The sequence below is a fragment of the Mesoplodon bidens genome (assembly GCF_964165515.1).
Source record: "Mesoplodon bidens genome assembly, chromosome: 6".
Classification (NCBI taxonomy): Eukaryota; Metazoa; Chordata; class Mammalia; order Artiodactyla; family Ziphiidae; genus Mesoplodon; species Mesoplodon bidens.
In genome coordinates, this window is record NC_138162.1 from 63,974,945 (window position 1) to 64,047,033 (window position 72,089).

Sequence of the window (72,089 nt, forward strand, 5' to 3'; positions counted from 1 at the left end):
ATTAAAACACACTTTGACTTTTACTGAACCTAATTCTGCCTCCTTCATCCAGGACCAGGTCCTGCCATTCTATTTTTCTCGAGACAAGCTTTACTCTCTTATTCCTTTGACATATTTTATAATAATAACATTACATTTATATGGGGCTTTGTAGTTAAGAAAATATTTCCACATGGACTATTTCATTTGGCCTCACAGGGGAACTGGAACAGGCAAGACGGATGGCCCCATTTTTGAAAGAGAAAACAGATGTTCAGAAAAACCAGGGTTAGAATCCAGATCTTCAGATGCGAGTCTTCCCTTCCCATATCACTGTGGCATGGGGAAGCCACAGAAATAGATTTCCTTTTCTTTCTCTCTTGTCTCTTCCTGGTAGATGAACATTAGAATCTTGGTCTTTGACCTTATCTGCTCATTAAGGACTTACTATGCTATGATTAGAGAATGAGCTATTTCCCCATATGCTGTAGATAAGAAGTTAAAATATTTACCTGATTTGTGACTAAACAAAATTAACAGAAAAGCTTGAAGAATAAGGTGGTTATTAACAGTGTAAAGTTATACTGGTTTATTATGCCCATTGGAAGGTCTTGCATTTTCATGATTTTAATGATCTCTGCACATGGATACTGAAATATTTGTTAGAAGGTGTAGAAAAAAATGCCATCTTTCCTGTTTAACAGTAGGTTAAACAGGAAAGAAGTTTACATTCTCTGCCATGTAAAATTCTGGCAGAGTGGGCTGGTGTGGTGACTTCACTTTGCAAATGTCCCAAACACCCAGGCTCCTTCTGGCTCACAGCTCTGCTAGCCTGAGGTGTGGCTCTCTTTTTTATGTGCAGGGCAGCCTCCTCAATCTGGGTAACAAGAGGGAGAGAAGCATAAGGATAAATCCATGCAAAAAAAAGGAAGAACGAGGTCGCTAGGGAGTGAGTGTAGACAAAAAACAGGTCCCAGGACTGGACTCTAGGCTCCCCAACATGAAAAATTCAGGGATTCTAGGAAGAAGCAGCAAAGGAGAAGAAGGGAGATGAGAAGAAGGCCTGAGAGTATAGAGTCCTTGCAGCCTTTATGGGTTAATTTAATTCATTTAAATCTCAGAAAGCCAAGTTTTTTCTCTTATCTCTCAGTTTTGGGTGACGCCTACCCACCCTGTTGCTTCTCTTCTTTGTGAAAGCACTGCTTTTTTGAATGATCTTAGATGCCAGAGGTGAATGGAAACAAGTTGTGAAAGTTCAACAAGCAGGTTTGCATTCTTGCCCAAACAAGCCAACCTAATTCAGCCTGAGCGTGGGCAACATGGTCAGTGGGAGGATGGGACTGTTTTATTTGGGGACCGACACCATAAAAAACAGGCTGCTCTGTGAAGTGTGCACCCGCCCGCCTCCAGGTGTTAGGTGACATGTCACGCACTGTCTCAAAAGTGAAAGGTTTCAAACAGGGCCAAGAGAATGAGCCTTCCCTTAATATATTAGAGGTGGGCAATAGTGGCATTTTTGCCTACACCTTCTGACAAACATTTCAGTATCCATGTGCAGAAATCATTAAAATCATGAAAATGGAAGACCTTCCAATGGGCATAATAAACCACCATTATGGTCTATCATGGATAACTAATTGTGGATATGATTGGTTCACCTAATCATATCTTGGAATTAAAGATATATTTCAATACCTTGCACTTTGGATAAAATCATTTCTGTTCTTATATGACACAGAGAAATAATCATGAAATTCTAAGTGGTTAAAATAGAAAAAAAGACTCCACTTGTGTGAATTCTATACTTTCTATGTAATTAGCATTGCAGATGATGTATAAATGCATGTACATCGCCGTGTCATTAGCTGTGTATGTTGAAGCTATGTTACTGGATTCCTAGTCCTTGTTACACCTAAACAAAACGCCGAATGTTCACTTAGAAAAAATATCTTTTCTCCAGTTTCCACTCAAGCGTTTCTTAGGTGTCTTCATTGCCCAGCAAAGTCAAAATTGTGCCCATACGACAAATTATTAAGCCTTTTTTTTTGAGTGGGTAGCACTGATTTAGAATTAATCATGTTTTCAAACAGTGGGTAAGTAATTCTATCAGCTCTCTTGCACAAATGAGGTTACAGTCCTCATTTATCAAGTGAGAAGACAAAAGCAAAGAGTTCAGCAACTTTCTCTGAACGCAGAGGAGCAAACACTGCCCGTGGCCGTGAGTCGGGCTGCCTCCTGTCGGACCACACAAGTGACGTCCCGGTTGGGACCCGTTGAGTCCGGAAGCAGGAGTTACCGCCAGGGAATGAAATGGCTGCATTGCCTTTCAGATGCCCCTGGAGGTCAAGTTAGTTTATTTGTTTTTAATTTAGCTGAAATTACAGGCTGGTTGAAAGATTCCTTTGTCGGTGGGGGTCTTTTGAATAAGCCACATAAACCTTTTGGTTTCTCTCTCTTTCCTCCAACTCCTCGTCCCATTTGCAGGATTAAAAAAGCACTTGGGAGGCACATTAATCTTGCCGGGCGTTGTCAGGAGTGATCAGCGAGTTTTATTAAAAGCTCTGGGACTGCCTGAAAGACCTCCTTGTCTGAGTTTGAAATGAAAGGGACGTGTTAAGATCTTGGGGCACATTGTCGGGACCCCTTGCCCTGCCCCTTGGACTATGAGCTGACACCCCCGGAGAAAGCACAGAAGCCCTCCTTTGTTGAAGGGATTTCACTGGTGGATGGAAACGAGTTGGCCCCTGTCGGCATGAGCTCTCTACGCTGGGGTGGGCTCGGTGCCCTGCTGCTGCTGCTGAGGCTGCTCCCAGGCTGGGCCAGCCCCACCCTCATCCGTGTTAACCGAGGGGTCAGGGTGATGAAGGGCAGCTCCGCCTTCCTGTCTCAGGATGACCTGAAGTTCGCCATCCCCAAAGAGAAAGATGCCTGCAAAGTGGAAGTTGTGATGAATGAACCAATAACCCAGAGGGTTGGGAAACTCACTCCACAGGTAGGTCACATCCGAGATTTGCTATTTAGTAGTGTGTGTGAATGAGAGTGTGTGAGAATGTTAGGAAGGGGGCGGGGGGAGAGAGAGGGAGGGAGGGAGAGAGGGAGGAAGGGAGAGAGGGAGGGAGGGAGAGAGGGAGGGAGGGAGGGGGAGAGAGAGAGAGGGGGAGAGAGAGAGAGAGAGAGAGGTGGAGGGAGAGAGAGAGAGAGAGAGAGAGAGGTGGAGGGAGAGAGAGAGAGAGAGAGAGCGTTCTTCCTTCAAGCTACCAGAGGTGAGTGTTGTAAGATGTTCAAATTTGAAACGGTGGAGTTGCAGTTAGCGGGCATAATACTGCACTGTTTTTTCTATGCAAGGTGAAACCTGTTAAAAAATTTTTTTTGAAGTATAATGACATATAACATTGGTTTCGGGTGTAGGAGGTAATGATTTGAGATTGGTCAAACCTGTTTTTTGAATGTTCTTGGCTGACTGTGGATTACAGCCTTGAAACCAACAGGAGTTACTCCTATTTATGTCAACCCCTCTGGAGGAAGAAGGCTGGTTCGAACAGATATGGATGGATACATTTTTTAAATTAGTAATGCACCAAATTGACAAGTCTTTCCAATTTATCCTCTCTTATTGACGAAAACTTGTGTAAATATTACCAGCTCTTTGACCTTATAAAACAGCTAATCACCCAGGAAAACGCATAATGGTAAGGAAATCACATACTTCTTATTTTAGGTACATGGCCACTCTATGAGAATCTTAGGGGAGAGAGAGAAAAAAACAGAGCGAGGGGGAGAGAGAGAGAGAGAGAAGTAAATGAGAGGGAGAGAGAATGAAAACGGGTTAGAGTGGGCAGTCTCCTGTGTGGTGTGATATGGTCAGTCTTTATGGGACTATTCCTGCCCCCAAATTATCTCACCCATGGCCAGAGTGCCTTTGGATAAGATATCAGGGTTTCAGGACATCTTTAGGACACATTTGTGACTGCAGAATAGCAAAAGTTAAACACAAAGACATTTTTATCTATTACCATCCCTTGAACATTCCCTTGAGTAAGGGAAGAGATCTGGAAAAGATATATGAAGACACTTCATTTTAAATATTCATTGTTCTTCAAAAATGTCTTCATAAAATTTTTTTTCCCCTTTAATCACCATGGAGACCTTGTCATTTAAGGGTGTTCTGTGCTCAATCCTTTTGTAGGGTGGAGTTACCCTCTAATTCATTGGGTTTAGGAAAATCTGTATTATCGTACATTTGCTTAAAGAGCTTATCTCTGTACACAATAGAAAATTGCTTCTGGTCTTATTACTTGTTCCTACTGTGGTTTAACTTTCTTCTCAAGGCAAACAGTTTTCAGAATATTCAACGCTGGGTGTGGCTGCTGCTCCTAGCAAAATACAGCATTTCTGTTTGCTGAACTGTGAGCATTAATGTTCTTCCTCTCTATTTGGCTAAAAAAATAATTCCATCGGCTTATTCAAAAGTGGTATTAGATGTCATAAAGATGAACTAAAGAGACTGAGATAGATGCTAGCACAAATTGACATCTCTAGACATTTCCTTTACTTCTGTTACAGTTATAGTCTGATTCTGAAACACATCAGAATGCTGTGGCAGGCTCTCACATTGGGAGTATGGTTCATGTGACTGTGACTAAATGTCTCCCTCCAGTTTCATGTGAGTTTTTCTTTTGTCAGTCAATGAGCTTCAGATGGGCATCTAAAAAATGTTAGTATATGCTCATGGCCCCAGGTCACCCTGGTACTCCCATTTGTGTGGTAATTGCAACATCTCCCCACTTTCTCCCAACATAACTTATGCTGCAAAGTGTGTTTGATTGGCACCTATAAGTTAGGGAAAAAGGAGACGCCTGGGATAGCTCACGTCTGGAGCCCCAATGCAGTAAATGTGATGAGTAGGTGACATGAATAGGCTCAGCAGCAGGCCGTGGAGCCCTAACTACAGGCACTGGGGTCAAAAGCAAATGCCTGGGGTTTTGGGGAGCAGCTAAATAGGACCCAGATCCTAGATGTCTGGGATCCCTGATAGAGCAGAGACCCAGGGCTATATGGAAAAAGGTGGATGCCTTATAAAGACTGATGAACTGATAATTTGGTAACCCTTCCAATCAATATATTAAAAAATGTGTTCAACATTTATTTAGAAGTAAGGCTGAATATAGTTTGTGAGGTAAGAAGAGAGGAAAAATTCCTCCTTGTAGCGCACTGGGGTAATCTATGGTCCAGCTGTATTAAGCTCTGGCCCCAAGCATGCAAAACCAAAGGCCTATTATTCACCAGATTCTCCCTCCTTAGAAAGCATTTTGGGGAGGATCTCCTGTTACTTAAACCAGCCTCTGGGGATATCCTTTCCCCATCCCAAATAGCCTATGACTTCTAAACTTTATGACTTCTAAAGTGCTTCATATAGCACTTTCTATGAGAGTAATGAAAAATATCATCATTTTCAGTGATATTTTAATGGTCTTCACCATGTGGCTAGCTCTGAGGCACTGGAGAGCAAAAAGGGATCCATGTGACTAGAACTCGGTAAAACATTTATTTGGTCACAAGGGTCAAGTGTTGTGATAGATCTCTAAGTTGTCTCATTTTCAAACTTTCTCTGATTTTCTGGCAAAAATCCATTACTAGAAAGACAATGTGGAACAGAAACAACATATCTGTCTGATTTAGGGAAGTCTGCATTGCAAGGCAAAGGGACAGGGCTCCAAACATCCCCAAAGTGTCCCCTAGTGTGCTGATTAAAAGATAATGTTTAGTGTATGTCTATCCAGAGGTACATCTGACATCTCAAACAGATTTATATCATCTAAAATAAATATGTGATTTATAGCTGCTAAAAGTTATTCTGTGGAAAGGAGTCCATTAAAATGTGGAGTTTCGTTGCCTTTTGGTCAAATATGAGAACTGTGTACTATCATGAAATCTGTATGTCCGGAAAACTTTGTTTCTCAAACCACCTGGTGATCTTCCTATTTTTTCATTATGATAATTTCAACAAAAACAAAATCCCTAAGTGAAAACTGCTCTTTTGCAATATGTAGCTGTACTAAATCCAGGTTGATGCAGTTCTCCCCAGGGATTTATTTCTTATGGAGTTTTTGAAATTAAGCACAGACAAGCATAGCCAAGCCAATTATGCACACACAGACACACACACACACAGCCTAAACATTACTCTTTAATAGAGCTTACTAGTAAGTTGAAAGCAGGCTTATTTGGGCCCATTCCTAGCTAGATGACTGTATTAACAACACCCTGCTGTGTAATGAACCATTTCACGTGAGTTGTACAGAAAATGTTTTGTTTAACATCTGTTCAACCAGTGTTTTCATTCCATTACTGAAGTTTGTCTTAGGACCAACAGGTTCATTTTCCTATTGGATATTTGGAAAGGGATTTTGCTTGGTGCACACGAGTACCTTCTGTCTCGATAACCTTCTCGAGATAGTCAATTAGAGAAGGTCGATGGCAATATGTTTTCCTCATGTTTTAGGACAAGACTTACCTACTCACAGTACTTCTCACACCTGACCCAAAGCAAGAAATTTCCTGGGTGGAAAAGCACCCCCGTTTAGCACTGAGCTTGCTCTTTTGAATAGGAAATGCAGAAGTAAGAAAATATCTCTAGTTTGAACCAGTTTGCTGTCATTAAAGTGAGTAATGAGTTAGGAATGTGTGAATTTAATTATAAATTGTAATTGAAAAGCAGTTGAAGTGGAAAAAAACAAAGCTAGACAGTAATTAGGAAAGGATTTAGCTCTCCTTTGTTTTAGTTAGTAAATTTATGGAATTATGGTTGTCGCCTTTTATAAAAGGAGCACATATTATGAAACATAAAACAGATGTTTCTTTTAACAAAGCAGATTGTCTTTTTATTACAGTGACTATTTGTCAATGATATGGGAAAGGTCTTTCCTTTATCTCCTTCCCTCTTGTCAATTAAAAAGAGGAACCAAAGATGTCTGTAGGAAAAGATCATTTGTATTAGTGAGAAAGTCTTCTCAGGGAGGATTATGTTGTTTGTAAATGTTTGAGGCTGTAACAAGGTACAGGCTAAATAGCATGAACTCAACAATGATGATATGTGAATACCTTGAGGGTATTTCTTAGAACTCTACCAAGTCAGATCCGGCAGAATGAGGGTCATGGTGTGAATGGAAGAGAAAACTCTTCTTTTAAAAACTATGACTCCCAGAATCTAACAATTAGCAATCCTTAGTAGTTCTGAGTGAGGTGATACAGTTAATTATAATTTTGTTTGAATAGAGAAAATTGCCTTGACATTGTTATTTGTCTCATCAGTCATTTCTGCTATTACATAACTAATAAAAGCAGTCTTTTGCAAGTAAATGAGAAACATCTGTGGGTCGTGTTTGGCTCTGATCGACAACAATAATGTCTGTAGTAAGTGGCTTCATTTTTAAATATAAAAACACTATTTGGAAAAGAAAGCAATAAAAGGAGAAGAAAAAAATACAGAGCTAATACAGCGTGTTTGTATGTGGGGTAATGCATGCCTGTTTCTACATACACAGAGGTAGACCTCTCTGACTCAGTTGCTATGGTGTTGGTAAATAATATTTTGAAAAATGGAACCATATTTTAAATGTACTATACACTGGGAAAAGATAATTATTTAGAGATAATCACTGCTTAATTTATCTGCCTGATCTGCTTGGATTTTCATAATTCAGATATTCTCAAAGCAAAACACAGCTATATAAGCAGGATGGTCATAGGCATGGGGGTGGGTAGAGGTGGTGATGGTTAAAACACACACACACACACACACACACACACAATGCTAAGAGACCATAATTTCTTCAGGCAGTACTTTACAGCTGGAAAAATTAAAAAGTGTACCAGTTTTCTCACAGATATGTATCAATTTCTTCATGTGAACTAGGTCTTTGACTGCCATTTCCTTCCCAATGAAGTAAAGTATACTCACAACGGTTGCCCAATTCTTGATGAAGACACAGTGAAGCTTAGACTTTACAGGTAAGCAGCATAGAAGCATTGTTCATTCCTTAGCAGATAACCGCTCTGTGTACTTCTTTTTCTTTGGATAAGTATTATCATGATGGGAGTTACTAGATTTCAAACAAGTAATTCACAGTAGGAACTGGAGACCCTAGTGGGTGAGGCAAGAATTGTAGCAACCTTTCAGTTACTTTTATTTATATCTTCCTTGGGGCATTTCTGTGGCAAATTATTAGCCCTCTCCTGTTTCCCTTTAGAGTTCTTGTATGGGTATCTCTGGTCATTCAATTCCCCACTTATGATAAAAAAAAATGGAGATTATAAACTACAAATTTTTAATGAGAATTAGGAGGAAAATATATTCCCAAAGTGAATGAAATTCTTCTTTTTGATTATCAACTGCTTATTTATTAGAAGTGCAATATCTTCTATTTTTCAACATACTATATTTTAAAAAGGTTCAAAAAACCAATTATAGAGTTGGACAAAGTGACCATATGACCCAGCAGTTCTACTCCTAAATATACATATATACATAAGAGAAATAAAAGATATGTTTACACAAAAATTTATACACAAAGGTTCACTGCAGCATGTTTCATAAATGCCAAAAAGTTGAAACAATCTAACTGATGCATGTGTAAACATGATGTGGTATATCCATACAATGGAATATTATTCAGCCATAAAAAGGAATGAAGTACTGATACATGCTACAACATGGATGAACCTTGAAAACATTATGCTAAGTGAAAGAAGTCTGACACAAAAGGTCACATATTGTGTAATTTCATTTATGTGATATGCCTAGAAAAGGCAAATCCATGAAGACAAAGTGGATTAGCGGTTGCCAGCTGTTGAGGGAGGGGTGAATGGGGAGTGAATGCTCATGGGTGTGGACTTTTATGGGGGGCATCATAAAAATGTTCTGGAATTAGGGAGCATGATGGTTGCATAACCTTATGAATATACTAGAAACCACTGAGTTATAAACTTTAAAAAGGTAAATTTTAGGGTATGTGAATTATATCTAAATAAAAAGTTAATTTAAAATTACATAGCACAGGGAGATCAGCTTGGTGCTCTGTGACCACCTAGAGGGGTGGGGTAGGGAGGATGGGAGAGAGACTCAAGAGGGAGGGGATATGGGGATATATGTATACGTATAGCTGATTCACTTTGTTATACAGCAGAAACTAACACACCATTGTAAAGCAGTTATACTCCAATAAAGATGTTGAAATATATATAAGCTCATGGTTATGGTATTGCTCACTTCATAGAAGCAACTGAGAATTCAGTGTAGGTGGAGTAGGCCTTATATAGTTTTTTACTTGGTTTTTGTTGCTTTTAAGAGTATTTGGCTAAAATATGGCAGCATGAATTTCCCTTAAGTACTAGGCTAATATGAGTCGAGAGTTTTGTAGCACAGTGAATCATCCTATAAACACTTATGATCATCTGCTATAGGTTAGGCCCATGCTAGACATAGGAAACAAAAACAAAACAAAAACAAAAACATGAGGAGACATAGACTGGTTCTCATGGTCTCATGCAAAAGATGGGTCGCTAACTGTGATTCAGAATGACAAGTGCCGAAAGAGAGGGGTGAACCAAATGCTGTGCTCAGGAAATGCGATGGCACCAAAGGATTCCTTAGGAATCTATGCAATCAGCATACAAGGCTGTTTGATTTTCCTAAGACTTTAAAGTTAAAAAACAAATTAGCTTCAAAGAGCTTGCTGGGAAGGGCTGGAAAAGCTAATGAATTCTAGCTGTTCCTACTTCTTTTTTCCTTGAGTTTCTAAGGGATGGGGAGGGTAGAGGAGCGCGCATGAAGGGCAGAGTTAGAGGACCTGTCAATTTCCCTGGTCTTGAGGATTTAAAATAGAATATTCAGAGGAGCTGGAGGCAGAAAATCAGAGAGCATGTTTATTACCCTCTTACCTCGTCTCTAGCCCTTTTGACAAGCTACTTGACCACCCTGTGCCTGTTTCCTTATCTGTAAAATGGGATTAACAACATTTATGATAGATTCCTGTGAAGACTGAATGATATACTCTTCATAAAGAGTTTAGTATCTGCCCGGGCCATCATGAAAGCACATCAATTAGGAGCTGCATTATTGATACACACCCATCACCCATTAATTTTCTCCCTTCAGTAAAGAATGACAACCCATATCTGCTAGTCTCTGTAAGTATCCAGAAAACATAGTCACTAAGGGAATGAAGAGAATGGAGGTAACAATCACTGAATACCCTTTATATGCCAAGCGCTGAGCAGCGCACCCCAACTAGACTATAAATGACTATTCATGTAGTGGCATTTCTGAAGAGCAAAAAGGCCTTGATGCTTCAGAAACCCCTCACCCCCTCACTCCTGAATTAAAAGTCAATCCATAAATTATACATGCTGGATACTCTTAAGTTGCACACATGCTAGAGAAGGGACTCTGAGCTCATAGCAGTCATTAAATACCATTATCGATGATGGATTTGAGAGAAGGTGTTAAAAGAAGGGTCATTGGAAAGGGAAGTAACAGAAAAAGGAGTTGTCACCAAGGTAAGGAGAAGAAGGGAAGAGAAGAGAGAGGTTGAGAGTAGAGTATAAAATAAAATCCAAACTCTACCTGATACACTGTGTGAAAGCCAGTCTTTAAGCTTCCAGCCAAGTTAGTACACAATATCGGAAGTACCTGGGCACCAATAATATTGCCTTTGCTCTGTTCTGTCCACAGATTGACTGAGACAGACACCTTCACGGAAACCTTTATCCTGCGGGTCTATCTCCTGGAACCAGACTGTAACGTCATCCGTATAAGTGACAATGTACTGGAGGTGTCTGAATTCTATGGCCTGTCCCGAGCCATTGATAAAAACCTGCTCAGATTTGATTATGAGAGGACGGCTAGTCTGGAGTGTACAGTCAGGCTGGACCCTGTGGGAACTCGGCTGCCAGCCCATGGCCAGCTGGTTCTGGTGGAGCCCCGGCCGGAAGAACCTCGTGGAGATCACCCACACAGTTTTTTCCCTGAGTCTCGTATGATATGTTTTAATACTTATCTGGATGTTACTAAAACTGACAGATCTGTAAATGGTCATCTTCTACCATGACAAAGAGTTTTACTTAATATAATTTGTAGCTGGTTGAAAAATGTAAGTTAGTGGTTAAGAGTGCAGACTTTGGAATTGGAAAAACCCAGGCTTGAAAACTGCCTCTGCTATTTATTCCCTGTGTGCTTTTAGGAGAGTTATTTAACTTGTTTAAGTCTCTGTAAAACGGGCAAGGATAGTGGCTGTTCCATAGGGTTGTATAAAGATGGGAGTGAATGAGATCACACACACACACAAAGCGCTTAACACAGTGTCTGGCTCATAGCAAGTGCTCAGTAACTGTCAGCTGTTATTATTAATAGTAGGTAGCAATGGCAGTGGTAGCAAAAGTAGTTGGTGAATTTACTAAGTATTACTAGACTTGGAGCAGGTTTGAGGTAGAGCTGGTGGGCAGCAGCCATGGTTTAAATCAGGAAGAGTTAATGGATAACGTTCTTTCTGTTATTCATTTAATTATCACATTTTGGGCACCTCCTAGATGCATAATAGTGTTCTAGGCACTGTGGGAAGACCAAAAAATATAAGGGAAAATCATGATAACAGTAATACCTTGAATTTGGACAGAAATTTATAGCTGAAAACATGCACAATAAGTCGTATCATTTGGTCTTCACAGCCTTCACAGGGTAGGAAGTAGGATAACCATTTTGTACATCAGGGAAATGTGCAAAAGGCCACTAGAAAAATAAGTGGCCTGTGAGTATCATATACTGTGCAGGAGTGAAAAATGCAGTTGGACAGAGACAAAAGACTATGTATTGGAGAGATGACTGTGGTTTTCAGTGGGAGACAGCAGGATGGCTCAGGTGGTCAATGAATATTTGAAGAAAGGTTTAGTAAAAGATTAAGTCGACCTGAAAAGGTTTGCAGGATTTGAGTGTGTGACAAGCACTGAGGGGAGTGAATTTCAGTGAGTAGAATATTCTAGCAGAGATGGCATGATGGTACCATGGAAGTGGATGCTGTAAAGGAAGACAAGAGCAGGACGGTGGAAGGCCTACAGTGAGCCTATTAGTCAGAGATGGTCCAGCACCAGAAAATGCATTTTACATATTTTTTCTCTTGGTCACTTTTGGTGGTTAAGAACCTGATTGGATAATTGGTCAACTGTTCTTTTCAGTAAAAGCAATGACAGGTTTTCAAGAAAATGACAACCTACTCAGTGAATGATTGGAGGGTACATGTGAGTAGTCTTTGGGCAGTGAGAGGGAATAAGTACCCATGGGAGGGAGGATGGGTTTTTAAATTTTACAATCATTAATGTACAAGTGACTCTCTTAATTCACTGCTGTACATTCTAGAACTGGGAACAGAACTGAAGTGTCCAGGTGGCAGATGTCCCCTGGGACTGAAGAAAATAGGAAGTCTCAAAGTGAGCTGTGAGGAATTCTTGCTGTTGGGGCTTCGATATCAACATCTGAGTCCCCCTTCTCCACACATTGATTACATCTCCATCCGACTGGACCTCACAGATAGCAGGAGTAAAATCATATACAAGGTAGAGTCTGTGGGGTTATGTGTCTGTGTCCCCAGCTGATCCACAGCAAGAAAGCCAGTTCCACGGGGGCGCTCGTGCTGGTTCCTGTATGGTTGTGGGTAGAACAGCTCAGAGAACTGCAGACTTGTTCTGCCAGTAAGTGCTTGAAACAGTAGCTTTTGTATATAATATCAGTACGTAGTTTACCTTCTCTGGCTCTCTTGTAGCTCTGTCATCCCTAAAGCAACTTAGAAAGGACCTGGGTCAGGTTACATGCTAACTTTCTTCTCCCATTCCCTTCAGTATTCTTCAGCTTCCCATTTCTGCGTTTTTAACTCCTACTCTTTGATGCTTCATTTACTCCTTTATTAGAACCTCTTTTCATCTGTTAGAGGAAATCAGAGGGTCCACACACCCACTCTGCAAGGCCACAGGAATCTGGGAGAGAGGGGGAGTTCAGTCCCACTTTTATGGCTGTAGCAGATGATATCATTTTCACTCTTTCAGACTTTGAGATGGAGGACTGGGTTGTCAAGGAGACAGCCCCCCAAGGGCTTCCTGCATTTTCCAATCTCTTTTACATTCTCCTGCCCTTTCTTTCCTTTGATCTCTTCCCATTGAAATGATGACAGAAAGTGAAATCAGCCTATATGAGAGATTTGACATGCTATTCTCTTAATTCATGTACGCTGTAACGTGTTTATTTGGGAAGCTGGGGTGACTGTATACCTGCTGAAACAGCTCAGATTTTGTGCTGATTTAAGATGATATGAGATGACATTTGTGGAAGACCTCCGTCTTTCACAGGCTGACTTCTCACTAGGATTCCTCCTAACAGACCCAGTCAAACATTGAACATTATTACCACAGGAATTAATAAAACATGGAATGATAAGGAAATGAGTAAACAGGATTATAGAATTTTATAATTGAGATTTGGAAAAACCGTGAGGTAGTCTGGTCAAACTGATCAGGTAAATCACTTGGGGAGCTTTGAAAGAATAGATTTGAGTCTGACATTAACAGTTAAGAGCATGACTTTGGGCCCAGGTTGCCTGAGTTCAAACGTTAACTAGCTGTGTGACTTTGTACTTTATGCCTCATTTAAAAAATCTTAAAATGGGCATAGTAGTACTTACTTCTTATCGAGAGGATTAAATGAGATAATGCTTACAAAGCACTTGGCACAAAGTTGGACACATAATAACCTCTATACATATTTTGCTAGTGAAAAAACTGATCATCAGCCAGGTTTGGAAATGGCTTAGCCCAAGCCCCTTATTTTATAGTGGTAGCCAGAGAACTCGCGAACCTCGCAAACCTTGACTATACATGACTGGCTGAGTCAAGACTAAACTTTGTCTCTTAACGACTAGTACATGTCTTCTGTTTGTTTTGACGTGAAAGTCCTTTCCCTTTTAATGCTTTTTTATATCTGTGAAAAAAAATTAGAGCCATTTTTCTTCCTAATTGATTTTTCTTCTTTTTCCTCTGTATATTGATATAGGGTTTTATGTTTTCAGATCAGTTTTATTAGGAGTTTCCCCTTTAAAATGACCTTCCTGTATTATTTAGAATTAACCTATTCCATAGTCAATTTGGCATGTCACAAACAGATATAAAAGTAGTATGCTCAACAGCAGAGGATTTTTTTTAAAAAGCACAGAAAGAAAAATAAGAAAACAAAACTAGGGGTATTTCTACCATTTTTATATATATACACACTTACACACACATACAGAAACACACACACAGAGTGAGTGGGGAGGCATGCACACCAGAGTTAGTTTATGGAACTGAATTTATACTATATTTGAAGTTTTGTATCTTGTTATTTTTTTATTTTTATGCTGGTATAGTCCATCCTCATCAAGTGACTAAATGACTGTTCACCCATTATTTCTTATAGATTTAAAAACATTTTCCTGTTTATATTTGCCTTTTTATTCTGCCTGAAATGAATTTTATCATATTGTGAAACACAGAACAGTTTTTTCCAAGTAGCCAAAATTTTCGACACTATTTGTTGCATAATGGACATGTTTCCCATCGATTTTAGATGAGTCTTCTATTTTATAGAAAGATATTATGTGTCTATTTCAAGGGTAGCTCTTTTGTTCCTTAGATTTGCCTACCTATTCTTGTGCCAGTACCATATTGTTCTAAATATAAAAGGTCTATAATAGACTTTAACATTTTATAGGCAAGTCCTTCCTCATAGCGATGAGTCCTTCCTCTTCAAAATTTTCTTATCCATTCTCACCTATTCTTAGTTCTAGGTAAATAATTAAATATTTATGTTAGTTTTTTTAAAAAGCCCCTAAATATTTTTATCAGGATTGGATTAAAACTATAAATTATTTTGGGAAGAATTGGAATATTGGAACATTTACCACATTGAGTTGTCTCATCCAGACAAAAGTTATCTAACTTCATCGAGGCAAATGATATTTGATATGTTTCTGTAAAGTTTGTAGTTTTCTTCATGTCAGTTGTGCACACTTAAGTCCAGTCCTAGACAATTTGTTTTTGTAGAATTATTATGACTAGTCTTCTTTTCCTCCACTATTTCTTCTCATTGGTTACTGATGATAGATAGGAGAGCTATTTCTTGGACTAATCTTCTTTTGTCTGGCTTCTTTCTTGAATTCAATTATTCTAAAAATTTTTCAAGTCTTTGGGCTTTTAAAGACCATAATTACATCTTTCACTAATGATGATAATTTTTTCCTTTCTTTTTCAATAATTATTCCTCTTTTTTCTACTCTTTTCTCCACTGGTTTGGCCAGAATAGTATTAAATATAGTGATGCTTATAAGAATCTTTGTCTTGTACATTTTATCACTGTCAACTGCCCACACTGTCCTTTTTAATGTTTCTTGCCTTGAATTCATCTCTCTTTGAAATTCTTACAGTTACAACTGCAAACTTTACATGATAAGTCAGGATCATTCTTTTACTTTTAATCTTTGTATATAATTTTAAGTGCCTGTCTGGTAAGGCAGATATAATTGGATATTTAAATTTCAGAATATTTGTCTTGAACAAGAGAATATAGGCTATAATTATGTAATAATGGATATCTGTGGGTTTTTTTCTATCATCTTGTTTTCTGCTTTCTTGCTAGTTAAAAGAAATTATCCTGCACTCTAGTTTATATTTCCTTAGCCTTTATCTTTACTTATTTGAAAAATCTTTATCCCACTTTAAAATTTATTTCTAAATTTAAAAAATTCTTTAACCTATATTTTTAACATTTAAAGTAAAAAATGAAGTCTTTTGCCTCCTTCCTATATGTTATGAGGATTGATCCTATTTATCCTTTCTCACTGCAGTTACTCACCAACAGGCTTGGTTAATATAATCTGCAACTTTAGTTCCAGTTTATCATTTTTATACCTTATGATTGCTTGCATCATCTTTTATTTCAAGTACACTCTTTTGATATTTGTATCCATTTTGTTAGTATGTTTCAAATAACATTTATTTAGGCTTAACTCTAGGTTTAATTGGTCTTATTGTTCGGCACCAGTCCTTTCATACTGTAATTTCCCCATTCTTGTTTAAATTATAAATCTTCAAATGTTTTTCAATGGCTCATGAAGACTAAATAGTGTAAACTCTGTGCTGTCTCAGCATATCACTCCTTTGTCTTTATAAACCACGCAGTGAGAAGGGGGTGAGGTTGTCTTCTTCTGTTTCTCTCTTTCTTTGAGCCTTGCTGACTAGTTTCTGAACTTCCAGACTTGGGGGTGGGTGGTTTGGAGAAGTTTGGAGAGAGAGGTCTTATTTGACCAGGCACTGATGGAATATGACTTCATGCTCTCTGAGTCTGGCAGATGTTTCAAGCTGCTTCTTAGTCTCGGGGCAATTTCATGGTTCCTCTGGAGATCCCCCATTGCAAAGGCCTCTCATCTTGGGAGAGTACATTTCTAGCCTTATTGGTCAATTGCAATTCCTCCCGACACTCCTAGGATATGATTTCCACTTCCAGGTTCTTTCTGCTCAGATCCTTTGGCTTCTCACAGATGCACCCTAAAGGTCAGGGTCCAGGATGACCCTAGACCAACCCTCTGTCCCACTTGCTCCACATCTGAGAGCACTCGTATATTCCTTCCTGCCGCAAACAAGGACTAGAGACTGATCCCAGCACAGACACCATTATTCTTCTGCCTCTGGCCACTGAGCTTCCTCAGGTATGAGCCCAACATTAGTTCTCTGTGTGCTCCACCAGTAAAAGACACATATTTAGGCTGGCGTGAAGGAAATTAGTGTTAAATATCATACTATTTACCCTGATTTTACAGCATCATTTATATTGTTTCCCCTTTCATCTTTTCTTTCTCCTTCAAAAGTCAGAGAGTGTGTGGTTACCCGTCTATATGAGAGCTGGCATCCCTAATCAGATTCCAAGGGCTGCATTCATGGCCATGTTTATTCTGGAAGTGGATCAGTTCATCCTGACCTCTTTGACTACATCAGTTCTGGACTGTGAAGAGGATGAGACCCCCAAACCCTTGCTGGTGTTCAACATTACTAAAGCCCCGCTCCAAGGCTATGTGACTCACCTGTGGGATCACACCAGACCGGTGTCCTCCTTCACCTGGAAAGACCTAAGTGACATGCAAATTGCCTATCAGCCACCAAACAGCAGCCATTCTGAGAGGAGACATTACGAGGTAAGAAGGAAGAGAGACAAAGCTGCTAGCCTATTTGTTATTCAGAGTCATTGAAGAGGCTCCGCCAGTGGAGAACCACTGCTTTGAGAGAGGCTCTAGTGGTCTGATGCTGGACTGACATAGTCTTCTGAGCAAATGCATGGAAACATGTCTAGCATACTTGCTTATTTTGGGTTAAGAACTTCTTTCACAGAGAGGAAAAGTTAAAAACACTGATAAACTAAGGAACAAGACCTACAGCCTGAAAAAGTGAGATTAGGTTGTCATAAATGAGATCAGGCAACAGCAGAAACCTGAATCAGTTTTGCCTCCATCTGTGGTGTATAGCCCAGAAATAATGGTATTTTATATTATAAATGGTCAATGTATGGTTCATATGCAGTTGTTTGTTTACAGGTGGAGTTGGAAGTGTATGACTTCTTCTTTGAAAGGAGTGCACCTATTACCGTCCACATCTCCATCAGAACAGCAGACACAAATGCCCCGAGAGTGTCCTGGAACACAGGTGAAGTGCAATATAGGAGTCAAGCAACATAGCCTTGAAGGGAAGACAAGAAAGTATATGGGTCAGGAAAAAAAGGTAGCTTTATTCCTATTTTACACATGAGGCAACTGAAACCAGACAGGTTAAGGGTATCAGATAGTTATTTTTTTGGTTTTGTTTTTCCTGCTGTCAGGGTGAGAAATTTAAATCCAGGATTCTTGTGTCCTGAAACTAAGTTCTTTCCTTCAGAGGAGATAAGCCAAAAGATCCCTTTCCACTGATTGAGGCAAAAAAGTGACTATTTATGATACTGAGCATAGTTGGACTGGGAGAGAAAAGGTCTCCAACTCAAAATTGTTCAGAAGCATCGAAGGAAGGCATAGACTGTAATCCATTGTCTTATTGTTAAGTGGGTTGCATGGAAATGAAAATGCATAAATAAGAGTTTAAACTGCTTTGTTTTATTTTTTATTTTTTTTAAATTGTGTAACTGACTTACAATTTTATATTAGTTTCAGGTGTACAACATAGTGATTCAATATTTTTATATATTATACTCCATTTAAAGTTATTATAAAGTATTGGCTGTATTCCCTAGGCTGTACAATATATTCTTGTATCTTATTTATTTTACACATAGTAGTTTGTACTTCTTAATCCCCTCTCCCTATCTTGCCCCTCCCTGCTTCCCTTTCCCCACTGGTAACCTGTAGTTCTGTATATCTGTGAGTCTGTTTCTGTTTTTTCATATTCATTTATTTTTTAGACTCCACATATAAGTGATAACATTGAGTATTTGTCTCTCTGACTTATTTCACTAAGCACAATATGCTCTAAGTCCATCCACGTTGTGGCAAATGTCAGAATCTCATTCTTTATCATGGCTGAGTAATATTCCATTGTATATATAAACCACATCTTCTTTACCCATTCATCTGTTAATGGACACTTGGGTTGCTTTCATATCGTGGCTATTGTAAATAATGCTGCTATGAACATTGGGGCACATGTATCTTTTCCAATTAGCGTTTTTGTTTTATTCAGGTATACCCAAGTAGTGTAATTGCTGGGTCACATGGCAGTTTTATTTTTTAGTGTTTTGAGAAACCTCCATACTGTTTTCCTCAGTGGCTGCACCAATTTACATTCCCACCAATAGTGTACGAGTGCTCTCTTTTCGCCACATCCTTGCCAACATTTGTTATTTGCATTGTTTTTGATAATAGTCATTCTGACAGGTGTGAAGTGATATATCATTGGGGTTTTGATATGCATTTCTCTGATGACTAGCAATGTTGAGCATCTTTTCATGTGCCTGATTGCCATCTGTCTGTCTTCTTGGGAAAAATGTTAATTCAGGTATTCTGACCTTTTTTTTTTTTTTAACATCTTTATTGGAATGTAATTGCTTTACAATAGTGTGTTAGTTTCTGCTTTATAACAAAGTGAATCAGTTATACATATACATATATCCCCATATCTCTTCCCTCTTGTGTCTCCCTCCCTCCCACCCTCCCAATCCCACCCCTCTAGGTGGTCACAAAGCAGCGAGCTGATTTCCCTGTGCTATGCAGCTGCTTCCCACTAGCTATCTATTTTACATTTGGTAGTGTATATATGTCCATGCCACTCTTTCACTTTGTCCCAGCTTACCCTTCCCCCTCCCCGTGTCCTCAAGTCCATTCTCTAGTAGGTCTGTGTCTTTATTCCTGTCTTGCCCCTAGGTTCTTCATGACCTTTTTTTTTTTTTTTTTTAGATTCCATATATATGTGTTAGCATACGGTATTTGTTTTTCTCTTTCTGACTTACTTCACTCTGTATGACAGACTCTAGGTCCATCCACCTCACTACAAATAACTCAATTTCATTTCTTTTTATGGCTGAGTAATATATATATGTGCCACATCTTCTTTATCCATTCATCTGTTGATGGACACTTAGGTTGCTTCCATGTCCTGGCTATTGTAAATAGAGCTGCATTGAACATTGTGGTACATGACTCTTTTTGAGTTATGGCTTTCTCAAGGTATATGCCCAGTAGTGGGATTGCTGGGTCATATGGTAGTTCTATTTTTAGATTTTGAGGAACCTCCATACTGTTCTCCATAGTGGCTATATCAATTTACATTCCCACCAACAGTGCAAGAGGGTTCCCTTTCCTCCACACCCTCTCCAGCATGTATTGTTTGTAGATTTTTGAGGATGGCCATTCGGACTGGTGTGAGGTGATACCTCACTGTAGTTTTGATTTGCATTTCTCTAATGATTAGTGATGTTGAGTATCCTTTCATATATTTGTTGGCAATCTGTAAATCTTCTTTGGAGAAATGTCTATTTAAGTCTTCTGCCCATTTTTGGATTGGGTTGTTTGTTTTTTTTTTGATACTGAGCTGCATGAGCTGCTTCTATATTTTGGAGATTAATCCTTTGTCAGTTTTTCATTTGCAAATATTTTCTCCCATTCTGAGGATTGTCTTTTTGCCTGGTTATGGTTTCCTTTGCCGTGCAAAAGCTTTTAAGTTTCATTAGGTCCCGTTTGTTCATTTTTGTTTTTATTTGTTTTTATTTGCATTTCTCTAGGAGGTGGGTCAAAAAGGATCTTGCTGTGATTTATGTCATAGAGTGTTCTGCCTATGTTTTCCTCTAAGAGTTTTATAGTGTCTGGCCTTACATTTAGGTCTTTAATCCATTTTGAGTTTATTTTTGTGTATGGTGTCCTTATTTTTGCGTAAGTGTTCTAATTTCATTCTTTTACATGTAGCTGTAGTTTTCCCAGCACTACTTATTGAAGAGGCTGCCTTTTATTGGCATATAGTTGCTTGTAATAATCTCTCATGATCCTTTGCATTTGCAGTGTCAGTTGTTACTTCTCCTTTTTCATTTCTAATTCTATTGAGTCTTCTCCCTATTTTTCTTGAAGACTCTGGCTAATGGTTTATCAATTTTGTTTATCTTCTCAAAGAACAAGCTTTTAGTTTTATTGATCTTTGCTATTGTTTCCTTCATTTCTTTTTCATTTATTTCTGATCTGATCTTTATGATTTCTTTCCTTCTGCTAACTTTGGGGGTTTTTTGTTCTTCTTTCTCTAATTGGTTTAGGTGTAGGTTTAGGTTGTTTATTTGAGATTTCTCTTGTTTCTTGAGGTAGGATTGTATTGCTCTAAACTTCCCTGTTAGAACTGCTTTTGCTGCATCCCATAGGTTTTGGGTCATCATGTTTTCATTGTCATTTGTTTCTAGGTATTTTTTGATTTGCTCTTTGATTTTTTCAGTGATCTCTTGGTTATTAAGTAGTGTATTGTTTAGCCTCCATGTTTTTGTATTTTTTACAGATTTTTTCCTGTAATTGATATCTAGTCTCATTTCAATTTTCTTAAATTTACCAAGGCTTGATTTGTGACCCAAGGTATGATCTATCCTGGAGAATGTTCCATGAGCACTTGAGAAGAAAGTGTATTCTGTTGTTTGGGGATGGACTGTCCTATAAATATCAATTAAGTCCATCTTGTTTAATGTATCATTTATAGCTTGTATTTCCTTATTTATTTTCATTTTGGATGATCTGTCTATTGCTGAAAGTGGGGTGTTAAAGTCCCCTACTATGATTGTGTTACTGTCGATTTCCTCTTTTATGGCTGTTAGTGTTTGCCTTATGTATTGAGGTGCTCCTATGTTGGGTGCATAAATATTTACAATTGTTATATCTTCTTCTTGGATTGATCCCTTGATCATTATGTGGTGTCCTTCTTTGTCTCTAGTAATAGTCTTGGTTTTAAAGTCTGTTTTGTCTGATATGAGAATTGCTACTCCAGCTTTTGATTTCCATTTGCATGGAATATCTTTTTCCATCCCCTCACTTTCAGTCTGTATGTGTCCCTAGGTCTGAAGTGGGTCTTTTGTAGACAGCATATATATGGGACTTGTGTATCCATTCAGCCAGTCAGTGTCTTTAGTTGGAGCATTTAATCCATTTACATTTAAGGTAATTATCGATGTGTATGTTCCTATTACCATTTTCTTAATTGTTTTGGGTTTGGTATTGTAGGTCTTTTCCTTGTCTTGTGTTTCCTGCCTAGAGAAGTCCCTTTAGCATTTGTTTTAAAGCTGGTTTGGTGGTGCTGAATTCTCTTAGCTTTTGCTTGTCTGTAAAAGTTTTAATTTCTCCATCGAATCTGAATGAGATCCTTGTTGGGTAGAGTAATCTTGGTTGTAGGTTTTTCCCCTTTATCACTTTAAATATGTCCTGCCACTCCCTTCTGGCTTGCAGAGTTTCTGCTGCAGGATCAGCTGTTAACCTTATGGGGATTCCCTTGTATGTTATCTGTTGCTTTTCCCTTGCTCCTTTTAATATTTTTTCTTTGTCTTTAATTTTTGATAGTTTGATTAGTATAAGTCTTGGTGTGTTTCTCCTTGGATTTATCACGTATGGGACTCTCCATGCTTCCTGGACTTGATTAACTATTTCCGTTCCCATATTAGGGAAGTTTTCAAGTATAATCTCTTCAAATATTTTCTCAGTCCCCTTCTTCTTCTCTTCTTCTCTGGGACCCCTATAATTCGAATGTTGGTGCGTTTAATGTTGTAGCAGAGGTCTCTGAGACTGTCCTCAATTCTTTCCATTCTTTTTCTTTATTCTGCTCTGCAGTAGTTCTTTCCACTATTTTATCTTCCAGGTCACATATCCGTTCTTTGCCTCAGTTATTCTGCTATTCATACCGTCTGGGGAATTTTTAATTTCATTTATTGTGTTGTTCATCACTGTTTGGTCTTTAGTTCTTCTAGGTCCTTGTTAAACGTTTCCTTTATTTTCTCCATTCTTTTTCCAGGATTTGGGATAATCTTTACTATCATTATTCTGAATTCTTTTTTAGGTAGACTGCCTATTTCCTGTTCATTTGTTTGGTCTGGTGGGTTTTTATCTTGCTCCTTCATCTGCTGTCTTCTCATTTTTCTTAACTTACTGTGTTTGGGGTCTCCTGTTCCCAGGCTGCAGGTTTGTAGTTCCCGTTGTTTTTGGTGTCTGCCCATAGTAGCTAAGGTTGGTTTAGTGGGTTGTGTAGGCTTCCTGGTGTAGGGGACTAGTGCCTGTGATCTGGTGGATGAGGCTGGATCTTGTCTTTCTGGTGGGCAGGTCCATGTCTGGTGGTGTGTTTTGGGGTGTCTGTGGCCTTTTTATGATTTTAGGCAGCCTCTCTGCTAATGGGTGTGGTTGTGTTCCTGTCTTGCTAGTTGTTGGGCATAGGCTGTCCAGCACTGTAGCTTGTGGGTCGTTGAGTGGAGCTGGGTCTTGGTGTTGAGATGGAGATCTCTGGGAGATTTTCGCCATTTGATATTATGTGGAGCTGGGAGGTCTTTTGTGGACCAATATCCTGAACTTGGCTCTCCCACCTCTGAGGCACAGCCCTGATGCCTGGCTGGAGCACCAAGAGCCTGTCATCCACACGGCTCAGAATAAAAGGGAGGAAAATAAAAGAAAGAAAGAAAAAAGAAGATAAAATAAAGTCATTAAAATAAAAAGTTATTATTAAAAAAATTTTTTTAAGTAATAAAAAAAGAAAGTAGATAGCAACCAAACCAAAAAACAAATCCACCAATGATAACAAGCACTAAAAACTATGGTAAAAAAAAAAAAAAAGGACGGACAGAACCCTAGGACAAATGGTAAACGCAAAGCTATACAGACAAAATCACACACAGAAGCATGCACATACACACTCAGAAAAAGAGGAAAAGGGAAAAAAAAAAAAATATATATATATATTGTTGCTCCCAAAGTCCACTTTCTCAATTTGGGATGATTCATTGTCTATTCAGGTATTCCACAGATGCAGGTACATCAAGTTGACTGTGGAGATTTAACCCGCTGCTCCTGAGGATAGTGGGAGAAATTTCCCTTTCTTTTCTTTGTTCGCACAGCTCCTGGGGTTCAGCTTTGGATTTGGCCCCGCCTCTGTGTGAAGGTCGCCTGAGGGCGTCTGTTCTGCGCTCAGACAGGACGGGGTTAAAGGAGCCACTGATTCGGGGGCTCTGGCTCACTCAGGCCGGGGTGGGGGCGGGAGGGAGGGGCACGAAGGGCGGGGCGAGCCTGCGGCGGCAGAGGCCAGCGTGACGTTGCACCAGCCTGAGGCGCGCCGTGCGTCCTCTCGGGGAAGCCATCCCTGGATCACGGGACCCTGGCAGTGGCGGGCTGCACAGGCTCCCGGGAGGGGAGGTGTGGAGAGTGACCTGTGCTCGCACACAGGCTTCTTGGTGGCGGCAGCAGCAGCCCCAGCGTCCCACGCCCGTCTCTGGGGTCCGCGCTTTTAGCCGCAGCTCACGGCCATCTCTGGAACTCCTTTAAGCAGCGCTCTTAATCCCCTCTCCTCGCGCACCAGGAAAGAAAGAGGGAAGAAAAAGTCTCTTGCCTCTTTGGAGGTCCAGACTTTTCCCCGGACTCCCTCCCGGCTAGCTGTGGTGCACTAACCCCTTCAGGCTGTGTTCACGCCGCCAACCCCAGTCTTCTCCCTGTGCTCCAACCGAAGCCCGAGCCTCAGCTCCCAGCCCCGCCTGCCCCGGCGGGCGAGCAGACAAGCCTCTCGGACTGGTGAGTGCTGGTCGGCACCGATCCTCTCTGCGGCAATCTCTCCGCTTTGCCCTCCGCACCCCTGTTGCTGCGCTCTCCTCCGTGGCTCTGAAGCTTCCCCCGCTCCGCCACCCGCAGTCTCCGCCCGCGAAGGGGCTTCCTTTTGTGTGGAAACCTTTCCTCCTTCGCTGCGGGTACCGTCCCTATTCTTTTGTCTCTGCTTTTTCTTTTTTCTTTTGCCCTACCCTGATACATGGGGGAGTTTCTTGCCTTTTGGGAGGTCTGAGGCCTTCTGCTAGCGTTCAGTGGGTTTTCTGAAGGAGCTGTTCCACATGTAGATGTATTTCTGATGTATCTGTGGGGAGGAAGGTGATTTCCACGTCTTACTGTTCTGCCATCTTTAAGCTCCTCCTTCTGACCTTTTTTTTTTTTTTGCGGTAAGCAGACCTCTCACTGTTGTGGCTTCTCCGGTTGCGGAGCACAGGCTCCAGACGCGCAGGCTCAGCGGCCATGGCTCACGGGCCTAGCTGCTCCATGGCATGTGGGATCTTCCCCGACCGGGGCACGAACCCGTGTCCCCTGCATCGGCAGGCCGACTCTCAACCACTGCGCCACCAGGGAAGCCCCTTCTGACCATTTTTAAATCAGATTGTTTGGTTTTCTGCTGGTGAGTTGTGTGAGCTGTTTATATATTTGGATATTTAGTAAGTTGTCTTTTCATTTTGTTGATGGTTTCCTTTGCTGTGCAAAAGCTTTTAAGTTTGATTAGATACCATTTGTTTATTTTTGCTTTTGTATCTGTTGCCTTAGGAGACAGATCCAAAAAAATATTGCTGTGGTTTATGTCAAAGAGTGTTCTGCTATGTTTCCTTCCAGGTGCTTTATGGTTTCCAGGCTTACATTTAGGTCTTTAATCCATTCTGAGTTAATTTTTGTATATGACATGAGAAAATGTTATAATTTCATTCTCTTACATGTAGGGGCCTGGTTTACTGTAGGACTTTGCCTGAATTGAGCCAGGGAACTGTTACTGTTCCTTCAATCTCTAGACTGACTTTCTTTATAGACCCAGAGCCCTTTGAAACGGAGGCAGGCACACTTGAGGAAGAAACTTCAGTAATATCACAAACATATAAGGGGACTCCCCTTCCCCAGTGGGACCTGTAGACATTTTTCATGGTCACTGCACACTGAGACTAGGCAACTACCTCCAACTTCTAGGAATTATCAAACAATGACTTTGCAACAACACTGGTACCCGGGGACACAGGATGCCATTGTAGCATGAGTTCACGGAGTCTGCGTTTAGGAGATAAATGGATTTTTAACCAGGATATCTGTCAGCGGTCTCAGTGGAACCCTGATTATCACTCATGGTTTATTTTGTAGTTTCTGCGTGGTAGTTTAAATAGTGACCCTCAGCAGATAGTAGAATCCTCACTTTAGCTCCCAGACTCTTACAATAAAGGCTATTATGGTCTAAAAGACCAAAGGAAGCATGTGGTATTTCACTTGCCTAAAAAAATAATAAATCAAAAGCAATACTACATTCCTTGGGGGAACCGCAGGTATCAGAACCACCACCAAAGATGTGAAAAGAGTGGTGTGGTCTTACCACATCCTCATTTTTTATTTATTTATTTACTTACATTTCATTTTTCAGAAAAATTTATTACAGTATAGCTGATTTACAATGTGTTAGTTTCAGGTGTACAGCAAAATGATTCAGTTATACATATATTCATTCTTTTTCAGGTTCTTTTTTCATATAGGTTAACACATAATATTGAGAAGAGTTCCCTGTGCTATATAGTAGGTCCTTGCTGGTTATCTATCTTATATATAGTAGTGTGTGTATGTTAATCCCAAGCTCCTGATTTAATCCTTCCCCACTTCTTTCCCCTTTGGTAACCATAAGTTTGTTTTCAATATCTGTAAGTCTGTTTCTGTTTTGTAAATAAGTTCATTTGTATCATTTTTAAAAATTAGATTCCACATGAGTGGTATCATATGATATTTGTCTTTCTCTGTCTGACTTACTTCACTTAGTATGATAATCTCTAGGTCCATCCTTGTTGCTGCAAATGGCATCATTTCATTCTTTTTTTCTGGCTGAGTGATATTCCATTGCATATATGTACCACATCTTCTTTATCCATTCCTCTGTCAGTGGACATTTAGGTAACTTCCATGTCTTGGCTATTATAAGTAGTGTTGCAATGAACACTGGGGTGCATGTATCCTTTCAGATTATGGTTTTCTCTGGATATATGCCCAGGTGTGGGATTGCTGGATCATATGGTAGTTCTGTTTATAGTTTTTTAAGGAACCTCCATACTGTTCTCCATAGTGGTTGTACCAATTTACGTTCCCACCGACAGTGTAGGAGGGTTCCGTTTTCTCCATACCCTCTCCAGCATTTATTGTTTGTAGAGTTTTTGGTAACGGCCATTCTGACCAGTGTGAGGTGATACCTCATTGTAGTTTTGATTTGCATTTCTCTGATAATTAGTGATGTTGAGTATCTTTTCATGTGCCTATTGGCCATCTGTATGTCTTCTTTGGAGAGGTGTCTATTTAGATCTTCCACCCATTTTTTGATTGGGTTGTTTGTTTTTTTGATATAGAGCTGTGTGAGCTATTTGTGTATTTTGGAGATTAATCCCTTGTTGGTCACATCATGTGCAAATATTTCCTCCCATTCTGTGGGCTGTCTTTTCATTTTGTTGATGGTTTCCTTTAGTGTGCTGAAGCTTTTGAGTTTAATTAGGTCCCATTTGTTTTTGTTTTTATTCTCATTACTCTAGAAGGTGGACCAAAGAAGATATTGCTGTGATTTATGTCAAAGAGTGTTCTGCCTTTGTTTTCCTCCAACAGTTTTATATTGTCCAGCCTTACATTTAGGTCTTTGATCCATTTTGAGTTTATTTTTGTGTATGGTGTTAGAGAATGTCCTAATTGCATTCTTTTACATATAGCTGTCCAGTTTTCCCAGCATCACTTCTTTTTTCCATTGTATATTCTTACCTCCTTTGTCATGGATTAATTGACCATAAGTGTTTGGGTTTATTTCTGGACTTCCTATTCTGTTCCATTGATCTATGTGTCTGTTTATGTGCCAGTATCATACTGTTTTGATTAATATAGGTTTGTAGTATAGTCTGAATTCAGGGGGCATGATACCTCCAGCTTTGTTCTTTTTTCTCAAGATTGCTTTGGCAATTCTGGGTCTTTTATGGTTTTATGTTAATTTTAGGATAATTTGTTCTAGTGTGAAAAATGTCATGGGTGTTTTGATAGGGATTACATTAAATCTATAGATTTCTTTGAGTAGTATGGACATTTCAACAATATTAATTTTTCCAATTCATGAACATGGGATATCTTTCCATTTCTTTGTATCATTTTCAATTTCTTTCAGCTTTCTGTAGTTTTCAGAGTACAGGTCTTTCACCTTCTTGGTTAAGTTTGTTCCTAGATATCTTATTGTTTTTGATGCAGTTTTAAAAAGGATTGTTTTCTCTTTATGATTGTTACTATTAGCTTATAGAAAAGCAACAGATTTCTGTATATTAATCTTGTATCCTGCAACTTTACCAAGTTCACTTATTAGTTCTAATAGTTTTTTGGTGGAGACTTTAAGGTTTTCTATATATAGTATCATGTCATCTGTAAATAGTGACAGTTTTACTTCTTCCCTTCCAGTTGTATGCCTTTTATTTCTTTTTCTTTTCTGAATGCTGTGGCTAGGACTTTCATTACTGTGTTAAATAAAAGTAGGGAGAGTGGGCATCCTAGTTTTGTTCCTGAGTTTAGCAAGAAGTCTTTCAGCTTTTCGCTGTTTAGTATGTTAGCTGTGGATGTGTCATAAATGGCCTTTATTATGTTGGCAGATGTTCCCTCTATACCAACTTTGTTAAGAATTTTTGTCATAAAAAGGTGTTGAATTTTATCAGATCCTTTTTTTTGCACTTATTGAGATGATCATGGGATTTTTATCCTTCCTTTTGTTAATGTGGTGTATCATATTGATTGATTTGTGGATCTTGAACCATCCTCACTTACCTGGAATAAATTCTACTTGATAATGTTGTATGATCCTTTTAATATATTGTTGATTTGGGTTTGCTAACATTTTGTTGAGGAATTTTGCCTCTATATTCGTCAGGGATATTGGCTGGTAATTTTGTCTAGTTTTGGTATCAGGTTAATGGTGGCCTTGTAGAGTTAATTCGGGAGAGTTCTCTCCGTTTCAATTTTTAGAAATAGTTTGAGAAAGATAGGTATTAGCTGTTTTTTTTATATATGTTTGGGATAATTCCCCAGTGAAGCTGTCAATCCTGGGCTTTTGTTTGCTGGCAGTTTTTTTTTATTATTAAAAAAATTTTTTTTATTACTAATTCAGTTTCACTACTGGTGCACAATCTGTTCAGATTGTCTATTTCTTCCTGATCCAGTCTTGGAAGAGTGTATGTTTCTAGAAATTTATCCTTTTCCTCTAGGTTGTCCAATTTGTTCGCATATAACTGTTTGTATTATTCTCTTATGATTTTTTTCTCTGTGATATCGATTATTTCTCCTCTTTCATTTCTTACTTTGTTTATTTCAGTCCTCTCTATTTTTCTCGGTGAACCTGGACACAGGCTTATCGTTTTTGTTTAACCTTTCAAAAAAGATTTTGGTTCCATTGATTTTTTTCTATTTTTTTTTTTTGTTCTCTATTTTTATTTATTTCTTCTTTGATCTTTATAATTTTCTTCCTTCTGCTGACTTTGGGCTTCCTTTGTTCTTCTCTTTCTAATTCCTTTAGGTAGTAGGGTAGGTTGTTTTTTAAGATTTTTCTTGTTTCTTAGGGTAGGCCTGTATTGCTATAAACTTCCCTCTTAGAACTGCTTTTTCTGTGTTCCATAGATCTTGGAAAGTTGTGGGTTTTTTTTTTTTTTTCATTTCTCTAAAAGTATTTCCTGATTTCCTCTTTGATTTCTTCATTGACCCGTTGGTTTTTTTAGTAGTATGTTTTTTAGTCTCCACGTGTATGTGTTTTTCTCATTTTTCTTCCTGCAATTGATTTCTGGTCATACCACTGTAATTGGAAAAATGCTTGATATCATTTCTATCCTCTTAAATGTTCTGAGACTTGTTTTGTAGCCTACCATGTGATCTATCCTGGAAAACATTCTCTGTACACTTGGAAAGAATGTGTATTCTGCTGTTTTTGGATGAAATATCCTGTAGGTATCTATTAAGTCCAACTGGTCTAAAGTGTCATTTAAGACTATTATTTCCTTGTTGACTTTATGTCTGGATGATCTGTCCATTGACGTAAGTAAGGTGTTAAATTCCCCTAATATTATTGTAACATTGTCAGTTTCTCTCTTGATGTCTGTTAATATTTGCTTTATATACTTAGTTGCCCCTATATTAGGCATATTTGTTAGCAAATGTTATATCCTTTTCTTCTTTTTATCCCTTTATCATTATATAATGCCCATTTTGTCTTTTGGTAAGACTTTGTTTCAAAGTCTATTTTGTCTAATATGGGTATGCTTACCCCCTGCTTTCTTGTCATTTCCATTTGCATGAAGATATTTTTTCCATCACCTCACTTTCAGTCTGTGTGTTTTTAGCTCTGAAGTGGACCGCTTGTAAGCGGCACATGGATGGATCTTGGGTTTTATTGTGTGTGTTTTTTTTTAATCCAATCAGCCATCCTATGTCTTTTCAATGAAACATTAAGTCCACTGGCATTTAAAGTGATTATTGATAGGTATGTACTTATTGCCACTTTGTTACTTGTTTTCTGATTCTTTTTGTTGTTCCTCTCTGTTCTTTTCTTTTAGTTTCTTCCCTTGTGTTTGATGATTTTCTTTAGTGGTATGCTTGTGTTCCTTTACTACATGTTTGCATTTACTAGTGGGATTTTTCCTTTCCTACAGATTCTTACTTCTTGTTGTAGCCTATTCTTTTCCACTTAGAAAAGAACCTTTAACACTTCTTTTAGAATTGGTTTTGTGTTGATGTACTCTTAGTTTTTGCTTATGTGAGAAGTTCTTTATCCCTCCTTCAATTCTGAATGATAATCTTGGTGGATAGAATATCCTAAGTTGTAGGTTTTTCCCCTTCAGCACTTTAAATATATCATGCCACTTCCTTTTGGCCTGCAAAATTTCTGCAGAAAAATCCATTGGTAGCCTTATGGGGGTTCCCTTGTATGTGATTCTTTGTTTTTCTTCTGATACCTTTAGAATTCTCTTTTATCTTTAACTTTTGCCATTTTAGTTATGATATGTTTTGGTGTGGTTCTCTGATTTCATCTTGTTTGGGACACTCTATGCTTCCTGTACCTGGATATCTGTTTTCTTCTTCAGGTTTGGGAAGTTTTCAGCTATAATTTCATCAAATAAATTTTGACCCCTTTTTTTTCTCTCTTCTCCTTCTAGGACCTGGGTAATGTGAATGTTATTATGTTTGATGTTGTTCCAACAGTCCCTTAAACTGTTTTCAATTTTTAAAATTTGTTTCTCTTTTTGCTGATCTGATTGGATGTTTTCCATTATTCTATCTTCTGGAACACTGTGTGTTCCTCTGTATCACTTAGTCTATTGTTAATTATTTCTAGTGTGTTTTTCATTTCATTTATTGTATATTCAGTTTTGACTGTTTTTTTCATATTTTCTAGTTCATCTATTCTTTTCCCTAGTTCAGTCAGCATTCTTATTACTAATCTTTAAACTCTTTTTCTGGTAATTAATTCATCTCTGTTTCACTGGTTGGTTTTTCAGTTTTTTTTTCTTCTTTCATTTGAAATAAAGTCCTCTGTCTTCTTGTTTTGGTTAACTTTCTCTACCTCTATAAAATTAGGTAAAAGTTACCTATCCTGGTCTTGAATGTGTGTCCTTGTGTGAGAGCATCCCTATACAGTCTGTGTGTTCCCAGTGGATTTCACGGGAGAGCTTGATTTGGTGTGAACATAAGTCATGTCTTTCCCCAGAGTGTGCTGGCAGCTATCAACTTTGTAGGGGTTGGGGCTGGAGATGGAGGAGCTAGAGCCAGAGCCAGGTGTGAGTGGGAGCTTCTCCTCTGCTCAGTGGCCAACACCACCCTGGAGCTGGAGCAGAAACCCTGGGCTGGGCTCAAGCCAGCTCCCTCCCCCGCAACTGTGCACTCTCCTCAGCTATGGCAGCCCTGGTTCTAGTGGGGAACTGTGCCTCAGAGCAAGAGGGGCTGGAAAGGGTGCTTGGCATGGGCCAGGGCATGCACTGAGGCAGTTGTGGGAAACCAGCCAGAGTCCTGGGCAGTTTCAATCTGCTTTCTCTCTCTTGTTATGGGAGTGAGCAAAAATGTGTTCTTCATGAGCAGAGTCTAGATTTCTTACAGCCCTGTTGTCAGTCCTATTGGTTTTCAAACCATCTAAGGGTGCTTGTCTTCCCACTGTTGGACCCCAGGTCTGGGGGACCCAGTATGTGGTTCAAGCCACTCCCCAGGGATATCTCCACCCTTGTAATCCCCCTCCTCTTCTGTGTCCCCTCCTAGGGGTGTAGGTCCCAACCTGATTGATTCTCTTCCTTTCCTACCCAACTCCATGTGGATCTTTTTTATAGCCTTGGTTGCATAAGGGTCTTTCTGTCTGTCTCCAGTCCATTTCCAGTGAGAATTACTCCACATGTAGATGTATTTTTGATGTATTCACAGGAGTGGGAGGAGGACAGGAGGTGAATTCTGCATCTTCCTACTCTACCGTCTTGACCTCCTCCTGCTTTATTTCTTTTAAAAGAAGGCTTTGCACTGCCTCTCATTCCTGAGTAGATTTAAAATGCAATGTATATATCTAGATCAAATGTAAATGTGAAATGTAAATGAAGATTTTTTTCCTTTCCCATTAATACCATCAAGAGCATTCAAAACATACTTATAAACAGTGTTGGTAGGTTCAGTTAACACAGAAAATGTCTGTCTGATTTAAATACTCAGGTGGCAGCTTAAACCTATTACCTCTTGTGCTTGTGTGTGTGTATGTGTGTGTGCTTGCACATGGGTAACATACTATGTGTGTGTATTTGTATGTATGTGAGTTTCAGTAGAGATGGACAACATTGGTTGGGCATCCTTGATTTATAATCTGGCTCTCTGTCCTACTCTACCTCTGTTTGAGGGATAATGAGAGAAAAGAATGAATTAGTGATCTAAAGTTTAGTAATAATCAAATATTAATTACATTATTGCTTGAGTATAGAGACTTAATGGTCTGCATGTGTGTGCGTGATCTGTGAAATCAGGCTTGTTAAGAGCTCCAAATCTGGTTTTGACTAGTTTGGACACCAGAGTTCTTTTTTTTTTTTTTTTTGCGGTATGTGGGCCTCTCACTGCTGTGGCCTCTCCCGTTGCGGAGCACAGGCTCCCGACGCGCAGGCTCAGTGGCCATGGCTCATGGGCCCAGCCGCTCCATGGCATGTGGGATCCTCCCGGACCAGGGCACGAACCCACGTCCCCCGCATCGGCAGGCGGACTCCCAGCCACTGCGCCAACAGGGAAGCCCCAGAGTTCTTTTTAAAATGAAATTTTATTTATTATGAACTTAAGTTCATCATTGAAAACTTGGAAAGCACAATAAGTAGGATAAATAATAATGAGTTAATAGTAATGAATAAATGAATGAAATAATAATGGGTGAATAAAATCACTCATTACTCCACTACAAAGACATAACCACCATTACTATCTTGCTATATAAATTGCTAGTGTTCTCACTTGCTCCTTTCCTGCATCCCATGATGCCTTGTCCTGTGCTGTACTGTGCACTCTTGGCTTCAAAACCCTTATTACCAGTCGCAGAGATTCTTTATATGTGCTTGTCCTCCCTCTCTCCCTCTTTCCCTGCTTCCCTTCCTTCTAACCATCCTTATTTCTCTCTCCCCCACTACCTCCTCCCTCCCTCCCTCCCTCCCTTCCTTCCTTCCTTTCTCTCTTTCTTTCAATATGCCATATGTCTTAGCCCAGGTACCATAGCAAACAGCCCCTTAGGCAGATTACATGCACTAACCCTTTACTGAAAACTAGAGTAAGGGGAAGGGAAGTTGGGAGTTTGGGGGCAGCAAATAAAAAGGTGGTGTGACTGAGCTGGTCATAGGTTTACAAGAAAATAAAGCTGATTGCTCGATAGTGCTGATACCTCCAGTAGGAGGTGAACCCACTCTGTGTGGGAAGAGTCAGGGGTGGGGTTGAGAAAGTGTGAACAAACACATGTCAGCTCCTTCCATCTCCTCTCTCACCCTGGTCAGTTTGCCTCACTGGATATTAACTCCCCACATGCCTAGGTTGTGTTACCTGGCTCTTCTTAACAGCCACTGTACAAACTCCTTGAGTCCCATGGTGTGGGACCTGGCCATGGTCACAGGGAAGGTCACGCCAAAACCTCATCTGGTGGGCAGTTGAGGGCAGCAACAGAAGATGAGGCAGTGGTGGCAGCCAGGGCTTTACAATGTGGGGACTGTGGGAAGCTTATTGGAACTGCTGCAGCTAGAAAGCAGGCAAATGGTCAACATCAGGAGGAAGGGGAGCTGCTTAGATTTGAGGGGAAGCATTAACTGGGTCCACCTGTGCACTGTCTTTAAATTTCATCACCTTGCTTCTTTAAAAGGCTTTGCTCCTTTTCGAGAGTCTCTTCAGTCTGTTGGCCCCCAGCTCTACTGGGTAATGGGAATGGTTGATGATGCTGCCTGTCTCTAATGGCCGTGTTCAGTCTGGAATCTGTATTCTTGCTCCGAGCAGCACTCATTCTCTCCCCATTTTCCCTCCAGCATGCTGGGTCCAAGGAGAAGGTTTTATTTTTAATTCCTTTAGTTACAAACGTCCCTTCCTTATTAGAGTCTAGATTAAAACACAGCCCTCATTATAAAGTGTCAGAACTTTCCTGTCTAATATCATTAAATATTCCCTAGCACAGTAACTCTGTATTTGACCACTTTAATTCTCTATCCCATGGGATACTTATGCTCTTATAATTTATGTGTAAAAGTACTTCTGACTCTTTCCCACTTAAAATATGTGAATGCAGCCTTTGAAAAATTCCTTGTGGACCTTTTTGAACTAGAGACCACTGTGAACATAACATCTGTTATTTCCTTCTAATATTTATTTTTGGCACCATCATGCCTCTAAAGGATATGTCATAAGGAACCAGTTGTCAGGTTGGAGTTAATAGTACTAATAGTAAAAATATTACTTAAAATAAACACTAAATTCCAGTTTCTCGAGAAGCTTTTGAAGATACAATTTTTACCTAGTTTTGTGAGTGAAAATTCTTTAATCTTGTCTTAAAGTAGGCATCTTGGCATGTCATAGAACTTTCCAGGACAATTTTTATGCTTTCTTTTGTAGGTCTGAATCTCCTAGAGGGACAGTCTCGGGCCATCACTTGGGAACAGTTTCAGATTGTTGACAATGATGACATTCATGCTGTCCAGGTAGTCATTGTGGATGGCCTGCAGCATGGACAGCTTACTCTGAGAGGTGAATGAACAAACTTTGTAACTTAGCAAAAAGCCCAAGAAGTATTTTCTCCAAAAGCAAATCATATTTAACAGGATATGTGTAGTATCTCTTGGGCTTCATTTCTAAATGAATTATCATAATCCCCAGATCTGGAGATCTTGAAACCATTGGCTTTTGTATTAGGATGCTCAAATCAATGGATGACATTTTATGAGTGGTCTTTTGTACTTGAGTCATTATTTAAATCTCAGATTTGCTTTCTGGAGCCATGTAGGGCTCCTTCTAAATATACTCCTTAACTGATTATCTTATCCCAGTTCAAAGACAAAATATTTCCTTTTCATTTCTCTGCTTCAGAGAAATGCAGTGAAAAACAGGAAAACTTATGTTTTTTAATTAGTAATAATTATGCTATTATGTTATTAGTAGCAGTTGCTGTAGTTTAAAAGAAATGAATTTATAGTTATAAGGATGGTAGTTAACAAGGTAATGGCCCTAATAAAAATATCCATACTTAATGATAATATAGTCCATTCCTTGTAATGAGCTCAGAGGATTTAATTCTATTATCTCTTGGTTTGCCTAACTGTTAAGTAGAAAGAGAGCTCTTATTTATCATTGTTTGTGATTAGGAAATTCTGAAAAAAATAAAATCAAAAATAAAATGATAAGTTCTCTTGCCTAATCCCAAGACAATGGGAGTTTAGCTTAAGCTGGATGTATTAGTTAGCATGGATGTTCAGCTGCATGTAAGGAAAACCCAACTACAGCAGCTTAAAAATTCAGGAGTCACTCTCTCCTTGTGACAAGTTGCACAGAGGTAGGTATTCTGTATCCATGATGCCAGCGGCTCTTTTCTGCTCTGTCAGTGGTCACAGGATGGTGCCTACACCTCTAGGCTTTTAATCAGTGTTAGGGGAAGGAAGAAAGAGAAGGAACAATAAAAAAAATTAGGCCATCTAAGTTTGCTCTATTTTACAACTTTTCCTAGGAGCCTGATACAATGAAGTCTGATTATATCTCTTATCAAGTTACATACTATCCCCCTAGGTGCAGCAGAGTCTGGGAACCTGAGTATTTTTAAATAGTCATATTACCATTCTAAATAAAACTAGGATTCTTGTACTGAGGAAGAAACAGAAAGTTCCTGTTGGGCAAGTAACTCATAGTGTTCATTATACTCATGTTTAATCCATAAAACCATATGGAGTGGGGAAAGAAATAGGACACCTGCCATCAAGAATTGTAATAGTTTTCGCAGAGTGAAGCAATGTTTATCAGTACTATAGAAATGAAGTGGAGAGTCATAGCCCATAATGCAATGATGTTCTGGCTCAGAGGAAGAAAATGGTGTAAACATTTATTAAGCATTTACTTTGTGCCAGATCATACAAAGCATTCTACATACTTTATCTCACATCAGCTTTATGAAGCAAGGTACTATTATTACACTCACTTTGCATATGGGAACCTGAGACTTAGAGAAGTTGACTTGTCTGTCTGGAAAGTGGCCGAGCTGGGATTCGAACCCAGGCCATTTGCTACCAGAGCTCTAGCTCTTGCTCATTAAGCTATTGATTCTCAAACTTTAGTGTGCATTAGACTCCTGAAGGGCTTGATAAAACATAAATTGCTAGGACCCACCAGCAGAATTTCTAATTCAGTAGGTCTGGGGTAGGACCTGAGAACTTGCATATATAATGACTTCCCAGATGGTGCTGATGCTGCTAGTTCGAGACCACTACTCTAAGAAGTGCTGTCGGATGATGATAATGAGTCGAAGAAAAATTAATACTTATTGTAGGTACACTATTGTTTGAGTTCTCTCATCCTTAAGAGGGAATGTTAGGTAGGTATTATTATCTCTGTTTTATAGATGAGTCTCAAATAAATTAAACACCTTGCCCAAGTCCACCCAGCTAATAAGTATTACAGCCAGTATTCAAAACCAGGTCTTTGGAGCCCCAGAACCCACTAAACAATCTATGGTTTTTCCAGGCGAGGGAAGCATTGGCTGCACCACTTTGCATTTCATACCCTCTCCTGTAGTGCTGCTTTCACTAACCTGCTGCCTCCACACCTTTTTCATTCCGCTCCACCTCTCTTCTTTCCATCAGGGGGGAAGGGGTTTCTCTTCACCGTGGCTGACCTTCAGGCTGGAGTCGTTCAATATCATCATGACGACAGTGACTCCACCAAAGACTTTGTGGTCTTCAGGATATTCGACGGCCAACACAGCATCCGACATAAGTTTCCCATCAACATCTTGCCCAAAGATGATAGTCCACCATTCCTCATAACCAATGTTGTGATTGAACTGGAGGAGGGGCAGACCATACTGATCCAAGGTTCCAAGCTGAGAGCTTCAGACATGGACTCCAGTGATGACTACATCTTCTTTAATATCACGAAACCCCCGCAGGCTGGAGAGATCATGAAGAAGCCAGCACCAGGACTGATAGGTAAGTTCTGGGCATTTAAGATCGTTTGTGTCAGAATTTGTGCTAAGGGGGACATCAAGTTTATGGTGTAAGATTCTATTATTATTATTACCATTTCGTAGATGGGAAGCCTGAGATTTAGGTTAAGTTGATCTATCCATATGGAATCTAGAAAGTTCCAGAGCTGGGCCTCAAGATAACTGTTACACCATGAAAAATTAAGTCTGCTATGCAAGGTAAGAGAACAAATAAGGTTGAAGAGATATGTTTGACCTATTCTAGATTATTGATAAAGAAATTTCATGAATAACGTTTATTTACATTTTGTTAGAATAATTTCATAACTACTTTTTGAAGTAAGTAGGTCAGGAGCTTGACAAAATAGGTATCAAGCAGTTTTACTTAAGACTGTTTCTTTTTTTAAACATATTTAATTTTATTTTTAATTAATTAATTATTTAAAAATTGAGATATAGTTGATGTACAAAATTATATGTTTCAGGTGTATAACATAGTGATTCACAATTTTTAAATGTTATAATCCATTTATTGTTATTATAAAATATTGGCTATATTCCCCGTGTTATACAACATATCTGGAAGCTTATTTTATACATAGTAGTCGGAACCTCTTAATCCTATATGCCTATATTGCTCCTCCCCCTTCACTCTCCCCATGGGTAGCCACTAGTTTGTTCTCTATATCTGTGAGTCTGTTTCTTTTTTGTTATATTCACTAGTTTGTTGTATTTTTTAGATTCCATGTGTTAGTGATATCATACATTATTTGTCTTTCTCTGACATTTCATTTAGCATAATACCCTCTAAGTCCATCCACATTGTTGCAAAATTTCATTCTTTTTAATGGCTGAGTAGTATTCCATTGTATGTATATATGTGTGTGTGTGTGTGTGTATACACACCACATCTTCTTTGTCCATTCATTTGTTGATGGACACTTGGGTTGCTTCTGTGTATTGGCTATTGTATTGTAGATAGTGCTACAATGAACATTGGGGTGCATATATCTTTTCAAATTAGTGTTTTCATTTTTTTCAGTCATATATCTAGGAGTGGAATTGCTAGGACATATGGTAGTTCTATGTTTAGTCTTTTAAGAAACCCCCGTACTGTTTTCCACAATGGCTCACCAAGTTACATTCCCACCAACAGTGTACAAGGTTCCCTTTTCTCCACATCCTTGCCAATATTTGTTATTTATGTTCTTTTCGATGATAGCCATTCTGACAGGTGTGAAGTGATACCTCATTTGCAATTCTCTGATGATTAGTGATGTTGAGCATCTTTTCACGTGCTTTTTGGCAATCTGTATGTCTTTGGAAAAATGTTTACTCAGTTCTTCTGCCATTTTTTATTCAGGTTGTTTGTTTTTTTGCTGTTGAGTTGTAAGAGCTGTTTGTATATTTTGGATATTAACCCCTTATTGGTCATATCATTTGCAATATTTTCTCCCATTCAATACGTTGTCTTTTTGTTTTGCTGATGTGCAAAAGCTTTTAAGTTTAACTAGGTCCCATTTTATTTGTGCTTTTATTTCTTTTGCTTCAGGAGACAAATCCAAAAAAATCGTTATAATTTATGTCAAAGTGTGTTCTGCCTTTGTTTTCTTCTAGGAGTTTTATGGTTTCAGATCTTACATTTAGGTCTTTAATCCACTTTGAGTTTATTTTGTTTATATGGTGTTAGAGAATGTTCTAATTTCATTCTTTTACATGTAGCTGTCCAGTTTTCCCAGCACCATTTATTGTAGAGACTGTCTTTTCTCCATTGTATATTCTTGTCTCCTTTGTCATAGATTAATTGAACATAAATGCATGGGTTTATCTCTGGGTTCTCTATTTTGTTCTATTGATCTGTGTGTCTGCTGTGTGCCAGTATCATACTGTTTTGCTTATTGTAGCTTTGTGGTACAGTCTGAAGTCAGGGAGTGTGGTTCCTCCCAGCTCTGTTCTTTCTCAAGATTGCTTTGGCACTTCGGAGTCTTTTGTGTTTCCATACAAATTTTAAAATTATTTGTTCTAGTTATTTGAAAAGTGCCCTTGATATTTTAATAGGGATTGCATTGAATCTCTAGGTTGTCTTGGGTAGTATGGTCATTATAACAATTTTAATTCTTCCAATACATGAACAGTGCATATCTTTCCATCTCTTTGTGTTGTCTTCAATTTCTTTCATCAGTGTTTTAATTTTGGATACATTTTAACAACCCTGCATTTGTACTCTCCTCCCCTCACAGCTACTGTTTTTGATGTCATATATTACATCTAATTTTTTGTATATCCCTTAACTGCTTATTGTGGATGTAGATGATTTTACTACTTTTGTCTTTTAATCTTCCTCCTATCTGTGTGTGTGGATGATTTACTACCTTTATACTGTGTGTTTGCCTTTACCAATGAGCATTTTGCTTTTGCAGTTTTCATGTTTCTAGTTGTGGTATTTTCTTTTTCTCTTAGAGAAGTTCCTTCAACATTTCTTGTTAAGCTGAACTCTTAGCTTTTGCTTGTCTGTAAAGCTATTGATCTCTCCATCAAATCTGAACAAATCTGAACAAATCTGAATTCTACCCTTGCTGGGTAGAATATTCTTAGTTGTAGGTTTTTCCTTTGCATCACTTTAAATATATTGTGCCACTCCCTCTGGCCTGCAGAATTTCTGTTGAAATTGAGCTGATAGCCTTATGGGTGTTCCCTTGTATGTTACTTGTTGCTTTTCCCTTGCCATTTTTAATATTCTCTCTTTATCTTTAATTATGCCATTTTATTTTTATTTTATATTTTTAAAAATATTTATTTTATTTACTTATTTTCCTTATCATTATTATTTTTTTTGGCTGTGTCACCTCTTAGTTGCAGCACATGGGATCCTTGTTGAGGCACTCTGGATCCATTATGGCATGCGGTCTCTTCATTGCAGTGCTCGGGCTTCCTTCTAGTTGTGGCATGTGGGTTTTCTCTCTCTAGTTGTGGCGGGTGGGCTAGAGGGTACGTGGGCTCTGTAGTTGTGGTGTGTGGGCTTGGTTGCCCCATGGCATGTGGGATCTTAGTTCCCCGACCAGGGATCGAACCTGCATCCCCTGCATTGGAAGGCTGATTCTTTACCACTGGACCACCAGGGAAGTCCCAATTTTGCCATTTTAATTATAATATGTCTTGGTGTGTTCCTCTTTGAATTAATCCTATATAGGACTCTCTGTACTCCCTACACTTAGATATCTGTTTCCTTTACCAGGTTAGGGAAGTTTTCATCTGTTATGTCTGCAAATATGTTGATAGGTTCTCTGTTTCTTTTCCTTATGGGACCCTTATAATGTGAATATTAGTGTGCTTGAGGTTGTCCCAGAGGTCTCTTAAGCTGTCCTCATTTCTTTTCATTCTTTTTTCTTTTTTCTGTTCAGCATCAGTGATTTCCACTACTCTGTCTTCCAGCTTCCTGGTCATTTCTTCTGTATCATTTAGTCTACTGTTGATTCCTTGTACTGTATTTTTCATTTCAGTTATTGTATTCTTCATCTCTGTTTGGTTGTTCTTCATATTTTCTAACTCTTTGTTAAAAAGCTTCTAACTTCTTGTTCTATGCATCCATTCTTTTCTTGGGTTCTTTGATCATCTTTATCATCACACTACCCTTATCTCTTTCTCAGGTAGATTGCCTATCTCCACTTCACTTAGTTCTTCTTCTGGGGTTTTATCTTGTTTGTTAGAAACACGTTTGTTCCTTTGTTGCCTTATTTTGCCTAGGTTGCTGTTTTCATTTTTATGTATCTGGTAGGTTAGTTACATTTCCCAATCTTAGAGAAGTAGCCTTTTGGAGGAGACATCCTGTGTGTCCCAGCAGCACATCCCCCTCTCATCACCTGAGCTATATGCTCTAGGGGTTCCCCCAATGAGGACTGAGTGTGTCCTTCTCTTGTGGTGGGCTGACTATGTAGGCAGTCTTGTAGGCTTGATTTGCCCCCTGTCCAGTTGGTTGCCAGGCCCTGCCTTGTGTGGAGGTTGCTGACTGCTTGTTGGTGGGACCGGGTCACAAGGTGGTGTTGACTACAGAACCCCAGGGGGCCCTGGGGCTAGTGCTGGCTCATTATTGGGTTGAGTCAAGGTCCAGGAGACTCCAGGGCTGTTACCCACCCACTGTTGTGTTGAAACAGGTCCTGGGGCTAATGCTGGCCTACTGGTGGGCAGAGCCAGATCCTGGAGTCTGCTTGCGGGACCCAGGGGTCCTAGAGCTGGTTTTGGATCACTGGTGGGTGGGACTACTTCCTGACACAGTTGGGTACAGGGTCCAGGGAGTCCTGAAGCTTGTGTTGGTCTACTAGTAGGCGGGATCATAGCCCAGTTGGTCCCCGTGCAGGTTCTGGCCTATTAGTGGGCAGGTCATGTCTGCAGGCCGCATATCTGTGGCTTTCTTTCAGCTAGTGTCTGCCCCTTGGTGGATGAAACTAGTCTGGAAGCTAGAGCAGGCTCCCTGGAGAGTGGGGCTGGGGCCCAGGCTATTCTGGAGCTGGTGCCTGCCCAGTGGTGGGTGGAGCTGGATCCTGAGCTCTCTGGTGGACAGGGCAATGTCCAGAAACAGCTGTTCACGCAGGAGGTCTTATGACAGCCTGTCTGCTGGTGAGTAAAGATGTGTCCCCACCCAGTTAGTTGCTTGGCCTGAGGCATCCCAGCATTGGAGCCTACAGGCCTGTGGCTGTGTCAGGACTGGGTCTTCACCCTAATAAGCTAAAGGGAAGATTCCACAATGGCATTTGCCAGTGGCAGTATCCATGTGGTAGAGAACAAGTTCCCAAAATGGCTGTTGCCAGTGTCTGTGTCCCTAGGGTGAGCTGCAGTTGCCTCCTGTCTCTCCAGAGATTCTTCTAGATCAGCAAGTGATTCTGACCCAGGCTTCTATCAAATTACTGCTTCTTCCCTGGGTCCTGGAGCATGAGAGATTCTTTATGTACCCTTTAAGAGTGAAGTCTCTATTTCCCCCAGCCCTCTGGGACTCCCAAAAGTCACCCCACTGGCCTTCAAAGCCATATGCCTGGAGGCTCATCTTCCCAAGTGTAGGACCATAGGGCTGGGGCTTGGACCTCTTACTCCTTTGAGAGACTCTGCAGTTGTAATTATTTTCTTGTTTGTGGATCGCCCACCCTGGGGTATGGGACTTGACTATTTTGTGACTTTGCCCCTCCTACCTATCTTGTTGTTGTTCCTTCCTTATATCTTTAGTTGTAGAAGCTCTCCTCTGGTGGGTTCTGGCCTTTTTCACTGATGGTTGTTCTGCAGATAGTTGTGATTTTGGTGTGCCCATGAGAGGAGGTGAGCTCAGGGTCTTTCTCCTCTTCCATCTTGGCTGATGTTAAGACTATTTCTTGAAAATATTTTTCTAAAGCTAATTTTTCTATATATTAAGGCAGATGTAGTAACTTTAATTTTTCTGCTTTATTATTTATAAGCTTTGATAAGAACATTTAATAATGATTCCATGGACAAACTACTATACATAAAATAGATAAGCAATAAGGATTTACTGTGTAACACAGTGAACTATATTCAGTATCTTCTAATAATCTTTAGTGGAAAAGAATCTGGATATATATATAGATATACCTCTATATATACCTATGTATGTATATATCTGAATTCCTTTGCTGTATACCTGAAACTAACACAATATTGTAAATCAACTATACTTCAATTTAAAAAAAGGATTCCTTGGGTACATACAACATACTAGACTGAGAAAACTTCTGGAGATAAATCCAATATCATTATACCCCAACACCTGGCAGACTGTTACAAAGGTATGTGATATTTTGTGGACCCAATAGGCTATCCTGTCCCTGGCTTCCTTCAGATGGATCTGTTCAATGGCATCATTTACTATCGTCATTTTGGTGGAGAAATCTTTGAAGATTCATTTGAATTTGTGCTGTGGGATAGCCACGAACCTCCAAATCTCTCAGAGCCACAGGTAAGAGTCCATCTCTGAACTCTTTCCCAAAGTCTTGTCCACAGATATCAGTTCTGGAAGATGTAATTAGAAACTACAGGAAAACAGATTTCAAAGCTCAAAGTTTGAGAAGCAATGGAGTAAGCAAAATTAAGTCAGTTTCTCTGCAACATAATTGCTCTCTTACTTTTCCACAGTTATGTAAATTACCATGTATGCAGTGTTTCCAAGGTTATTTAACCATCAGACCCTTCTATAAAGAGCACCTCACAAAATTTGCTTGCTTCATAACAATAACAAAACCCACTGACTTATTTTGTGTGTAGTGGTTAAAACATAGGCTCTGTAGTTAGACTGTCTTTGTTTTTGTCCTGTTCTTGACATTAACTGACCTGTGACTCGGTTTCTTTATCTGTAAAACAACATCCTTATAAAGTGATTGTGAGGGTAAGTGGCATAATACATGTAAGTATTGAGAACTTTCTGGCACATAGTAAGTACTCAATAAATATATTAGCTATTATTTATCATTGCTTTTGAAGAACTAAGAGTTTTACTACCACTCAAGGATATTATTTAAATATATAGAATACAAAAATAGGCTTAAGGAGCCATCATCCTATACAAATTACAGATGAGGAAGGGTCTGGGCAGCTATAAAGGAGTAGATGCCTTGCAAGAAGAGGATGATTGGTGGTAAGGATGGAAAAAAAGGCTTCTGAAAACAAGTGGTACCCACTACATATAGTGTCCCTATTGCTTATATAATATCATCTTATAGTGTCATGGTCACTGACATTAGCCAATGCATAGATGATTGAGCTATTCATCTGTCTGCCAAGATAAAGTTAACAAATGGAAGAAGGACGTTTAGACCCCAGAAACTGAAGGAAGTAGGTGCTCCTATTAAGAGGGAATGGAAAATGAATCAGAAAATTCTCAATTCACCTGCTTATTGACTGAAAAGAAATCAATTCCTTTATAAATAACAGCCTCCTCTTTTCATCAATGCATATAATTATGCCATTTCTAGATTACATTTTTGCTTGAGACCTTAGATGATTTGATAATCTAAAATGGAAACTATTAGTAGGATTTATTTCTAAATCTTTTGTTGTATCCATTCAAACTGAGCTATGTTTCTGACTAGAGTACCGTATCGTTTTTAGCAAACTATAGGCCTTTTTTTTTTTTTTTTTTTTTTTTTTTTTGCGTTATGCGGGCCTCTCACTGTTGTGGCCTCTCCCCTTGTGGAGCGCAGGCTCCGGACGCACAGGCTCAGCGGCCATGGCTCACGGGCCCAGCCGCTCCGCGGCATGTGGGATCTTCCCAGACCGGGGCACGAACCCGTGTCCCCTGCATCGGCAGGCGGACTCTCAACCACTGCGCCACCAGGGAAGCCCTATAGGCCTTTTTAAAAACAGAAAATTCAGGACTCCTTTTTCCTTTTCTGCTATTGTATATTTTATAGGTCATACTTTTCATACCCACGAACACAGATGTCAGTTTCCTCTACAGTAAAGACCACAGTAATGAAAACTTTATTGAAATAAAATTATTTTTAAATCTTGGCAAATATGTCAGGCTGAATTCTACAGATCCAGTTATTCCTCATGATGGATGGGCTTCTAAAGAAGTCATAATCATATTTTTCTCTACTTTTATTCATCTTCTTAATTTATGTTGGGGGGAGGGAGGGAGGGAAGAAAGAAGGGAAGGGGGGAGAGAGAGAAAGAAAGCGAGGGTAGGGAGAGGGAGGGAGGGGAAAAGGAGGGAGGGAGAGAGGGAGAGTGAGAGAGAGAAACAGAAACAGAGAGAAAAAGAAAGACTTTTGCTCTGTTTTCATGTACTGCCTATTTTTTGACTCCTAAATATTCTCCAGCTCAGACTTGTGTACGAAAATCTCTACCTGACATCTCTACATTCATTTTATTTATTTATTTATTTTTCTATTTGGAAGATTTATTTATTTTTTAACATCTTTATTGAAGTATAATTGCTTTACAATGGTGTGTTAGTTTCTGCTCTATAACAAAGTGAATCAGCTATACGTATACATATATCCCCATATCCCCACACTCTTGCGTCTCCCTCCCACCCCTCTAGGTGGTCACAAAGAACCGAGCTAGTCTCCCTGTGCTATGTGGCTGCTTCCCACTAGCTATCTATTTTACATTTGGTAGTGTATATATGTCCATGCCACTCTCTCACTTCATCCCAGCTTACCCTTCCCCCTCCCCATGTCCTCAAGTCCATTCTCTACATCTGCATCTTTATTCCTGTCCCGCCCCTAAGTTCTTCGAAACATTTTTTTTTTTACATTCCATATATATGTGTTAGCATACAGTATTTGTTTTTCTCGTTCTGACTTACTTCACTCTATATGACAGACTCTAGGTCCATCCACCTCACTACAAATAACTCAATTTCATTTCTTTTTATGGCTGAGTAATATTCCATTGTATATATGTGCCACATATTCTTTATCCATTCATCCGTTGGTGGACACATAGGTTGCTTCCATGTCCTGGCTATTGTAAATAGAGCTGCAATGAACATTGTGGTACATGACTCTTTTTGAGTTATGGCTTTCTCAGGGTATATGCCCAGTAGTGGGATTGCTGGGTCATATGGTAGTTCTATTTTTAGATTTTGAGGAACCTCCATACTGTTCTCCATAGTGGCTATATCAATTTACATTCCCACCAACAGTGCAAGAGGGTTCCCTTTCCTCCACACCCTCTCCAGCATGTATTGTTTGTAGATTTTTTGAGGATGGCCATTCTGACTGGTGTGAGGTGATACCTCATTGTAGTTTTGATTTGCATTTCTCTAATGATTAGTGATGTTGAGTATCCTTTCATATATTTGTTGGCAATCTGTAAATCTTCTTTGGAGAAATGTCTATTTAAGTCTTCTGCCCATTTTTGGATTGGGTTGTTTGTTTTTTCTGATATTGAGCTGCATGAGCTGGTTCTATATTTTGGAGATTAATCCTTTGTCAGTTGTTTCATTTGCAAATATTTTCTCCCATTCTGAGGATTGTCTTTTTGTCTGGTTATGGTTTCCTTTGCTGTGCAAAAGCTTTTAAGTTTCATTAGGTCCCATTTGTTTATTTTTGTTTTTATTTGTTTTTATTTGCATTTCTCTAGGAGGTGGGTCAAAAAGGACCTTGCTGTGATTTATGTCATAGAGTGTTCTGCCTGTGTTTTCCTCTAAGAGTTTTATAGTGTCTGGCCTTACATTTAGATCTTTAATCCATTTGAGTTTATTTTTGTGTATGGTGTTAGGAAGTGTTCTAATTTCATTCTTTTACATGTAGCTGTCCAGTTTTCCCAGCACTACTTATTGAAGAGGCTGCCTTTTATTGGCATATAGTTGCTTGTAATAATCTCTCATGATCCTTTGCATTTCTGCAGTATCAGTTGTTACTTCTCCTTTTTCATTTCTAATTCTATTGATTTGAGTCTTCTCCCTTTTTTTCTTGATGACTCTGGCTAATGGTTTATCAATTTTGTTTATCTTCTCAAAGAACAAGCTTTTAGTTTTATTGATCTTTGCTATTGTTTCCTTCATTTCTTTTTCATTTATTTCTGATCTGATCTTTATGATTTCTTTCCTTCTGCTAACTTTGGGGGTTTTTTGTTCTTCTTTCTTTTATTGCTTTTGGTGTAAGGTTAGGTTGTTTATTTGAGATGTTTCTTGTTTCTTGAGGTAGTATTGTATTGCTATAAACTTCCCTGTTAGAACTGCTTTTGCACATCACGTAGGTTTTGGGTCATCATGTTTTCATTGTCATTTGTTTCTAGGTATTTTTTGATTTCCTCTTTGATTTCTGCAGTGATCTCTTGGTTATCTAGTAGTGTATTGTTTAGCCTCCATGTGTTTGTATTTTTTACAGATTTTTTTCCTTTTGTTGATATCTAGTCTCATAGAGTTGTAGTCAGAAAAGATACTTGATACGATTTCAATTTTCTTAAATTTACCAAGGCTTGATGTGTGACCCAAGATAATATCTATCCTGGAGAATGTTCCATGAGCACTTGAGAAGAAAGTGTAGTCTGCTATTTCTGGATGGAATGTCCAATAAAAATCAACTAAGTCTATCTTGTTTAATGTATCATTTAAAGCTTGTGTTTCTTTATTTTCATTTTGGATGATCTGTCCATTGGTGAAGGTGGGGTGTTAAAGTCCCCTACTATGATTGTGTTACTGTCGATTTCCCCTTTTATGGCTGTTAGCATTTGCCTTATGTATTGATGTGTTGGGTGCATAAATATTTACAATTGTTATATCTTCTTCCTAGATTGATCCCTTGATCATTATGTAGTATCCTTCTTTACTTCTTGTAATAGTCTTTGTTTTAAAGTCTATTTTGTCTGATACGAGAATTGCTACTCCAGCTTTCTTCTGATTTCCATTTGCATGGAATATCTTTTTCCATCCCCTCACTGTCAGTCTGTATGTGTCCCTAGGTCTGAAGTGGGTCTCTTGTAGACAGCATATATACAGGCCTTCTTTTTGTATCCATTTAGCTGTCTATGCCTTTTGGTTGGAGCATTTAATCCATTTACATTTAAAGTAGTTATCGATACATATGTTCCTATTACCATTTTCTTAATTGTTTTGGGTTTGTTATTGTAAGTCTTTTCCTTCTCTTGTGTTTCCTGCCTAGAGAAGTTCCTTTAGCATTTGTTGTAAAGGTGGTTTGGTGGTGCTGAATTCTCTTTGCTTGTCTGTAAAGGTTTTAATTTCTTTGTCGAATCTGAATGAGGTCCTTGCCGGGTAGAGTAATCTTGGTTGTAGTTTCTTCTCTTTCATCACTTTAAATATGTCCTGCCACTCCCTTCTGGCTTTCCGAGTTTCTGCTGAAAGATCAGCTGTTAACCTTATGGGGATTCCCTTGTATGTTATTTGTTGCTTTTCCCTTGCTGCTTTTATTATTTATTCTTTGTATTTAATTTTTGATAGTTTGATTAATATGTCTCTTGACATGTTTCTCCTTGGATTTATCCTGTATGGGACTCTCAGTGCTTCCTGAACTTGATTGACTATTTCCTTCCCATATTAGGGAAGTTTTCAACTATAAACTCTTGAAATATTTTCTCAGACACTCTCTTTTTCTCCTCTTCTTCTGGGACCCCTATCATTCGAATGTTGGTCTGTTTAATGTTGTCGCAGAGGTCTCTGAGACTGTCCTCAGTTCTTTTCATTCTTTTTTCTTTATTCTGCTCTGTAGTAGTTATTTCCACTATTTTATCTTCCAGGTCACTTATCTGTTCTTCTGCCTCAGTTATTCTGCTATTGATTCCTTCTAGAGAATTTTTAAGTTCATTTATTTTGTTGTTCATCACTGTTTGTTTGCTCTTTACTTATTCTAGGTCGTTGTTAAATGTTTCTTGTGTTTTCTCCATTCTATTTCCAAGATGTTGGATCATCTTTACTATCTTTTCTCTGAATTCTTTTTCAGGTAGACTGCCTATTTCCTCTTCATTTGTTTGGTCTGGTGGCTTTTTACCTTGCTCCTTCATCTGCTGCGTATTTCTCTGTCTTTTCATTTTGCTTAACTTACTGTGTTTGGGGTCTCCTTTTTGCAGGCTGCAGGTTCGTAGTTCCTGTTGTTTTTGGTGTCTGCTCCCAGTGGGTAAGGTTGGTTCAGTGGGTTGTGTAGGCTTCCTGGTGGATGGGACTGGTCCCTGTGTTCTGCTTGATGAGGCTGGATCTTGTCTTTCTGGTAGGCAGGACTATGTCCATTGGTGTGTTTTTGGGTGTCTGTGACCTTATTGTGATTTTAGGCAGCCTCTCTGCTAATGGGTGGGGTTGTGTTCCTGTCTTGCTAGTTGTTCGGCATACGGTATCCAGCACTGTAGCTTGCTGGTCATTGAGTGGAGCTGGGTCTTAGCATTGAGATGGAGATATCTGGGAGAGCTTTCACTGTTTGATATTATGTGGGACCTGGAGGTCTCTGGTGGACCAGTGTCCTGAACTCGGCTCTCCCACCTCAGATGCTAAGGGTGGCACCCGGCCAGAGTACCCAGATCCTGTCAGCCACATGGCCAGGTACGTGGGGAGTTTCTTGCCTTTTGGAAAGTCTGAGTTCTTCTCCCAGTGTTCAGTAGCTGTTCTGTAGGAGTTGTTCCACATGTAGATGTAGTTTTGATGTATTTGTCGGGAGGAAGGTGATCTGCACGTCTTACTCCTCCGCCATCTTGAAGGTGCCCTCTCTGGCTGGCGGGTGGCTGCAGCCAGCCATCTCCAGGTGACAGTGAAGTCGGGCAGCTGGTCTCTCTGGCTCTGGCAGACCTCTGCCTTCAGTTTAAACTCAACATGTTCACAAGACATTTAGCATATTTCCCTGAAAATTTGCATGAAACCACTGTAACTAGAGTCTTTGAAGTCATCCCTACCCCCTTTCTCTTGAGTATCTGCATAACCAGTTGGACAGCTAATCTTAATAAATCTACTTGAGAAATTTCTCTCATCTGTCTCTACTTCCCCACCCCACCGTCATTGCTTTAGTCTCAGCCTTCATCTTTTTTGAACTAGATTATTCTCCAAATCTGTCACATGGTCTCTTAAGAATAGACGAGATTAGCCACATCCTTTTAATTGAAGATAATTAAAACTCATTGATGCAGTAGCAGTATGTTTAGTAGAGTACATCTAGTGTCCATTTTTTCCCAGCTCTCCCTCTTCTGATGTGTGGAGGCTTTAGCTTATTCAGACTGTGGACTGGCTCTCAGCTATAGAATCACCTGCTCCAGGAATCATCCTCTGATGCTCCTATTCCATACCTGTTTCCCCAGGCTTGATCATCTGGTCCTTTTATATAATCTGATATCAAATTACTATAATGTGAGGCCATTATTTATTTTATTGGATCAACTGTGAGCTCATTTATGACAGGGATCCTGATTTATTCATCTCTCTGTCTTCAGATCTTGGTATCTGACTCAGAGTAGAACCTCCAGAAATGTGTGTTGGTTCCAAAATAAACTCTGGTTCTTTCAACTTTTATTGAAATGAGGGGGAAATAAGAAGACCCAGACATGTGGTAGGGACTGGGGAAGGAGTAAGATGCAGAAGTAATAAGTGTAAATCTTTAGTTTTCAGAGTTTCCAGGAATTAGTCGTGTGCATAACAACAAAACAAATATTTTGTATGTGTGCGTGCTGTTAAGAATTACTGTGTTGTAAAACCCTGATATCATCACTGAAGCTCCAATTTTTAAGGGACTCAAATGATCAGGTGGTCTGTTTGATGACTGCATCTTCAATTTGGATGAGTATCTGGTCATGTCTTACAAATATAAATGTATTTAAAATATTCAACAAAATCTGTAACTTTCAGCTGTTCAACTACAAGTACAGATGAAATGGTTACTTGATGGGAGATTTTGTGATCAGAAGGTTCCCCAGTCACTGAAGATTAAACTCAGGCCCAGGATTGTTTTGGCCATGCTGTTAGAACACTTCCTTTCATAGGGGCAGAAATCAAAGATCTCAGGTGAGAATCTATTTAAAACAGGAAGGAAGTCACACAGGTGGAGATGCTTCTTACTTCTTCTCATCTTTCCCATTTAGATACTCCTACTGAGAGATCTACCTACACATCAACAAGATGTTAGCAAGAACCCCCCTCTCTTTCTACCTTGGTTGCCATGACTGTCATCAAATAAAACCTCACCTACTCAATTTGCTTTTGAAAAATATTTTCTTAGGTTATTACAGAATTGTTTGTATCACCACCCAAGTGCTTATCAACAGAAGACTGGTTTAAAAAACTATATCTATATGATGAAATACTATCAAACAAACCGACCAAAAAAACCAGTAAATCCATGGAGAATATTCTGTATCTTAACTGTGGTGGTACCTTGACAGGTATATAAGATTGTCAAAACTCATCAAATTATATACTTAAACTGAATGCAGTTCATTGTATGTAAAGTAGTTCTGACCAGAAAAAGGAAAAAAAAAGAAAAATATTTTCTTCTTTATTCCTCTCAGTAGTGGGCTTTATAGAATTTATACCTTAGATTTTAACCCGGGAGAGAGTAACGTTAGCAGTAAAATGGAGAGCGAAACAGAAGGATAGAAGAGAAATGGAGAAAGAGGACTAAGAAACAGGAAGAAAGGAGCAGATGCCACAAAGGCCTGGGGGCAAAGTGGGAAGAAGGAGTGCATCATGACCAGAGGAGAGAACAGGCACCCAGAGTGGGCATTTATCAGAAGTCAGACCGGAAAGGGGAGTGGGCAAAACTATCATTGGAAATAACTCCTGGGGGTGAGAAATAGCACTGGATAATCTCAAAGGAAGATGCAAAAGAAGGGATCAGGCAGAAAGCAAAGCTCAGTGCAGAGAAGGGATCAAGAACCCAGGTCTATAAGGAAGGCAGATAGTAGCCAGTGGAGTATCATATTGTGAGCTGGATTCTGAGGGTCAAGTTTAGTGGTTGTCATTTTATATACTGATTTATTACTTTATGTTCCAATTCCCTGCAGATCTGTCTGTGGGTGCTTGTGGCCGTAAGTAGACTGGATGCATGTAGGGGAAGGCAAGAGTCCAGTGACTAGTATGGGCACTAGTTTTCCACTTTGTGGGAATGGGTATTTAATTAGGTCTTTTTTACAACCAAATTTCAGTTAAAATGAGAACACTTTATTTCTCTATGGAGTTTATTAAAATAGGATCTTTCTCACCCGCAGAACACAGACACAGTAATTATTTGGACATGCATAAATATATAAAGACACATCAACTTAAGCGATCATAAAGCATGTTGAAAAATGTGCCCACCGTGAATTACTACTGGGGTATAGAAAAGCATGCTTGTACATTCTTTTTGCACAAAGAACACACTGGAGAATAAATTAGCATAGAAAATGGTCTCGTTGAAGGCACAATAATTATTGTTTCCTTATTAACTCTAGTTTTTCAATTAAGTGGAGCCTCACTGATCCACACCATGGCTGGGATGTCCCATAGAGAATTTCTGAACTTTAGAGATTAGCAAAAAACCGTAACTGGAAAAAAAATCATGACACAGATTCCAGGAACTGGAGAAATGACTGTCATTGTGTTCCTTTATTTTGATTACTGAGTTTAGTTTCTAATTATTGAAATGCTTCATAATGGAATAGTAAATATGCTGTATGCTTTTGTAAAAGTAATGAAGGATGGAGACGGAATTAATTTATTGAACACTTACTATACCAGGTACTCACTGTGCTATCAGCTATCTCATTTGATCTGACGGCACTTCACTATAATAGTCATCCTTATTATTCCCAGTGTAAAGAGAGAAAAAATGAGCCCCAAAAGGGTTAAATGATTTGCCCCAGGCAGCAAGGTTTGTAGGTGGCTGAGCTGATGTTCCAGTCTTTTTCGTATCATAGCAAAAGCTTAACCATGTTTTAGTTTTTGCTTTGTATGTTAACTTAAAAAAGAAATTCTCTTCATTTTCAAATTGGTTATTGTGAACACCATTATCTTAGAAAAAATTGGCATTGCTGATCTGTACTTCAGTGACAATATTAAAATAAATCAAAACCAGAGTCAGAATACTTTCATGCATCAGGCTGTGCAACGACTCATGATGCCAAGCAAATGTACCATTTTGAGAGAGAGTAATTGCTTTCTCCCAACCAATCATGGATTATTGTAAAGAAAAATAAATGTGATGATAAAAAGCTGTTTGGCAAAGTCTCCTTGCCCTCTTGCAAGATCCAAATCTATGAATGTTTGAGAAAATTCTTAACATCACAAACAGGGCATGTTGACTCATTCAGTGAGGAAACACTTATAAGGTGCCTCCTACCTACAAAATACCATGCCAGATGTGGTGGAGTTATAGAAATGAACAAAATATTTATTGAGCACATAATATATGCCAGACATTTTATCTTCATAGTGATGTTTGATCCTCATAAAATTCTGTGAAGTTGTTGATATTATGCTTAATTTACAGATAGGAAAATTGACACTCAAAAAAGTTGAGTGACCTGTTCAAGATCAGTAACAGCTACTTAGTGGTTTACCCAGGACTTTAACTGTCTATTCACTGCCAAATTCCATGTGGTTTGCGGTATGCTATGATCCTCCTCGTGGAACTTTCAGTCTAGGAGAGATTTACATGTAAACTACTAACTAATAATACAAGACAATGAAATAATGGTGTTTATCAAGGGATAACCAAAATTCAGGAAAAACTAATTCCAACTGAGAAATTGGAGAACGTTTCAAGAAGAACCTTCAAGGGTAAGAAAGACTCAGGTTGCTGGAGAGAGCAGGAGAAAAGCATTCCAGACTGAAGGAACAACAGGATTCAGAGCATAGAGGCATGTTTGAGGACTAGGACTGGGTCCACTGAGTGCAATCAGGATGCTGGATTAGTGTTGAAAGGTCGTAAAAGATAAAGTTGAAATAAAGAGTGTGTTTAAATTTTGAGGGGTCTTGAATACCATGCTAAGGAGATTGAATAATTCTATCCCTCCTGGGGGGTTAAAATTTTTTTTTTAACTTTCTTTTTTAAAAAATTTTATTGAAGTATGGTTGATTTACAATGTGTTAGTTTCAGGGGTACAACACAGTGATTCAGTTATTCATATATATATATATATATATATATATATATATATATATATTCTTTTTCAGATTCTTTTCCCTTAGAGGTTTTTGCAAAATATTGAGTGTAGCTCCCTGTGTGATACAGTAGGTCCTTGTTGGTTATCTATTTTATATATAGTAGTGTGTATATGTTAATCCCAGCCTCCTAATTTATCCCTCCCCTGCCTTTCCCCTTTGGTAACCATAAATTTGTTTTCTATGTCTGTGGATCTGTTTCTGTTTTGTTGATAACTTCATTTGTATCTTTTTTAGATTTTTGAGGAAGTGAATAACCTGATTTGACTTGTATTTTTTAAAAGATAACACCAGAGGTATGAAAAGTCAAAATGAGTTATTGGAGTTAGGGCTGATGGAAAGCCGTTGTGATGATGTAAGGAAATTATGAAAATTGGAGCAAAGTCAGGGACAGTGGGAATGACAGCTGTGGGACTAGGGTGTGGTCACTGTTTAGAAAATTTTGTAAGTACAAACTCTGGGACTTGGTGATGTGTTATATGTGGGTAGAGAAAGAGGAACCAAAAGTAATGTCGAGGTTTCCAGGATCTATGACTGAGTGGAAAGAGGAAGAGAAAGCCCAGGTTGCTGGTAAAGGGAGGTGTAGAAATAAAACCAGGAACATATTTTGTGTATTATATGCCTATTCTATAGCACTCATGACTGCATTAACTATAATTGTGATAATCATATTCTTAAGATAGGATGAAAAATGGGTGGAGAATATTCCATTTTTCACGTTCCTAATAACTCCCAATTTTTTTCACTGGAAGTGTATTACAAAATGGCAGTTTTTGAAAATCATAACTTGACTGGATGATAGTGGGGTGGCTTTCTTTGGTGTCTTTTTGGTATTTCAAGTTAATGGTAAAGATAATTTCTTTCCAGGTGGTGACAATCCATATCACTCCAGTAGATGACCAGCTTCCAAAAGAGGTTCCTGGAGTTTCTCGACATTTGGTTGTTAAAGAAACGGAGGTGGCCTATATCACTAAGAAACATCTACATTTTGTAGATACGGAATCATATGACAGGGAGCTGCTCTACACAGTAACCACTCCTCCATTTTTCTCCTCTAGCCTCAGGTATCTCTACGAAGAGTCATCACCTGGGCTATTAGTTGAGGGTTGCGTTCTAGGATTGAATTGAAAGTGTCAATGTATACTGCTGTGGTTCACTTGCTTTGTTGGTCACACATGAACTTATATTCAATTCAGCATTTATTCTAATCTCAAACTTGTCTCATACCTCCCTTCAAAAGCTGTATTAATTGGTAAGTGGCCTGCAGCTTGTAGTGTCTTCAGCTTAGGTAGGCTTAAAACAGTCTTTAATCCCTTTTTCTAAAGAGAACACTTTTTTCTCTTTAGTAAAATGTACTGAGTCTTCATCGCTTTATTTTTAGATATTGCAGCCCACAAAAGTGGTCATATTCTCTGATTCCAATCCAGAAAATATCATGAATATACCTTAGGTTTGTATTATCTACCAAATGATAGTGAGGAAACGTTTTTAAGATGAGTATCTAACTACATCTTATTGTAGTTAGATTCCCTTTCATGATGCCAGAGCAGAAATTCTGTACATACTTTCTGCAGTCATGATGAGAATGGCATTCATGATACTAGACTTAAGGCTATAACCTCCCCCCGCCTTGATATAAAGAGAGAATATAAAGATGGGACATTTGATTTTTTCCTACAGTGAGTACTTTTAGCTTCAGGACATTTGGTTGTGGGCTACTCTTTGATTTAATTTTTCTTACTTGGAAAGTTAGCTGATGTGTTCTCTTGTATTTTTGTTTAGACACTTGAATAATGCTGGGAAATTATTCATGGTAGACAGCATACCAAGGCTAACCAAAAACCCTGCAGCTCCAGGGTTGAAGTCATTCACTCAGGTATGATGCTATGCTCAAATGTTGACAAACATGATGGAAGTGTCCTCTGAGAAGGTACGGTGCTCCTAACATTGCACTTGAGAGTATTGGCCTTTGACATCTGTCACAAGCAACAAATACTTGATGTCTATATTCTTTCTGCTTGCACATTTCCATTAAGCAAGTGACATGTAACATTTGAAAATGCTTGATCAAGCTGGATATGATTGTAAAATCTTGTTATAATTCAACACAGTCTTTTGCATCAATTTAGGTCCCTGGCTTAGGGCTCTGATTTAGGGACCTGGTGCATATGTTTTTACTCCGTCAAAGTCAGTTCATCCAATATCCTACCATCTTAGTTTCCTAGGGCTACTATAGCCCAGTACCACAAACTAGGTGGCTTAAAAGAACAGAGATGTATTGTCTTACAGTTCTGAAACTAGAGGCTAGAAGGCTAGAAGTCTGAAACCAAGGTCTCAGGAGGGCCACCATCCTCCAAAACCCTGTTTGGTCGGGGGGCAGTGTGGTCTTACCTTACCTCTTTCCATCGTCTAGTGGTTTGCTGGCAATCTGACATTCCTTGACTGGTAGATCATCACTCCACTCTCTGCCTCTGTCACGCCATGGCTGTGTTCTCCCTGAGTCTCTCTCTTCTTATAAGGAACAAGTTATATTGGATTAAGGGCCCACCCTACTCCAGTATGGCCTTACCTTAACTAATTACATCTGCAACAACCCTGTTTCCAAGTAAGGTCACATGCTGAGGTACTGGGGGTTAGGACTTCAATGTATCTTTTTTTGTGGGGGACATAAGTCAGTGCATGCTATCTACTGCTTTCCAAAATCCTTCATTAGCCCTCTCCCTGCTCCTGTGGCTTCTGCTCTGCAGGCCTGACTAGAGGCACAGTAATGATGAGTGCTTAGGCAGCAGCTACCGCTGACCTGCTGAATCTCACTGTAGTTAGAGGTTGTATTAAATGAGTATGTCAACCTATGTGCTAAGTACTGTTATTTTTTTCATTTTATAGGTAGGGAAACAGAGACCTCGCAAGTTTAAGTAGCTTGACCAATATCACACAACTACTTTGTGGCAGAGATGGGTTAAAATGCAAGTCTCCTGTCTTTCACAGAGTTGCCTGGCTTCAAGCACTTGATGTAGCCCCTTAATTTCTTTGTTCTTTTCCCTCCTGCTTTTAGAAAATGCGATTTGTAAGATAGAGCTTTTTAGGATCTTCAAATTGATGATGGTGGCATTTACAATGTTCCCTATCAGTGAATGAGACGGGTATCTTAGACTTAGGTCTCTAAATGTCTCTCATCCTGGGAAATCGGCACCCACATGTCTGTCTTGATTTGCTTTGCAGCATGCTGTGAACTATATGAAAGTGGCCTACATGCCACCCATGGAAGATATAGGCCCCCATCCCCGACACGTCCAGTTTGCCTTTTCTGTCAGTAACCAGCACGGTGGCACTTTGTTTGGGATCTGCTTTAACATCACGATTCTTCCGGTGGACAATCAGGTCCCTGAGGTAGGCATAATGCTTGATGGGAAGGATGAAAAGGGGGGGAAGACCTAAGGAAAGAAAGATTTTTTTGTTTTTTTTTTTTTTGCGGTACGCGGGCCTCTCACTGTTGTGGCCTCTCCCATTGCGGAGCACAGGCTCCGACGCGCAGGCTCAGCAGCCATGGCTCACGGGCCCAGCCGCTCCGCGGCATGTGGGATCTTCCCGGACCGGGGCACGAACCCGTGTCCCCTGCATCGGCAGGCGGACTCTGAACCACTGCGCCACCAGGGAAGTCCGGAAAGAAAGATTTTGTTACTCAAAATGCTAACTTCTCTTTAGGCTCTTTTAAAGAACTTTTTTATTTTCCAGCTACAGTGTAGGGAAAAAAAGCATGGAGTGGGGAGTCCTTCACCTCCTATGGGACTTTCTATCTAAAAGATGAGATTTTCTAGTTGCTGAATTTGGCATTATTTTCAAAGCTTTATCAAAATCTCTTTCCTTTCCTTTCCGCTGAGTTTCATGTGTTGATCGGGTGAAGGGGATTAAATTAGGAGTCTCTTAGCAACCAGAAAGGCTTATTTGCTCTCTGCGCAGGCCAGCTATGCTGTTCTGTCATCTAAATAAGCTCTTTAATTTTCTAAAATGAATTAAGATGGACCCTTGCATCCTATGCTGTTCCACTCCCCAATGTTTGTGTAAGCTTTAAAGCACTTGGGTCTCTCATTAAAATCAAACTACAAAGGCGATGCTACCTTGTGCATCTTATCTGCGAGGCTGGGATTCATGGTGAGAATTTGTTCCCTACCTGCTCCCTCCCCATCAGAGCACTAGAGTTAATGAGGGTGGCTATTCCTAGGTTTGCTTTTTCCCTCAAAAGCGGAAAGTGTGATTACTCACTCATTAGGAGCCAGAGGGGACTAGAACTCACATGTGTCATCCCTAAGGAAAGAGGCCACCTTCCCAGGCAGCCACCTGGAATATAGCCAAGAAAGCACAGATACTCCTTTTCCTTTGCCCTCCTCACCATCTCTACAGCTGCCCAAAGTTGTGGAGCAGTCTCACCCTGCAGGACCAAGAGGCTTACCCAAACCACACAACTGTTTTGATGAGTCTAAATAATATTTGAAAATAATGAGTTGCCAACACTTGGACATCAGGAGGTTTTGTATCCAGTTTGGATTTCTGGCTTCTCTTGAAAATTTGGAAGCTCTGGCAACACTGAGTCCACTTCCCTACCCCCACCCCGCAGCAGCTGAACAGGGCACATTCCCCAGTCACCCAAGTCCCCACCCAACTCAAGACACCCATTTACATCACTGGCATGACCCCACCAGCCTCTGAGCTTGCAATATTTGGTAGAAGATGGGCCCAAGAGCTCACAAAAAAGGAACGTAAACTATGTTCTTTGCCTCCTTCCCTGTCAGGGACCAGATCACGTTCCCTGTATAAAAAATAGTTCAGAATGGCTCTTAATTTGATTAGATTTTATTCAGACCATCCTTTTCTATGTATGAGATACATGCCCTGAAATAGCCCAGCATCTAAAGAAACTAATGTATGTTATAGAACAACCACAGAGAAACAAGTTTTTATGCCAAGCTGTCCAGCCTCTTGCTAGAGAAAGATGATCTGTGGAAATATGAGAAAGGGTGAAGTGAATAGTTACCTCCATCATTTGAAGGTAAATGGAATAGTTACGAGGACTTGGGGCTCAGGAGGCTTAGTGGCTTCTGTCTTTTTTCTACAGTGGACGGGACAAATGAAATAGTACTGTAGAGAACTGAGAATAGTAGAAATAAAATTAATTGAGTGGCTTCAGTGAACCTAGTTATGGGAGTGGTTCCCTGGTGTGAAAATCCAGTTATCGCTGGCTAAGTGATAACCATTAGGGGATCTTGACACCATGCTGACCTGAAGTTCCAGAAATCCAAGCACTGGGTTCAGTCAGGGACTAGAAAGTGAATAATTAATGGGGGGGCAAATTAGCTTTTAGTTTTTTAAAGTTGTCCTGAAATACATATATGTTTAAAAATCGTCTAATGAGGCAAAGTATATTCCTTGAAACTTAGCATCTTGGGATATTAATCGATGCAACTCAGGACAAAATGAGATTGGCGGACATGGACCGTGTTTCAGTGGTAATAATCCTCTTTAAATAAGAGCTCCATTTATTTCTTTCTACTACAAACGGTGAAAATGTAGTTTTGGCAAAATCAGAGCAAGGCACTTAGGAAGGGTGTGGGTGAGTGGCTGTAGGGAGAAAAGGCTCTTACTTTATGTCGTCCTTTGCTGGCAGAAGTAGTTTATTACAGAATACAAGGCAGCTGTCCCAGGGAGCATGGTCCCATCATTTCCATGATCCAAGGAGCTGCCCTTGGGGCGGCTGTGCCCTGGTGGGTGGGAGGATGGAGCAGGGCTCTGGGTGGAGGCTGTGATTTCTTGCTCATTTCCCTTTCCTCTGCCCATTTCTCAGGCCCCCCTCCTCTTTACCAGCTCTTGCCTCAGGGAGTGCTCTCCTTTCTAGGAGTGGCAGCTGCTCTGAAGAGAGTAGCTGCTTCCTTGGAGAACCCTGTGTCCTCACGTTAGCAGAGTGCTCGCCCCAGACCATGTGTGAGGAGCCTTCAGAGCCCATGACTTGGTAGCCCAACTGTATCTCCCTGTTTTTGCTTCTGTGTAGTAATACAAATGTGAGAAAATGATGGGTTAAACAAAGTTAGCAGATTTTCCTACTGTAGGGTCTCAGAATGCTGAATACACTTACGAATCTTATAAATCTCCAAGGTGAAGATACCGTATGTGACTATTTTCTAGATGTGTTTGACCACAGAACACTTTTTGCCAACTCCCAATGTGATGATAAAATAGCCCAAGCCCTTCTAACTTACTTTTTACTTTCAAGTAAATTTTTATTGAGCGGTGAGTTTTTCTGTTAGAGAAAATTATCTTTATGGCTTTAATATTTAAGTCTAATGCTTGAATAAATCTATTTCCTATGAAATCTTCAATTTCTAGTCTTTAATTTCCCTGTTCTACTTCCATATTTAAAACACTCACTAGCCTGATGCTTAAAAGCTCCAGTCAATTTCCCAAGTCTTTAAGAATTTTTAGGATGTAAAAAGAGATGGATTCTTTCTCTAGGGGAATTTGATGTAGGTTTTGTTCATTTTGTAGATGAAGGTACATATGTGCCGAGCAATGGTAGGTGCGGACATGATGAGGAATGTTATTATTTTCTCAATTTAGCACCAGTGATAGTAAATCTGACAGCTGCTTCTACTCTACAGGGTCTGAGATCAATGAAATGCAGATGCTTTCAGGTTTCTAGATCTGCCTTGTTTCTTTGTGTCCATCAATGTTTAGAATTGGAAGCATTTAGTAAAAAATACTTTTCAGCCAGGATGTTCAGCTATGAACTTGTTCCCTTTAGCACATTCTTGAAAGTTTGATTGACATGTGAAAATGGTGCTGGAAGTTTTCTGTTGGTTTCATGAGCTCTGTCTTCAGGTACACCTCATGGAACAAGGCTTTAAATGTTTCCTTCCTTCTTTCTAGGTATTTACCAACCCTCTGAGAGTGGCTGAGGGAAGTCAGTGTGTCATCAGCACAGATCATGTCCTGGTTTCTGACGTGGACACCAAACTGGACAACATCCACTTCTCCCTGCAGAGACAGCCTCAGCACGGAAGGGTGGAGCTGAATGGATTTCCTCTAAACACAGGGGCCATATTTTCTTGGGGAGACCTCCAGGCCTTAAAAGTTAGGTCAGAACATTTCCTGGCTTCTTTGTTTTACATGCTTTGGCTCCCATCTGAATCAATTGTGAGGCAGTGTAAGAAGTTTGTCCAATTCTTTCAGGTGTAACAACATGCCACCTAATACTTTTCCAGGGTCAGTTGAAAATTATAATGACAATCCTTTAGTTTCCCCCCCAAGACATTTTCTTTCCCTCTGGCTTGCTGTACTTGTAGGAATGACATTATGAATATTTGAGCAACAAAAATTCAATTACCATGAATATTAAATTTGCTGCAACTGCACATATCACAAGGGGGTAACAATCAAACTAGATGAATAGAGTTTGAAATAATCTATAAGGCTTATCTACATAATTGAACTTGGTTTTAAGAAAAGCCAATTTCTTAAGCCTGGCAACTGGGGGATAGAATTCTGTTGATCGAAGTCTTTAGTGTGAATTTTTAATCCATTCTGCTGGGGAGGAGATTTGAGGGCAGATAAGTAGGGTAGGTTGGGTAGGTAGGACATGGAATAGTACTTGGGTCTCTTAACAGTCAGGGGTGGAGTAATCCCTGTCTTATGGTCCTACAGTAGTTCCCCTCACCTTGAGGACTTTAATTTCTTCTACCTAATGCAGTTATGTAAGAAACATTTTCTTTAAAATCTAGTAAAACACCTTCTCTGTAAAACAATGCAAGATACTCAAAAGCAGTGGTCAGGTAGACAAACATACTGGTTAATTTCTCACTTGTACAAGTTCAAGTTATAAAGGGGAATTTTGGCCTTTTTGATAAAGTGTAGTAGAAGGTATTAGGCATCAAATGCTTAGTTCTACATTTAGAAATTGATGAGGAAGGAGGATTTGTGTACAGGAAGATCATTTTCATCCAACAGTTTATTTACACTGCTTTATTTACAGTTTCCAATATCCTAACCTCTTTTCACTACTCTTATCCTCATTAAAATTTCCTTTTTCCCCCCAAGATCTCAGCTCTTTCCTACCTGTTAGAAAGACAGCTCTGTTTAGGTAATTCTTAGTAGGGAACGAACGATGGATAGAAAAAAAAAGTACCAGTGTTTGCCAGCACGTATATTTCAAGCATTCTTCTAGAGACTTGCAATTATGGTTTTTTTCATTAAACTTCACAGCAGTCAAACCTGACAAGGTAGATGGTTCTATTCTCATATTATAGTTGAAATAACTAAGACACGAAGAGGTTAAGGTCACTTAGCTAGTGTGTGCAGGACTCTGGTTTTGAAAGAAGTTCTGTTTGATTCCATAGCCATGCATTTGGATGTGTACTCCTAGACCTATTTGGCCCTTTTAGAGGTATTAGCATGGTAAGTATATTTGAATTAGCACATTATCACATACCAATCTATTTTTGATGAAGATATCAGGGAATATGACAAAATAAAGCATATGAGGCAGTGTTGGGAGGGAAACTGGGAGTAGGAGGTGGGCTTTCTCCACCACTGGAATCGAATCCCTAGCTAGTGTATGAGGGAGTCTAGTCCTGAGTAAAACACGTTTTAGCCCTGGAATTTTTTCATATGTAAACTTTACATATGTTCAATATACAGTACAATTTTTAAAGCAACTTTTAATTTCATTTCCTAGAACTTACTTCCATAACTGAGTGTCTTGAACGGATCATTGATAAGCTGAAATTTTGACTCAATTCAACAATTATTTAGAGCTTACTGTGTATCACTACAGTGGACTGAAGAGTAAATGGAAAGTGTAGAATTAGACAATTCCTTTAAGAAACTTGACTGAGAATTAAAAGGAAATAGGGTCAAGGCAAGACCTAGAAAAAATATATATATACATTTTTTGTAAATTTATTTATTTATTTTTAGCTGCGTTAGGTCTTCACTGCTGCGTGTGGGCTTTCTCTAGTTGCAGCGAGAGGTGGCTTCTCTTGTGGAGCACGGGCTCTAGGCACACGGGCTTCAGTAGTTGTGGCACATGGGCTCAGTAGTTGTGGCTTGCAGGCTCTAGAGCACAGGCTCAATAGTTGTGGCATGTGGGATCTTCCTGGACCAGGGATTGAACCTGTGTCCCCTGCAATGGCAGGTGGATTCTTAACCACTGCACCACCAGGGAAGTCCCGAAAAAATACTTTTAAGTCTAGAGAAATTCAAGAATCTTTATAGGTTGAGAGGAAAAGAGTTAGTAAATGGCAAGGGGGAAGTGGCAAGAGAGAGGCAATGAATAATCCATAGATAAAGTTTTAGGGCAGAGCTGAATCAATCCAGAGCACAGGTAGAAGGAATAACCTTAAAAGTGGGGGAGGAGGGAGAATTACCAAAATCCACTTAGTGTCCCACTTTTACCTGTCACTGCTCAGTCTCAGTGTCCCCTTTGCCCCTGGCAGTGTTTTCAGTAAGTAGGCAGAGCTACACCCACTGGTTCCCATTTTTACAGTGACAATTTGAAGAGCTGCTTTTTGATTTGGGGACAAGTTATGAATGCATAAACACATTTTTCCAGGGTGGAGCAATTTTACATTTAAGGATACTTGAGTACAGTAGTTACATATGTGACTTCATGATTATGCTGGGGTTTTGGTTATTTATTTATTTGTTGAACATATGGCCAAAACCATGGAAAAGCTCTTGTCACAGGAATCTCAGTGCACTCTCACAGTGGCCTTGAGAGGTTAGTGACAGCTATCATCCCCACAGGTATCAGCATGATGGATCTGAGATACTTCAGGATGACATACTACTGGAGGTCACAGATGGCATAAATGCAGCAGAATGTGTGCTATACATTGAGGTACGTAGTAAGTTTCCTCCATGGTTCATATAGAAACAAACCTTCTAGTTTGGAAGCCTCTTGGGGTCTCTGATAGAAATTGAAGCACATGGACTTCAGAGCAAGAAGGTGTCTGCTTACATCTTTGATTATGTCAGGACAGGCAATAGAGAGCAAACTTATATTGGTGAAATGGGCATATGAGTTTCTTGTGCCAATCGATTTAAAGGTAGAACTACTCTGACCTCAAACCCAGAGACTTAATTTAAAAAGCCGTCATTTCCATGTATAAATTATTCCTAATATTTTTGAGCTGTAACGCCCAGAAATATTTAGCAGTTGGACAGGTTAGGCTAGCGTCGCTGGGCTTTTCCCTGTTGTGTGCAAGGAGCCATATCTATATGTGCAATGTGACCCTTTGTGAATTCCTGTACTATATACTCCTGGCCTGTTTGAGATGATTATTTTCCCCCTTTTGACAAATGAAGGAAAATCTGCACATAAAGGTTGAGTACATGCTCAAAGGCCTGATGGGAACCCCCGAGTTTCTCTGTTGGGTGACCATCCACGTCCACAAGCATAACTCACAGGATTTGCAGGTATTTATAGTTAGTGACAAAGGAAGGTCAGCAGAAGACTTATCACACTTCCTGAAGATCCACTAATTATTCTTACCGTACCAAATTTTATTTCTGTTTCAATTTTGTCAGTTCTTTGTAGTATGAAATTATTATTAATGGTCATAATAATGTGTTTGTAAGATATTTTACAGTTAATAATAGAACGATCACATCCATCTAGTGTTTTAAGAAGTACACAGAAAAGGAGTTATCCCCATCCTATAGCAAAGGTCTGAGAAGGTTGAATGACTTGTCCAAAGCCATTAACTTGACCATGTAGACCTGGGCTGGCATCTCCACTCTGGTACTCAGGCCAGCGTTCTTTCCTCCTTGCCACTGCCCAGATCTAAATTAACAGGTGATTGTAATTACCATCCTTGCTAACATTTCCTGAGCACTTATCCATGCCAGTCATAGTGCCTAGCCCCTCCTTTTCATTTTTTCCAGTTAGTTCTGATGATGTTCTTATATCGAGATGAAAAGCTGTATGTTATTTCAGCCTCAAAAAGGAGAGTTTTCTTTATTGGCAGACTTTTGCATATAAAGAAAGCTTTTCTGAGTTAATTTTTTTTCCTGAAAAGCAAATTTCCAGTGAAAACCCCAACTCTGTCTTCTGTCCATGACCATCTTCTCATTAATGACCCTAAGCAGTGAATTTGGGGAAAAGAATTTATTATTACTTTTGAGACAAAAGGGCATAGCCTTTGGAAACCAATCAGAGCTTCAGGAAATTTTTGGACAATTATGTGTGATTTTTTTTTCATTCGGGAGGAATGTTTTTAATTCTATTGCCTTTGGACTTTTTATGCATTTGAAAGCTGAGGATATTTTGGGAACTGCTGCAAGGTGATGATCATGAATGTATTGGTGAGATTGATCAGATGGAGTCAAGAACAATAATAAAGAAGGTCTTCACTGAATCTACGTAGAGGACTTGAACAAAGATATTGTTTCCTACTAAGCCAGTAGAAAATGGAATAGAGTATTGCATACTTTTCTATCTTTAGTTAAATAAGTAAACCTGGGTTTCCATCACCCCATCTCTCTACCTTTTAAAGGAAAGTGTCTTCATAATTTCATGTATATTTGTTGTTGAGTTGTTAGCCTGTTGAAACAGTAGGGTAACCAGGGCATATATACATAGTTACATTCATTCATTCATTTATTCCATAAGTACTTAATAAGTGCCTGCTATATGCCAGGTCCTATGTTAAATTCTTGGACTATGTTGATGAACAAGATAAATAAACTTCCTCTTCTTTTAGAGTTATGGGCAAGGGATGAAGGCAGGCTTTAAACAGACTATCACTGAAATAATTAGTTAAAATGTGGATGTGTTCTACAAGTAAACGGGGTACTAAAAGAGAGTAAACAAGGGAAGTTTCTAAGTGAGTCTGAGTTGTCAAGAAGTTTTCCTGGAGGAATCCATATGTAATGTGAAGGAGGAGGTAGCCAAGCAAAGAGCTACAGGAGAACATACCAGGCAAGGGACAGAGAGAGGATGCAAAGACGGGGCAAACGCCTGACGTGTGTGGAACACAGTGTCTTGGGGGTAGAAATGGACAGGAGTGGCAAAGGAACCCCATAGCATGAGATGAAGCCGAAGACATCCTAGGAAAAGCTTTGGGAAGCCATTGAAGGTTCCCACAGTGTGATGACTTGATGAAAGCCACGTTTTAAAAAGATCACATTGGCTGAAGCGTGGGGCAAGGAAATGTAGGGGTGAGGGTATTCACAGGCCAGACTTGATAAATAAATGTGCAGCACACACTGAGTTGTGGTCGTGAACTCAGAGGAGGACTGTCCTTCATTCCTGTTTAGAAGACATACTTTTTCAAATTTCTACAAAATCTTTAAAATTTGGACAGCCAGTGTGATCCAATGTTGCTTTTTTTCCCTTTCTACTTGGAAATTTATTTTCATGACAGTGAGAGAAAAATGTTTTATCAAGTTGAAAACTGGCATTGATTTAATGGTTATGGGGTTTCAGATTTAACTCAAAATGTTTGAAATGCAGCTGCTGCTTATTATAAGTCCAAAGAAACTTCCTGGGTGGCAGGAAGTTGAGAGTAGAGGAAAGCCTTGTAATCATCAAGTAATTTGAAATATAAATAACTTTGATGTGGTAAATGTAAATGCTCAGACCACAAGGACTAGATTTCCTCTGGAATATGGGTAAATTTAGCGAAGGAGGATAGGGGTTTGGGTGAAGGATGCTTTATATCACATTTGTATTTTGTCTGTCTTGAAACAAATGAGAGCTTTGAGTCCCAAACCATAACCATACTCTCCCATTCCTACCTAAAATGTCTCTCATGTGGGTCATTTCTTGCAAGTTGGTTCATATGGGGAAAGTTAAAAGATACAGATGGCTTGGCCAAATTCCATGGCTATTGTTTCATGTGTCTGGAAGATTGAAAATGCCTGTCATTCCAATTACGAGCTATGAGTTACCAGTTGGGCAATTTGTCATTGCTCTTTTTTCTTGAAAACATGAATTTTTTTTCCTGCTTAGGTGTTCCCTGTAAATGATGAGCCACCGGTCCTAAAGGTAGACCTCATTCCAATGATGCACTGCTCAGAGGGCGAAGAGGTGGTCATTACCTCTGAATACATTTTTGCTACTGATGTGGACAGTGATGATATGAAACTGATGTTCATGATTGTTCGAGAACCTCAGCATGGGACAGTGAGGAAAGCTGGGGTCACAGTGCATCAGTTTTCTCAGGGAGATGTTATGGCAGGGGCTGTGACGTACAAACACACAGGTAAGTGAGAGTATTGTGACTAGTCTGAGAGTGGGGATGCAGCAACATGACAGGGTCAGCCCACTCCTTGCTGTGGGCTCTGATAATCTAACAGTCTTAATGCTTGCTTCCACTAAAAGAGTGGCAGCCCATCTCCCATTTTCAAGTATGATCACCATATTCAGAAGTATTTCTTGATCTCAGTAATATAATGAATTTCACAGAGTTGAGAAAGATCAAGTGTTACTGCTGCTGTGCTCCTGATGCTTCCACATAGACCTTCAATTCACCCTGGCTTGTCCTCATTCCTATTTTGGTCAATATGAAGAAGACTATTTGACCACCTCAGCTTCTGGCTCCCTAAATCATAACAGAAATGCCTGAAGTAGGCTCCCTAAGATAATTATCTTATTAATTGTAAAAGTTTCCTGATTATCAGCTAGCTCCTAAGAAGTAACCGGTCTGCCCTTTGAGTTCTTGAAAAGCAAAGATCGTGTCTTACACTTTTGTGTAACTTGTCCACAGCCCATGACAGTGGTGGACATAGATGAGAGATACAGTAAATGCTAGTTTATTAGCACTGTAGTTACATTTCTGGCATTGCATTATATTGTTTATCTGGATGGCATTTGTTCCTTATGTAAAATGTTCATGTAAAGAAGATGTGAATTCAACATTTGATGTCTGCGAGGCACAGTAGTAGGCACTGTGGCTTTACAAAGGAGTATAACCCAAACCCTAATATGAAGGACTTTTGATTTAAAGGAGTAAGACAAACACATTCCCATGTAAAGATGACAGTGTGACACATCTGCCCATCATCACATCACCACCCCTCCCACATCTGATTTCTGGGTTGGGGGCACTTCCTCAGTAATAATACCATCTACTTCCTCTACCTAAGTTTTATCACACTCCATTACCATTTCACGTTTACTCATCCATATGCCTCTCTAACCTGGAAATTGCATGGGGGAAGTATGATTGGGTGTGGGAGGCCAGGTGAGTGATACAGAAATAAGAGATATCAGAATTCAAATCATTTTCTTATTTGAAGAGACAGAGAGAGAGAGAATACAAGCAGGGAGGTGGGAGGGAATTCAAGGAGGGGGATTGAGATAGCTAAGGATTCATTTGGACATGGGAGGAAACATTTTGAAATATTTTTATGTGTACTTTCAAAAACAGTGATTCATTGGGATACCAGTTCTTAATCACTCCACTAAACATCTTTTTTCTTTCAATGGTATCTCCTTATCTTCTTCTCTATGTTAAGTCTTAGGAAAGGTTTCATTGGCTCTTTTCTTGTCCTGAGGAGCTTAGCCCACTTGTTCGATGTCTCTCAATGTAAGAGTTCCCAGCTAGGTGCTTCTTTTTAATTTCCCTAATAGTTCTCAGACTAGCAGAAAAGTAATCCAAAGACCAGTGATTGTTGATTTTTACATAATTTTAACATCTTTGGCAGGCTCACACAGCATAGATAAATTAGTGGTGAGATGAATCTGTCTTCTCTTCCTGCGCTTTGTTCCAGATGTTAAGCAACAGGTGTACATATGTATAACTCTCTTCTAGTGTGGTGGCCATAGAAGAGAGTGTTGACGCATTTTTTTCATAAGACATAGTGGGACACTGGGGCACATTGTTTCAGATAGACTTTTCTGTTATGTTAATAAATTAACAGAGGGGCAGAGTCAAGATGGCATACTAGGAGGAGGCTGAATTCGCATCTCCTCACAACTAGGGCACCTACTAGGCACCAGTGGGACCATGGACACCTAAGGGGATGGGAGGACCCCCCAGTGACTGGGTAGGATGCGGGGTATGGGGGAAGTGAAGGGGGAGAAGAAGTGGAGACGGGATGGGACTGGCACCCCTGCTGAGGGGCTGCTGGGGGAGGGGAAGTGATCCCACAACTGAAGGGGGAAATTGGGGGACCATTGGGAGGGCAGAGGATCAAAAGGGAGCATGGCCAGGTTTTCTCTGCCCACTTGGGCCCCCAGGAACCTGCTGAGATCCCAGGCCTGATCCTCTGCCCACCTGAGGCCCCCTCCAGCTGCACAGGTCCTGAGGGAGTAGTGGGAGGGAGGGAAGGGGGAGCAAAAGTGGGACCGGCAGCCCTGAGGGGCAGCTGGGGGAGGGGAGGAGTTCCTACACCCAGCAGGACCCACCCACAGTTAGGGGTCCAGCAGCAACGGGGGAGACCCTGGGGGAGATGGTGGGGGAGGGGAGTGGAGGAATGGAAGGGAATGGAGCCAGTGCTTTCCCTGTCCACTTAGGCACCGGGGAGCCTACTGGGCTCCTGGGCCTAATCCTCTGCCCTCAGAGCCTCCCTCCTGCTGCTCAGAGCCCAAGCCCCGCCCCTAGACACCCCCCCCAGGGCCCCACCTCTGCACACGGAGACCCCCTCCAATGTCCTGGGCCTAAACTCCACCCACACACCCTGACCCAGGGCCTTACCTCCAAACTCCAGAACTCCACACTCCAGAGGCCCTCCTTTCCACGTGCTGCCTCTCCCCTTCTGAGCAGGTCCTAAGCAGAGGCCCTGCCCCATGCTTGAATGTCTCCCTGCCTAGGCTCTGCCCCTAGGGCCTTTTCTAGCTATGTGGGTCCTGAGCCTAGGCCCCGCCCCACACTCAAATGTCACCCACCCACCCACCTAGGTCCCACCCCACCCTAAACCACTCCCCTGCCTAAGTTCCACTGCCACCTAAACTCCACCCCCATAGCCCAGGCTTTTTTTTCTCTTTTAGCTTGGGGTTCTGTTTTATGATGTTGATTCATTGTTGTTGATTCTTTTATATTTTTATTTTTCCTAATCTTTTATTATTCTAATTTTATTTTATGCTTTATATTTTGTTATTGTTCTCTCCTTTTGGCTTGTTCCCCCCCCACCTTTTTTTTTTCTTTTTTCTGTTGTGGTTTTATTTTACCTTGTTGCAGGTGTTTTGATTATAGTTTTATTTTTCCTAATATATTTTTTATCATTCTAATTTTATTTTGTTTTTTATTCTTTGATATTGTACTGCTCCTTTTTTTTTTTTTTTTTTTTACCGTGCCATGAAGCTTGTGAGATATTGGTTCCCAGGCTAGAGGTTGGGCCCGAGCTCCTGTGGTGGGAGCTCCAAGTACAAACCGCTGGACTAACAGAGAACCTCACACCCCAGGGAATATCAATCTGAGTGAGGCCTCCTGGAGGACCTCATCTCAGCACCAAGATCAAGCTCTATCTAATTGCCTGCAAACTCCACTGCTGGACATCTCAGGCCAAACAACCAGTAAGACAGGAATAGAGCACCACCCATCAAAAAAAAAAGACAAAGAAGGAGACTACATAATGGTCAAGGGATCAATCCAGGAAGAAGAAATAACAATTGTAAATATTTATGCACCCAACATAGGAACACCTCAATACATAGGACAAATGCTAACAGCCATAGAAAGGGAAATTGACAGTAACACAATCATAGTAGGGGACTTTAACACCCCACTTTCACCAATGGACAGATCATCCAAAATGAAAATAAGTAAGGAAACACAAGCTTTAAATGACACACTAAACAAGATGGACTTAATTGATATTTATAGGACATTGTATCCCCAAACAACAGAATACACTTTCTTCTCAAGTGCTCATGGAATGTTCTCCAGGATAGACCATATCTTGGGTCACAAATCAAGCCTTGCTAAATTTAAGAAAATTGAAATACTATCAAGTATCTTTTCTGCCCACAATGCTCTGAGACTAGATATCAATTACAGGAAAAAATCTGTAAATAATACAAACGCATGGAGGCTAAACAATACACGAGTAAATAACCAAGAGACCACTGAAGAATTAAAAGAGGAAATCAAAAAATACCTAGAAAAAATGACAATGAAAACATGAAGACCCAAAACCTATGGGATACAGCAAAAGCAGTTCTAAGAGGGAAGTTTATAGCAAAAAAAATCCTACCTCAAGGAACAAGAAACATCTCAAATAAACAACCTAACCTTACACCTAAAGCAAATAGAGGAAGAAGAACAAAAAAAAAAAAACCCAAAGTTAGCACAAGGAAAGAAATCATAAAGATCACATCAGAAATAAATGAAAAAGAAATGAGGGAAACAATATCAAACATCAATAAAACTAAAAGCTGGTTCTTTGAGAAGATAAAATTGATAAACCACTAGCTAGACTCATCAAGAAAATAAGGGAGAGGACTCAAATGAGTAGATTTAGAAATGAAAAAGGAGAAGTGACAACTGACACTGCAGAAATACAAAGAATCATGAGGGATTACTACAGGCATCTATATGCCAATAAAATGGGCAACCTGGAAGAAATGGACAAATTCATAGAAAAGCACAACCTTCCAAGACTGAACCAGGAAGAAATAGAAAATATAAACAGACCAGTCACAAGCACTGAATTCAAAACTTTGATTAAAAATCTTCCAACAAACAAAAGCCGAGGGCCAGGTGGCTTCACAGGCGAATTTTATCAAACATTTAGAGAAGAGCTGACACCTATCCTTCTCAAACTCTTCTAAAATATAGCAGAGAGAGGAACACTCCTCAACTCATTGTACGAGGCCACCATCACCCTGATACCAAAACCAGACAAAGATGTCACAAAAAAGGAAAACTACAGACCAATATCTCTGATGAACATAGATGCAAAAATCTGCAACAGAATGCTAGCAAACAGAATCCAGCAGCACATTAAAAGGATTGTACACCACGATCAAGTGGGGTTTATCACAGGAATGCAAGGATTCTTCATTATACACAAATCAATCAATGTGATACACCATATTAACAAATTGAAGGATAACAACCATATGATAATCCCAATAAATGCAGAAAAAGCTTTTGACAAAATTCAACACCCATTTATGATAAAAACTCTCCAGAAAGTAGTCATAGAGGGAACCTACCTCAACATAATAAAGGCCATATATGACAAGCCCACAGCCAACATCATTCTCAGTGGTGAAAAACTGAAAAGATTTCCACTAAGATCAGGAAAAAGACAAGGTTGCGCACTCTCACCA

At 39.6% G+C, this 72,089-nt stretch overlaps 1 protein-coding gene across 1 annotated transcript; it reads left to right on the forward strand.

Moving 5' to 3' along the window:
• Positions 1–2,731: 2,731 nt before the first annotated feature.
• LOC308619295 (FRAS1-related extracellular matrix protein 1-like) lies at positions 2,732–41,839 on the forward strand (the record flags this gene model as incomplete). The annotated part of the gene is made up of 9 exons (XM_081237917.1): positions 2,732–2,971; positions 7,895–7,989; positions 10,712–11,013; positions 12,389–12,585; positions 16,920–17,243; positions 17,640–17,748; positions 34,668–34,799; positions 36,899–37,243; positions 41,655–41,839. 9 exons carry the CDS (start codon positions 2,732–2,734, stop codon positions 41,837–41,839), a joined length of 1,929 nt encoding a protein of 642 aa, XP_081094043.1.
• Positions 41,840–72,089: the final 30,250 nt, after the last annotated feature.